Source organism: Arachis ipaensis, chromosome B10 (genome assembly GCF_059453495.1).
Source record: "Arachis ipaensis isolate K30076 ecotype BB chromosome B10, ASM5945349v1, whole genome shotgun sequence".
NCBI classification, from domain to species: Eukaryota; Viridiplantae; Streptophyta; class Magnoliopsida; order Fabales; family Fabaceae; genus Arachis; species Arachis ipaensis.
Genome location: NC_142435.1, coordinates 5,567,713 through 5,639,801, shown reverse-complemented (window position 1 = coordinate 5,639,801; position 72,089 = coordinate 5,567,713). Strand labels below are relative to the sequence as shown.

At 37.3% G+C, this 72,089-nt stretch overlaps 3 protein-coding genes and 2 long non-coding RNA genes across 6 annotated transcripts in view; all 5 read right to left on the bottom strand.

Moving 5' to 3' along the window:
* Window positions 1–398, bottom strand: part of LOC148579016 (uncharacterized) — an 11,051-nt gene extending 10,653 nt beyond the window's left edge. Inside the window, exons 1-2 of the long non-coding RNA XR_015902612.1 lie at window positions 251–398; window positions 1–155 (exon numbers count right to left, since the gene is read on the bottom strand). The exon at window positions 1–155 is cut by the window's left edge and continues 127 nt beyond it. This is a non-coding gene — a long non-coding RNA (uncharacterized LOC148579016). The remainder of the gene's footprint in view (window positions 156–250) is intronic.
* Window positions 399–16,036: 15,638 nt separating this feature from the next.
* On the bottom strand, window positions 16,037–20,103 carry LOC107624552 (external alternative NAD(P)H-ubiquinone oxidoreductase B2, mitochondrial-like). Its single transcript, XM_016327053.3, has 8 exons — window positions 19,872–20,103; window positions 19,303–19,555; window positions 18,347–18,553; window positions 17,975–18,225; window positions 17,596–17,818; window positions 17,354–17,458; window positions 16,414–16,928; window positions 16,037–16,318 (listed from the first exon to the last, which is right to left on the bottom strand). Exons 1-8 carry the CDS (start codon window positions 19,961–19,963, stop codon window positions 16,231–16,233), a joined length of 1,734 nt encoding a protein of 577 aa, XP_016182539.1. The 5' UTR covers window positions 19,964–20,103; the 3' UTR covers window positions 16,037–16,230.
* A 3,933-nt stretch (window positions 20,104–24,036) lies between these two features.
* On the bottom strand, window positions 24,037–25,309 carry LOC107621644 (uncharacterized). The gene has a single exon (XM_016323675.3). It carries the CDS (start codon window positions 25,073–25,075, stop codon window positions 24,248–24,250), a length of 828 nt encoding a protein of 275 aa, XP_016179161.1. The 5' UTR covers window positions 25,076–25,309; the 3' UTR covers window positions 24,037–24,247.
* Window positions 25,310–29,191: 3,882 nt separating this feature from the next.
* Window positions 29,192–30,945, bottom strand: LOC110267894 (uncharacterized). The gene is made up of 4 exons (XR_002355861.2): window positions 30,853–30,945; window positions 30,515–30,573; window positions 29,840–30,425; window positions 29,192–29,546 (listed from the first exon to the last, which is right to left on the bottom strand). It is a non-coding gene; the product is annotated as an uncharacterized LOC110267894 (long non-coding RNA).
* A 27,379-nt stretch (window positions 30,946–58,324) lies between these two features.
* LOC107624549 (uncharacterized) lies at window positions 58,325–61,455 on the bottom strand. 2 transcript variants are annotated; one of them, XM_016327050.3, is made up of 9 exons: window positions 61,245–61,455; window positions 60,069–60,832; window positions 59,828–59,998; window positions 59,637–59,745; window positions 59,460–59,518; window positions 59,208–59,370; window positions 59,047–59,114; window positions 58,681–58,936; window positions 58,325–58,594 (listed from the first exon to the last, which is right to left on the bottom strand). In XM_016327050.3, exons 1-9 carry the CDS (start codon window positions 61,363–61,365, stop codon window positions 58,482–58,484), a joined length of 1,824 nt encoding a protein of 607 aa, XP_016182536.1. In that variant the 5' UTR covers window positions 61,366–61,455; the 3' UTR covers window positions 58,325–58,481. The 2 variants fall into 2 exon arrangements, with proteins under 2 accessions (XP_016182536.1, XP_016182537.1); XM_016327051.3 differs by having other exon boundaries at window positions 58,681–58,906; window positions 61,245–61,439.
* Between the last annotated feature and the right edge of the window lie 10,634 nt (window positions 61,456–72,089).

Genomic DNA, 72,089 nt, shown 5'->3' with positions numbered 1-72,089 from the left:
TCATACACACACACACACATATATATAATACATATATACCTAAAATTCAATACCCAAAAATACTTAATCAATGAATTAGTTAGATTTTTAGGATTCTCACCTTACCAATGAAAAATTAGGACAAGACTCGGCAAGTCCACCAAGTTAATTCGATCCTAAACACCGAAATTATACAAAATTTTAACACCAAAGCCCAATAAATTCAGAACTGGAAATGAAGAAATTGAGAAAAAAAATGTGGCTTCCTTACCTTACAATGTTATGGGCTTTGTAGAGTTCGACGCCGCGGTCGCGTAGCCACAAACGGATCGTCAATCGGAACTCCGAATCAAAAGTTACGCGGATTTGAAGTTGAAGTGAGGGTTAGGTTTTTATTTTTATTCTTCTCCTTCCATGAAAGTTTCCCAGCGTAAATGATGAAGAAGGGAATAAGAGGCTGTGTCTCTTTAATGGGTTGGGTTCAGTTGGGCCTTGGACCTATTTTGGGTCTGGTTCAACCGGCTCGGTCCGTTCGACCCAATCTTGAGCCAAATTCTTTGAAATTAGTGTCGAAATTCTCGTTTTAACGAGCTCTATCTTATTTTAATATTAGATTTACATTTTTAACTTTTCATATTAAAATTTAATTTATTGACTAATTATTCGTTAATTTCACAGAATTTACAGCAACTTTATTAAATTCTGACCAGCATGTAACCAGCAAAGAAAAGTGAGCCATTGGATGAAATCTCACACCATTAAAATCATCATTAATGACTATTTAATGGTTACAAATCACAAAAGTTGCTGACCCTCTAATACTCCTCTTAATTTAAATAACAAAATAATAAACATAAATCTAAACATAATTCTAAAGCTAAATAAATCAACTAAAAGTCTAAAAGGCTATAAAACCTTAAACTTAATCTAAATGGTAACAATTTATGTATTTCTAACATGTAGAACCTAAGTGGGCCGGGGCTTTTGGTCCAAGCACTTAAGTTGCTTACTACATCATGCTAAAAGAATCTATGTACCTTACAAGTTATAATTCAGCTTCAAAAAAATATTTTTTGAACATTTAATTCACTGTATTTTAAATCCATATCTCTATTTTATTTTCTCTTAAATATTGTTGATGTTGAAATCTGGATCTACTACGACATGATGTTCAAATAATTAAAACCACTCCTCATAAAGTTTTAGAGATGCTTATTATGGCTTTTTCCACTTGTGAGTGGACTTTGTTTAGTAGAGGATTTTAGTAATCATGACAATTAATCATAAGTAGATTTTAAATTAAATTAAAATAATATACCAAAAAAGAATTACAATATAAATCTAATCTTTCCCAATTTTAGTAGAAAAGAAGTGTGTTAAATATAATTATGACTGTCTATGTTATTTAAATTATTTTTTTATTATTAATAGATGTAGATTTATTTATTATAATTTTTTTTGTGAGTACATAAAGAGTACATCATATATAAAGTGTAATAACTCAAATATTTTTAAAGAAATTTTTCGTTCTCTTCAACAATGAGAATAACTTATTTTTCTCCTTCTCTTAATCTTTTTTGATTCATCAAACTATCAACATCACAACTTAAACAGTTTAAGACATGAGATTTTTTTTAAAAATTGTCAATATTAAATTGAAAGGATACCAACAGAATTAAACTGAAAGGGGAAGATACCGCCATCACTGATCAGGTGGGGTGGGAGTTAAGATGTTAGAAATGTAGTTAATGCTTGAATACAGCATCAACCCCACAACGCATAATACATTAGGAGAAGATTACCTGCTACATTCCGCACCCGAGCCACCATTGCTTCTTATATGATGAATCTCACATGCGACAGAACAATATTGGAAAATACCACATAGAAAGCTTCATTTAGGTCAACTCTTTAAGTATACATTTTTCGGCCATTTGTGGTTTTGAATTCAATGGAGAAGATTCTAGAGGTGAATAAAGTAAACTAAAACCAAGAAATTAAAATAAAGAATCTAACTATCATTGTTATTTAGATTATTTTTTTATTAATAGTAGAGGTAAGTTTATTTGTTATAATTTTTTTAGTGGGAGTACATAAGGAGTACATATTATATAAGGGAGACACTCTGATAAAAATGTTTAAAAAAATAAACTAGTTTAATCAATTATATGTATTGAATTTTAATTACTTAAAAATATTTTAAAAAAACGTTTTAAGCGGCTTTATCTAAGTGACTCCCATTATATAAAGGGTAATAACTCAATAGAGGAAATTTTTTATTCTCTTCAACAATGAGAATAACTTATTTTTCTTCCTCTCTTAATCTCTTCTGGTTCATCAAACCATTAACATCACAGTTTGAACAGTTTAAGGCATGAGATTTTTGTAGTAAAATACATTTTTTTAGTAAAATTCGTTTTCTTTATTATAAAAAAAATCTAGGTAATAGTCACTAACCTTTGGCGAGCGGAACGACGACGCCGAGGGAAGCCGAGGAGGTGCCAACGATGGTCGCCGCGAGCAACTCGAACTTGGCAAAGAGGAAAATTTTAAAATAATTGGGAAAACGCTAACAATTTTAAAATAAATGGAAAAAATATGATGGTTCAAGTAAGAAGGCTCACCGTTAGGAGTAGGAGGTCAAACCCAACCCAATTAACCGTAGGACTGGTTCCATCACCTTCATGCCCCCACTTAGGTCACAAGTCAGCACTACCCAATTCGGCAAGCAACATGCCAACATATCTTATAGAAGTTAAGGAAGCAAAATTAATTGAATTAAAGTGAACAGAAATACTTAAATAGTATATCATCTTAGGCATGATCAAAAGTCAAACCAATTTTTACAAAATGGCAAAACTGGTTAAAGTAGATCAAATAAATGCTGCAACCATTTGTGTTAGAAAGAAAGAAAAGAAAGTGAATCCTAACTCAGAAAATGAAATTACAAAGTTCGAACAAAATGTATTTACATCTAGCATAAAACTAGGGGATCCTCCTCCATTAATCTCTTAATCTTCTACTGTTTGGATCTCACCCATCATAGTCCTATTACTTACAACATTAAATCCCAAAAAACTGCAGGGCTAACCTTTTTTTCTTTCTTTACCTTCTTTCCACTTCCTATCCCAGATGCTTCTGTGTTGTTCATATCCTACATATTTGCATTAGCAGATAGCACACCGTTAGCAGTAGCCTTCTTATTGGTTTTGCTCTAGAAGGCTATTTCTAAACTATCTAATGGTAATATTTTGTTGGTCAAAAATAATTTATTTCGAGAAAAAGATGTATCCGAGGGTTAGGAAGCATGTATTTTCGAAAAAAACCGACATCGAGAGAAAGAATCAACAAGCTGTTCGATTTAACTAATCGGAGAATCCAAGTATCGAAGGTGGTTTCTAGACGTTACTCATTGTGAGGTGTAGTTAGATATTTGCTTTGAGAGAGTGTGGGTGTACTGGGGTGCCGGTGTTAGAGAGAAAGAAGTCTATGTGTTGTAACAATTTTCACATAGTGATATTCTCTGGTTGTCATTTGACAACGGCCATGGTTTTTTCTCCGATAATTGGAGTTTCCACGTTAAATTCTTGTGTTGTGATTGTGTCTATTTTATTTCTCTGTCAAAGGTGTTTTCTCAAGGGGGAATGATGTCTTATTCCCAACAAGTGATATCAGAGCTTCGGTTTGGTGGGATTTATTCTTAGTATGCTCTGTGGTTGTAGCCTAGTCTGACCTTCCACATTAGAAAAGAATTTTATCCTGTGGCTTGAGGTTGATCTTTGGTTGCTGTTGTTGTTGTTGGAAGGCAGTGTGACACTGTGAGAGTGCAGTTTGGAAAGGTTCTGGCTAAGGAAAGACTTGGTATTTAAGTGTGTCCATTGTGACTCACCTCTCTTTCCGGGGGACCCTTCTTAGTGCACAGTTGAGTTATACTATTCCAGTATACGGTTGCAACAATGTCAGGATATTCAAGTGCTGTGAAGCTTGAAATAAAGAAATTTGATGGAAGAATCAATTTTGGCTTGTGGCAAATACAAGTCAAGGATGTGTTGATACAATCAGGTTTGCACAAGGCGTTGAAGGAGAGATCTCTGGTTGCTCTCTCTATGAGAGAAGATGATGTTCTCTAGAAGACAAGAAGTATCCTCATGGTATTGCCGCACTGCCATGGATAAGGATAAGTTGTGGCAATCGGGTCCACAATTGCACACGGACATTGGTTGGCGTTGAGATGCAAGGTGTGTGGCGGAGTTAGGTCGATGGCTGAAGAACTTCCAGGAAAAGCCAATTTGGAAGTTGCACCATGAATTTTCAGCAAGGTTTCGATCTGTACCAAGGCGAAATGCTTGGAGTGGTCTAATTCCAAGTGAATATACTTTCATGGTGGAGTATGATAGTTCTCTGAACTATGATTGTCGGTATAGACAATGGCAGCAAAGAATTGTCGGTGTTGACTATGGAAGCTGAAGATGTGTGACTATTTCAATCAAGGTGGAGATTGTTAGGATTTGGTTGAATTAGTCCCACATTGCTTAGGATAGCAAATGGAGTTGGTGGCCTAGGCTATAAATATGAGGCTAAGTTCTCCATTTGTTTTTGCACCAGTCAGAAACACTTTAAGCTTGTATCTGATTTTTCTTTTCCTCTGTACTCTTTGATTAGAGAGTGTTGTGAGGTGTAGTTAGATATTTGCTTTGAGAGAGTGTGGGTGTACTGGGGTACCGGTGTTAGAGAGAAAGAAGTCTATGTGTTGTAACAATTTTCACATAGTGATATTCTCTGGTTGTCATTTGACAACGACCGTGGTTTTTTCTCCGGTAATTGGAGTTTTCACGTTAAATTCTTGTGTTGTGATTGTGTCTATTTTATTTCTCTGTCAAATGTGTTTTCTCAAAGAGAAATGGTGTCTTATTTTATTTCTCAGTCAAATGTGTTTTCTCAAGAAGAATGGTATCTTATTCCCAACACTCGTGTCAAGCAAAAGAAGCGAAAACTGTTACTCACGAATTAATGTACATGGAATGTACATTCCAATTTGATTTGGTAAAAATTTCTATAAATAAGAGAAAACTCAAAGGCACAAAAGGTTAGAATCTTTTTAGAAATAAGCGCCAAAAGCCAAAAGCCAAAAGCACAAGGGTTACATTCCAAGTCTCTTACTCTCATACTCACACTGCAACGAAGAAACAAGCGCCAAAAGCCATCCACAGTCGCTGCTTTTTCACCTTCTACACTCAAGCATGCAGATTCCAAATCATTATATTTGGGTTTGGGCTTCTAAATTTTTGCAACAAGATATATGGCCTTTCATTTATCTCATAAGCACGCTAAGTTGGGCCCAAACAAGAAAAGACAGCACTCAATTACTTAAAATAGATTAAGTTAGCTTGGTGTTAGTTTAGTGATTAGTTTACTATTTCACTTAAATAAGTGTTAGATTCAAACTTTTGAATCTCCTTGTATATGCATGAAATTATTAATCAGCCATAAACTCTTAAATAAAGCTCTAATCTGTGACGGATTAATCATTAGCTTATCAAATTGTAAAATACCATAAAAAACCAAAATTACCTCAAATATAGTATCATTTGCTACCAGTGATTTTTCTCTCACACGCATACATGGCACACACCACACAAAGATAACAATTATCTTTTAAAGCATTATAAAAATTTATTATTTTTCTACTTGTGTCTGACTATTGCTCGTTTATAAATTATATTATGAATCTACTAGTGTATACATGACGTGATAAAGATTCATTAAAAATTCTATATTTTTATTTGAGTAAATATTAAATAAATTCTAAGTGCATATTGTTTCGTATTTCGATATTATTTTTGTAAGCTTTTTAATTCTAAATAAATCTAATACAAAACGAGAATTGAATAGATTCTAAATATAATTTATTTCTTATTTTATCTTTTTTTTTAAAGTTTCTTAATCCAAATTGAATTGAATTTACCAAGAAAGCAAATTGAAAACTCCTTAAATATAACTGGAAGAATCAGAAAATTCAGAGTTTCGTAATTTGTAATTAATACACCCTCCTTTTGAATACAAATATTTCCAAAGTCAAATTGAAAGAGTATAATATTTACTATTTAGAGAAAAAAATGTTGGGGGAAGCAAGTATTTTGCTGATTAAGTTTCAATTAAATCTTTAAAAAGTTATTAGCTTTTTTGTTTCCCATAAAAAAAAGATCTTTTTCTTGGCAACTAAGATCAAGAGGAAGGTAATTTGTCAAACTTACCCGTAAAAAAATTATATTATTCTTAAAATATCTTTTATATATTTTAAAAGTTATTGTCAACAGTAAATGCAATTCATAATTTCGTATGCGCAAACAAAAACAACGCCGTAATTCTCAACCCTACCTTTGAGTAGGGAAGAAGTGAAATTCAAGAGCACAACAAAGTGTTTATGAAATACCTTAGCTTTGAAGATAAATGTAAATGCAATAAAATAACAATATATAACCAAGTTGGGTTAGTCTAGTGGTTAGCTCACTAGTTCGCTTAAGCAAGTGTCGGGTCGTCGGGGTTCAAATCCCGCCTTGTGCATGCAGCAACCCATTGGCCAGCGGTAAACCCTTAAATGGAGCTCAGTACCGCGACAGATTAGTCCTTAATCTGCCGGGTTGGGGGATACCGTGGGAAACCAAAAAATAAAATAAAATAAAATAACAATATATATATGATGAGTTCATTAATAAAAGGACACCATTGGAGATTGCTTGAGATCGATGTATATGGATAATAAGAACGATACGCCTCTTATTTTCCCAATGAATTTGTTTCGAAGCAATATCAAGTGTGGCTTCAATAATTATGAAAACACCTGACAAAGAAATTGAAAATTTAATTACATTTGCATTTTGATTCCACTACAATTCCTAATGGATTATTTAACAATCTATATTTGATTGTTAGTATAAGAGACGACAAAAATTGAAAGTTAGCAAAAATTTTAATTTCAACCACGATGCATGTGATATAAAGAAAGGGGTTTATTAAAGTCTAAAAAGGAAGAAATAACAGTTCATTGGCGATCAATTCTTAGGTTGATTAACATCAACTTTTTCAAATTTTAATTGTATATAATTTATTCTCTTTCATATCTTTAGACTTATACAATAATTGACAAAAACCTAAGAAGCGAAAAAGGTAGCTATGAAATCATTCTACCCCCACAAAGTTACATTCTTGTATTCTAAATTTCTAATCACTTTGTGTGTTTTCGAAATAGGTCCAAAGTCCAAATACATCTAACGATCAATTTATGTTATTTTAAGACTTTTTTTTATTTTTATTTTTTGGCATATGTATGAAGTAAGCATGATGCTCAACTACGAAAAGCAATGAAATGAATTGAATGCCAAGTGTAGGTAATTACCTATATGCAACAAAACTCCTTTCCTTTCCACTATTTTCTCGAATGATAATGATAGTAATAGTCTAGGAGTCTATACATTGCTCTATATATATATAGGTAGGAGCATAGCACTATTTAGGGATAATTAATTAATGGCTGCAAGATCAAATTCTACTCAACATGTGGCAGATAACAAACCTCACCTTTAAATTAGGGGTGGCAAGATGTATTCTAAATGCATATATTTAATCTGATCCAATTCGATGAAATAGGATTGTCAATCTTATCTGTAGCAAATATGGTAGGATGCAGATTGAGTCTGAATCCTATTCGACCAACTCGTATCTTATATATGTATATGTTATATACTTATATAAAAGAGTTTTGTTAGGTAGACAATAATTTTTGTAAATAATATGAATAATGGTTCTAGAATACCCAACAAAGTAAAAAAATACTTCACCCCTTAAATTACCTCCTAAACTTTATCATTAGGATAACTATCTACACACCTAGTGAATTGAACATCCAGCCATTGTTAATTATGCATTAGTAAATCGAATAAAAAAATAACAATCCAATTAAAAATAATGAACATAATCATCTGCATACCTATTGAATTGAACATCTAATATATTCATTGTTTATATTATTTAATATTCTCAACCCACAGATAAAATAGAGTTGGGTTTATATAAAAATCTCAACTCACAAATAGAGTTAAGGTTAGATCCAAATCCTACCTTACTTTACTCATTACCACTTCTACCTTCAAGTTAATGAGTTTATTATTAACTAAAACGGAGTTACTATTAAAATAGTGGTTAGAGTTAGGGATTAAGGGTTAGCATATGCATAATACATGATGGTGAATACTATGATATTTATCACTTTATACTTAAGTTATTAAAATAAATAAATAAATAATATTTAATAAATTTTATATGATTTATTTTTTATTTTAAATATTTTATTTTTTATTTTAATAAAAAAATTAGACAATTTAGACACTATAATAAAAACACCATAGAACTCACCATGCATGATACACTATATTTAAACTGGCACGTTATTATAAAGTATGAAAAATAAAATTTTAATATTGCAATTGGAGACGTGTTGTATGTTCTATAAAATTACTTTAGGTATAGTTTGCTCATCCTAAAAGCTAATACTATTGATTGCAGTGATACCAGCGGCGGATCTTGAAACAAAATTTTGGAGGGTAGATAGAAGATAATTGTCAAGATGTTTTTGATATGAATCCCATTAAAGGTAAATTTATCTAACCTCATTTATCTGATTTGGGTGATATTGTCAAATTTAAAGCCGTTTTTTAAGGTCTCGTTCCAAAGAATTAAGGTCAAACTCATCAGATGCAACTCTTTAAATTTTTAAAGGTTGTATCTCACTTTCTTCATGATTTATTAAAGTAAAAGAACTATCTACAAGTGTTGATATTATAAAAGTTATATGTTCTCCTTCTTGAATATTAGCCTTCCTCTTAAAAAATTGTATCAATTCTTTAGTTTTTCACGATTATTTTATATAAAATTTTGAATATATATCCTGTAAAATATGTAAACAAGAAATTAAAAAAACAAATATTAAAATTTATAATATTTATTAAATTTTTTTATCAATTTATACAAATACAATAATATCAATATTTATTGAATATTCTAATGTTTTTTATCATATAAAAAATTAAATTAAATAAACATTAAATATAAAATAATATCAAATTACATAAATAAAAAATACCTAATTTTTTATATTTGAACTCAAAGGAAGAGAGAGTATTATTATTGAAAAAAGATGAAGATTGAACTTTAGTATTTTAAGTCATAATAAAGTATTTGAGCCAACTAAACTATTTTTTATTTTTTAAAAAAGTACTACTAATTTTTTTAACAAAAGTTTGAAAAGCCATGACTTCCTTATCTTAACTAAGCTCCGCTACTCCTGGATACAAAGCGAGTTAATCATTGAATTAGACGGCTACCCTCCCAAAAGAATAATAATATATGTGTTAGGTTGCAGCAAAAGAAGTTTAGAAAAATTGGACTAAGAAGGTGTCAAAATTAAACATGCTTTGAGCGGGTAGTACTTTCACAGTTTGACAATTGAATGCAACCAATGAAAAGGGTGGGCAGTCTTGTTCTGCAAAGTGCAAATTAAACGAAACGATAAAGATATTCAATTCAAGACTGAATCACCAACTGACAAATAGTTCTGCAAAAGCAAACTCTCCATGAACCTCCTTCTGTCTTCTGCCATGCTCACCATGAATAAACCGGTGAATTATAGTCTACACCTGTTAAGATAAGGAGAATGAAGCACCTCATATTTCTGATACGGATAAGTATCTTGTTGTTCAGTTTTTTATGATTTTGAAAAAGACCGTTTGATTAATTTTAAATTATTTAATCTCCTATAATAAAAGTAATATTTTTATCATTGTCCTGTTTTAAACAGATAGGCCTTATTAGCCAATAATCCAATATGTTTACTTCCAACAACAAAATTAGAAATAAAAAATATTTAAAGTAAGATGAAAACTAAAAATTAAAGTTACAAAAATTAAAAAAACTGAAAACTAAAAGTTTTAAAACCAATCCACGACCAACATGGATCGGATCCCAAACCTGCAACTACAATATATTAAAGGCAAAATGTAGGAATAAAAAATATTTAAAGAAAACAATTTTTAAAACAATGAGAAAAATTAATAGTTTAAAAAAATTATTTTATTTTACATAGGTGACTTCAAGTAACTTACTGATAGAATATTTTTTTATTAGTCTCTTTAATTTATGGTTTATTATTTACTTATAGAAACAAAAAAATAATCAATTACAATTATACATGTGCAAAAATTAATCTCCATTACATATTGTTAAAAAGATCTCATTATCGAGCCTGAACAATTTACGAATTATCTTTTATAAAGGGTTTAAATTCCTTTACAAACTTTTAGTTTAATATCTTCTTTTATACATAAGTGTTTATATCTCAGCCTTGTGTCTTTGTTGAATTAAGAAATTAACTAAATTAATTAATGATGACAAACATTATTTTATTGGACAAATTAATTAATTAGTGTTGATTATTTCTGATTAAATGTTGCAGGCCAAAACTCATTGTTGCAGCAGCCCAATAGAATGAAAATAAAACCAATGCCAATGGATTGTACAAACAAAAGAAGCCCAAAAGAATCAAAGCAAATAAACTCAGATGGGTCAAAGATATCAAACGGGTTGCATGAATGATAACCGATCCAAGCCCAATTGCATCTCTTATTCAAATCCCTCCAATTTGCTTTCACCAAAAGCAACATTCACCTTTTTTCCTCTTGGTCAGAAATAAGAGAAGTGAGAGAGAGCTTAGTTCCTAAGCTATTCACCAAAGAAGTAAGAAAGAGAAGGTTTAGTAAAAATATTGAAGTCTAATCACCCACATCAAACTGTATCAAGAGAAGTTAGAAGCTAAATGTGATTTATTTCCTTCTACATGCATCTCATTTTCTTCTCTTCATCTTCAACTCTCTGTCACTCCAAATTGGATTACATGGGAAAAATGATCTCTGTTTAACACTGCTATGAATCTATGGTCAATAGTGTGTCTTGGGGACCAAGTAGTGTGTCAATGGCTAAGATCTGGGTTTACCATTGAAAATATTTTCTTCCTTGCTGTCATGATGCTTTCGGTCAAGGAAGAAGGTTAGAACCAAAGTTCCTAATTTGAGGATTAACTGGAAAAAAGTGAGATGGTGAATGGGTGAAGCACACAGCTCGAGGGTTGACCTAGGAGAGAGCAACTCAGCAACATGCAAGGAGATACAAAAGAAGATTTTTCATCATTCAGAAGCCAAGGAGAGATAACCAGTGTTTTGAGGTTCATGTTCTTAGAAGAGTTTTCTGAAAAAGTTCATCAACTTGGACAGTGCTTCCTAGTCAAAGGAGCATTCCGCCAGAATGAGGAACTAAATCAGAGGCAAGCAAATATGGTTTATCACATAGCAAAGAGGCTGTTGAAGCATCAATCTCCTTCATTTTTTACAGATTGTAATGTTCTTTTCAATATTTATTTTTCTGTAATTTCTTGAGGTAAAAGGCTGAATGAGAGAGTCATTGAAAAAGCCTAAGAGCAAAAAGAGGCAGAGAGAAACACTTTAGTGAAAAGCCTAGAGTGATTTCAGATTTCTTTAGGTTGATTCTGTATCTTGTATCTTGTACCTGTGAGGTACCCCTTTCTTAGTTGGGTGAGCACTAAGAGTGAATAGTTAGGTATTAGCATAACCATGTCAAGTTAGGTTAGAATTTGAGAGTAAAAGGATTGTATCAATCTTGTGGAATTGGTGTATGTAATACTTTAACTATAGTGAAAATTCCACCACTGTTGTGGTGGAGACTGGATGTAGGTTGCATTGCACAAGGCAACTGAACCAAGATACATGATGGTGTCAGCTTCTCTCTTCCCTACTCTGTTCTGTTTTCTGATATTCATGAGACAAAAATAAATTGTCTCATAAATTTTTTGCTGCTGAGTCAAACAGATTCAGATTGAAAGCTTGTTTTGAAAAGGCTAATTCAGTATCTAAAAAGAAGGTCATAGATTCAACACCCCATTCTCTAAGCCTTCTACAACCTTCAGTCCTAGTACCAAACCCTCATTAAATTATGACTTAAGCATAAGATTTTGAAGGGTAGGGTGTTACATGGCACGGCCTTGGTGAGGGGATGGAGGCGTGCATGGGCGTGGCACGCTTTTGAGCTTGGTTACCTCTAAGAGTACTTTCTTGCTTGGGCGTGTAGGTGGAGTGTAAGAAAGTGGCACGCCATGTCTCTGCTTGCTTCTCTCTTTGTTTTTGCCTTTTCTCTGAGTTTGCTTCCTCTCTAAATTTTCAATAAACTTCAATAATTTTCTACAAAACATAGAAAGGAAAGCACTCAAAGTATCTTGACTAAAACACAATAGATTAAAGAGAAATCACTAACTTCATTAAGATAACTAACTAAGAAAACTACTAAAAGATGCTCATGCATCAGCCCATCCGTTCTTTGAATTGTCGGGCTTTCAAAAGGATGTCTCGCTCTACTATCTGGTGATAGATCTCCGTGATTGGGGCTGGTAGGGGTTGTAGTTCGTGAACTTCCCACCCTGGGCAGCCGGTTGGGGGCAGTGGATTTAAAGTGCTCCTTCGGGTTGTCTTTGGGCGGTGGGTTACCTCGAGGTACCGTGTTGCCGTGCTACCGTTTATTGGCTGCCACGACTTGGTGGTGAGATGGTTATAGAAGTCTTCATTCATGAGCCCATTGGTCAGGCAAAGATTGACCACGGAGTTCGTGAGCTCATCGACCGTCAAGCACTCGTCATTGAACCTGTTGAGGTATTTTCTTGTGGGTTTGTCTTGTCTTTGCTTGACTCCAAGCAGACTCATCAGGTGGTTTGCCTTTGTGATCCTAGTGGTGAATTGTGCCATGAATTTTTTGGAGACGTCGTTGAAACTGGCTATCGAGCTGTTCGGGAGGGCATTGAACAACTTAATTGCGGGGCCGACTAGGGTTATCGAAAAGGCCTGACATTGAACTGCGTCGGTAGCTCCTTCTAAGTTCATCCTGGTCTCGAAGGTTGTGAGGTGTTCTTGTGGGTCCTTCGTCCCATCGTACTTCATGTCGGTCGGCTTGTGGAACCCTTTCTATAGCTTGGCTTTCAGGGTTCTCTAGGTGAACGGGGTGACTCCCATTATCATATGTTCATTTTTCTTCATTTAGAATCTCTTTGGTGCCTTCTTTTGTTGTCGTCATGCTAGCGTTCGAGCTCTCGAAAAACGCTGTGATTACGGTGTTTGTCGTCGTGCCAGTTGGGTGATCTCTCCCTTCGCGACAAGCTCCTAGAGGTCACTTGGCTTGCATGCTCCGGCCACTCGGCCTTCTAAAGTTTGTAACCATTGGTAGAGTTCTTGAATTATTTGAATCGCCTTTTCTCTCAAGCCGTCGGTTGCTTTGGTCTCGCCGAATTGGCAGTCGTCTTCTCGTGGTTGTTGTCTACTGGGGGTTGGTTGGACTTGTATGGTGCTAGTTATCCTCCCGCGGGTTGGCGGCGCGAACGTCATTTTGTGGTTCGTACGTTGGGTTTGATAGGTCAGGCTCATGGTGATAGCTTGAGGACCGCTCTTCGAATTCTTCTGTCACGCTGCCAAGACTTGGCGAATTCCACAGACAGTGCCAATGTACAACACTTCGTTGGTACAGGTTGAGAATAGGATTAGGGACTTGCCGGCCTTTAGTGGTGACATAATCGGACTTCTAGAGTGACGGGGAGTGGTATCTGCAAAGACACTCCAATGCTCAAATCAAAATATATTTGAGAGGCATAGGTGAGGGTTAGAAATGTGTAACGTACGTGAGGGTCCCTTTATATACTTTGAGGTTGTTGTCTTATCTTATCTTGTTGGCTAAGATAAAAAAAAGTGTTTGAATTTGAATGTTGGTTAGGGATTTATGGTTACTAGACCAGTTTAGACCACAATGGTAATCTAGACCCGGGTAATCTAGTCATAACTGCTCCGACAGGAGACCTAAAGATCAGATTCGAAACAGATATAAATAAAGGAAAAAAACAAAAAAAAAAAGATAAAAAGAACATAAGAGAACATAGAATATACTAATACTGTTACAGTAAAATATATCTAATTCCAGAATGCGAAGATGACTTACTAGAGGGTGGATCCACTCTACTTTTTCTGCGCAGTTTTCATTTTCGCTATTAGATTCGCTGCCATATTTGCTCCTCGTTGAATTAAGGATGTGTTATAACTTTTAGTTTAAAATTTCTCACTAATACTTTTAAATTTGAAAAAACTGATAAATCAATTTCAGATACTGATTAAAAGGTATAACTTTTTATTATATTACTGTAATTAATAATAATAATATCTTGACTTAATAACAATAATATTTTATTTTACACTACTCTCATCATTATATCTGAATTTAACAATAATAATATCTTTATTTTGCATAACTCCCATCATTATATTCTATGCAAAGTTAACCCACGAATAACTTTTTTATTACTTTGATTATTGTCTTTTTTTAAGAGTTAATTTATATAAGAAAAAAATTAACAGACTCCTCGAATGTTTTTTTATTTTTTTTGGTTTTTCTACAGTATCTTTTGGACGAATAGATCAATAATTAATTCGTCACAAATCTAAATTCTATTTAAGAGTCTCAAATATTTTTATTTAAAATTATTTGTTTTTTAGAACCGTACATATTTAAGTTAACCAATTTAACAGTCTCAAAAATTTATAATAATTTGTATGAAATAAACTTTTTTTAATATTTAAGGTAACTTAATTACATTAAGACATAACTATTATGTAATACATCACTCAACCATCGTTAAGACATATTAAGAAGAAATATATTTAGTTACAACTAAAGTCTCAGATGTCACAAAAATTAAATATAAATCACCTTTATCATATTAAATAATAAATTATGGGTTCAAAATCCACAAGCCCTCAAGATTACTACAACAAAAGACCCATGGACAGAAAAAAAAAAAAATCAAAACAAGTATTTTATGTTTTGGCATAATAATATTGTATATTTGCAAGATAAATTTTAACTGATATAAAAGCAAAATTTCTATATAAAACATACACATCCTTAAAACGGTAATAAAGCAACTTGAATTTTGATAACTCATCAAGACGATTGACATGCGTCAACTATGTAAAGAAGACAACAAAACAAAAAATACAAGATGTATCATTCTTCTCATCTTAACAGGTGTAGGCTATAACTCATCCAATAAACCAATGTGATCCATTAATTACATGCATGCATTCATATGCCTGACAATGATAACACAGCAACCATCTTTCTTTTGGGTCCTCTTGCACCTTGCAACCCCACATTTATTGCACATGCATATATAATATAACTGACCGCATCTAAGAAACTACACTATTATCTAGGAGGGTTCTGAATTCGTCCACACATACACATGCCACAAATACTAATTTTGTATCAAGTGTTAATTTACACCTCTATTAATCGGGTTTAGCTAATATAATAAGATTATTGTCAGTAAAAAAAATTAATTTTGTTTAACAAATGCATTAAAAACTTAATTTTTTAGTATCTATTGTAAGATTTTTTTTAATTTATAATTTTGACATATCTCTTTAATTCTCATTGGAGTGGTTTAATCGCTACTTAATGAAGTGGTGGAGGTTTATCGAAGCTGGTGCTTCATGATAACTTGTGTGATCCTAAGTTGTACTTGTGCTGCCATGGTGGCCTACACGCGTGCCTTTTCACCAGATTTTAATGACCAACTTCCTTGTATTTAGAATTTTAAAGTTATTTTTCTTCTTCTCTTTCTTTCTTACTTCGGTTAAAGTGACTAAGGGTTTGACTCGAGGAATCATTATTTATCTTCTGTTTGTTAACATCACTAGTATAAGATAGTTTTCATTACCAACAAATTGTGCCAAAGCCCAATTTCTAAGGCTTTCCCTCGAAATCTTTGCTCTTTGCTATTACTCTAACGATAACATTTTTTCCCTAACGATAACAATAACTCTTCCCTTGATATTTAATGAAGTATTCATATGAATAGTTTCAATGATTTTTCCCCGACCAGTTTGGAAAAATGGGAAAATGACCAAATAATGCTGCAACTCTAATATCAACTAAGATGAAAAAAAAAAATGAAAAGCAATTCATCCTTGACTGTAACAACCCTGCCGCGAGTCTGCTAGTGTACTACTCTCTTATTCAAAAGAATCGGTGAAACTGAAACAAGAATTTTTCCTGAATCAAAAGAATTTTAATATTGCTTTGAATTCCCTCCTCCTATATGCGACTTGAGTCTCTTCCAAAGATAAACCGTCTTGTCCAGTCTGTAACTACCAAGGCCCTTGTGCGCCAGCTTACTTGCTTGCTGTTCAAAGGATCAAACAGAATAATTTAAGAATTCTAACATGGTAATACGAAAGTATCAAAATTCATCATGTGTCGTTGTATGTAACGCGATACCTTGCATAGACAGAATACCATAGCCATTGACTGCTGTGGCCAATTGAAACCCAATCCCCAGGAAGCTGAGCAGCTGTCTGTTCTCCTCCCAATGGAGCGAATTGACCCAAATGCTTGTACCTAAAGGGTTTGAAGCGATGGCGACCTTCTCCCCTGAACCTGAGAGGACCCTCTGGATTCTTTTCACACTCTTCCATCCGGTTGAAACACTTGGCTAGGTAAGTGCCTTGCTGAGATGCAACCTGAGCTGTAGCCGGAAGAAATTTCATCTGGGAATCCACTTTGGAGAGTGCTGTTTTGAGTTCCTCGATATTGAGTTCAATTGATTCTTTCTTAACGTCTCCTTTGGCTTCCTTCAACAGATCAGCGATGCCGCGCATTTGGTTATTCTTGAGATACAACTCCAGCTGAGGGTATCTTTCGCAAATGTCATTCATGGCCTCTTGAAATTCTTTCACCGTTAGTGTTCCTGAATTGTTTTTGTCAGCCTTCTTAAAGATCGCAGCAATATCTTCCTACAATCCCAAAACCCATTTCAGAGTTAACAATGAAGAATCACAACATTCAATTGAAAGAAATAGCTGTCAAGGGTCAACTACTAAGCGCTAGATTGTCAGTTAATGCATCTTATCTATACTGAAACTCAGTAAGCTTCAAAAGGCATAATTAACAATAGAAAAAGTAAATGACTCTGTTTAAAGATGTGAGAGAGAACTTTTGCGACAGAATTAAGAAAATGAACTCTCAGCATCAACAAAATTATATATATGTCTAGAATAAAAAAAAAAGAACATAGAAAATGCAAAAATAGAAGTTACACGTCACATTACATTATTGATGCAAGATTATTGGTAAGAATGCACATGCTTAAGTGTGTGTTTCTGTGAACACTAAGAAACAAGCTGGTTAAATATGTGATGAAGAAATTGTATTGGTATACCATGACTTTCCGCTGGTTGATGGTAGCACAATCACCGAGTGCATACACATTGTTGCAACCCTCAACTCTCAACCATTCATCAGTAGCTAAAGCACGCCTGCTAGCCTATTTAGAAGAGTCAACAACCAATAATAAATTCATGCAATGAAATTGTTCTCTGCCGAATGATACTAAATATCAAATAAACATAAATGGAAGCATGAACCAGCACAAATATAATGTCAAATTTCTCAATGACATACCTGACCAATTTGTGCCATGAAATCTTTAATAAATGGACGAGTGCCAATGCCAGTTGACCAGACAGCCATTCCATATGGAATTGTCTTAATTTCTCCTCCATTTTTCAGTTCTTTAGTGGAAATCTCCTTATCAGTTACCTTCACAACCATGGACCCTGTTTTCACATCGATTCCATCTCTTTGAAACTTGTCTTCAGCAAAAGCAGTGATTCTTTTGTCAAACCTGCATAAAGAGCAAGTGATGAAGACAATATGACATAAGATTCAAATCAAATGTTAATTGTTTCAGCATTTAATTCACCACCAACTTTCTTGAATTGTTTGTAGTACATCATAATAACAGGAGCAAAAAAGTGTTGTTAGAGTTTCACATCCTTACATGCTCAATATATGATCCCCTGCCTCCAGAAGAGTAATTTTAACCAAATCTTTAATTCCCGGATACAATCTGATCATATCCTCATTGACAAAGTCATGAAGTGAGGCGGCAAACTCTACCCCAGTTGGGCCACCTCCAACAATAGCAAAATGAAGAATTCGCTTCTTCTCTTCTTCACTTAAATTGGGTAAATTTGCCCTCTCAAAGCAGTCAATAACAGTTCTTCTAATCTTCTGAGCATCTTCAACCTCCTGCATAACACGCATGTCCATGAGAAATAAATAAATAAAAAAAGCATGTAGACAAGCATATTTCTTAAGTTCTGCTCACTGGGGTTCATGCTATAAGGGTGAACATAAAGTATGAAGTTACCTTCAAGAAATGGCAATTCTCCACAACTCCTGGAGTATTAAATGTGTTGACATTTGCTCCCACGGCTATGATTAGATAGTCATAGTCCACGACAAATTCTTCTTTCCCATTCAAATTATTGTTCATATTAGATCGACAATATATTTTTCTGTTTTCAGCATCAATCTTGACACACTCTGCTTCACTGAATAGAACGTCCACTTCCTTCTGCTCAGAGGAAAACGAAGAAAAATCCTAATTATAGCAATTGTCCAGGGAAAAAGTTGTGTAAATTTACTTCACTAGCACCGCCATTTGTATCTCACAATGATAACATTTTATGATATGTTACATTCTTGCCAGCTCATTTGAGATTAACAAATTACTGCATGAAGAGAACTACATGGTTTTTTATGCTCACAAGTCACAACAGTGAAGATAATGTAAACATACAAATTACTAAAATCTGTTTATGTGCCAGAAAATTTGTTATTTTTACCTAGTTCTCTGTCATTATCAACTTTTTGTCCAAATTTAAATTGAACTTGAGGTAATTAACTCATGTGACATTATTTTGTCCAAATAAATAATTATTTTGAAATTAAAGAAATAATGAGACCGCCGAGGCGCCGATCTTCATCTTATTTGTTTTTTAATATTTATCTCGCAGAAAATGAAAAGTCAAAATGCACTTCCATGACTTTATTTTTTCGTTGAAGTTAATTTTAATAGTTAAAAATACATATACATTATAAGTCAAAATTTATATTTATATGTGAGAAATGATAGAAAATTATCAAAAATTATTATTTTTTAATAATTATTTAGTGATCAATTCAATTTTTTAAAAATATAATTCTTTTAATTTATAAAATCAACCATATATTATATCTCATATTTTTAAACATTAATGGTTAACTAATTACTAAAATAATAAATTCATGCCAATGAAATATTCAATATGATGCATTTCTTACCTTCTTAGCAATATTGCGAACGGGTTCAACAATGCTTCGAGCTTCGACGGTTCCGCACGTTACACTAGGCAGCAGCGGAGTGAAGGCAAAGTAGTTACGCGGCGAAACCACCTGCACCTCATATCGCGGATTGTTTAGATTCTTCAAGAAGCTAGTCCCCGCCCAACCAGTTCCCAGCACCACCACCTTTTTCTTCTCGGTAACCGGCACTTCAGAAGAAGCAGCATCACTGTAAGCCAAAAGGCCACCACCACTGCATTTCCATCAATTCATTAATCTCCGTCATACACATACACATATACGTTAGATCTACAGTTCACCATCTACGTAATGCGTTCAGTTTTACTTGCATATTTATAAGAATTGTTCACCTATAACAGACTACGGTTTGATGCAAACATGTATCAAGTGTTTGAAAAAAAATCCTGAATATAGCTTGAAAATTATAATGTTTTTCAAAGATAAGTATTGGATCTAACGTGACAAGATATAATGAAGCAAGTGGTAGCGCAACTGAGAACAGAAAAAGGAAAATGTAGATAGAAGAGAAGGTTGATGATGATACGTACGTTACGGTGGTGCAGAGGAGTATGAGCTTAAGATGCGAGGGATGGTCTTGGAAGGATTTAGAAAGACGCTGGAAGAAAGCGAAACTCGTCATAGCAAAGTTACCGATAAAGAAGACGGAGAGGGAGAGAAAAAGAAGAAACGGCAAAGAGAGAGAAAGTCGTTGTAGAGAGAGAGGGAGAGAGAGTGTGTCTGTGATGTAAACGCGAGAAAATGGGAAATGGTGGAATGCGTGTGTTATAGGGTTTGCAGGCGAAGGCGCTGTCAAGGTTCCTCCATTCCGTTTTTTGCTACTCTTTTTTGACTTGGCGCCCACGTTAGGGCTAACACGAGTCATTTTTCTTAATTTTTTTTTTATTTCAATTATAATATGCAAACAAAATATTACAAATATATTTTTTATTGAAGAATAATTTTATTTTAAGTTTTTGTGGTTCACAAAATTGACAGGTCTGCAACCTCGTTCCCGAGATATAGGGGCGCCGCCTCATTGAGCTGACTCGTTTCTCAACATCCTACCAACATTTACATTGTGCCAAGTGCCAGCTAGTATATGTAATTATATTCAAATAAAAATAAGGTATAAGTGACAAAAATACCATGAAAATGGGAAAAAAAATTAAAATAATACAGTCATCGGTTATATATTTGGTTGCAACGTTCATGTTAATAGCCATTTCTAGGTTAATAGTTGTCTTCACTTTTACACCTAAGTTAGTGAGTTGGCATGTGATTGGCAAGTGATTTTGTTTGTACAAGATGGGAATGAAGGAATTTTTTTTTCCATAAATTATAGAGGAATAATTTGAATACTCTAAAGCAAGTTAGCTAGTTTGATGGAAATTAAATATTGGTTTCATACACATTATAGTCAGCAAAGCGCATTTGACTGAACATCTATCATTTTCTTTTTCAGCAGATGTGTTGGTGTTCAATTCAAATTTATATTAAAAATTTAAGAATATAGCGGAGAATAAACCAAGTTAAATGAAATAGTAAAAAATACACATAGAGATTAGGGTTTAGGGAAACATCATTTACCATCAGTGTTTGACCCAAAACATGATGAGTAAAAGCTTTTTTAATGTGGAGGCGGCAGATGCTACTAAAATGTGGGAGAACAATAAATCTCCCCCCAAAAAAAAAAAAAATTGTTGACAATAATAATTTCTAGAAGGAAGCTGGTGGTAGGCAGAGACAGGCTGTTCCACCAGCATGCCCAACCTTTTCCAAATGCATACATAACATCATAACATATATAGCTTCAAATTGCAGCACAAACATGAGGCTTTATTTTTAGCATTGTGATTTAAGTAGTGTTTTTCAATAATGTGATTTAATATGTAGTATAATTTTTAAAAAAAAAAAAATACAAATATAACCCTCAGACTTTTTGACCCATCAATTTGTTTATTTCTTAAAAAAAATTTTAATTCATACAACTGAGGTTTAGATTTTTCTATTATCTCAAATCAAATCCTGAATTTTGTTTCTAAAACAAAATTGAACCTCTGATTTGTGAATTTCAATTAAAATTTTTTTTTCTATATCTATAAAAAATATACCATTTTTCTATAATTAAGCCTAATACATTCAGAATTTCTATAACTAAAAAAATTAGCCCAAACATGAATAGAAAATAAGATATATTAGGTGATATAAGAAAAGTCTAATTCGGAAGTACTCAATATACAATTCGCTCGTTTTTTCCATGTAAATTATTTTACAATATCAATCATTTTTTTTCTTGGGTCAGAATCATAATTGGTTTTATTTTTTGGTCGCGGGTCATAATCATAGTTTGAAATGGAAAATATCCATAAATTCCAAAACTCTTCGGGCTTTGAAGAATTAGATATTGGGCCAGGCTGATTTGGACTAGTGAAATTTCGCAACAACACTCTAAATGATCTATAGGCTGAAAATGATTACAGTCATATTCTTGGCAGCTATTATAGACTAATGATCTAACTGATAAAAAATCATCTAGTATATGATGATGTAAGGAAGATAATTTGGTGAGCTTGGTTTAAATATCTAACCATATGTTTTTCATTCAATATGTGATATACGTTTTCTTCCATTTGTTCTTCATGCAGAAAAGTAAAATTAAAACTACACATGTTCTTTTCCAAGCTATGATATGTCTTCGTCAATTAGAGTTTCTGCATGATCATTATAGTATGAAAAAATATCTTTGTTTACACTGCTACGAACTGTATGTTATCTTGAAAATGTGACAACAGAGAATTATAGACCTCAGGCTAAAGGAGCGAGCGAGTCTCCATCAAGATAACTACTATAATTGAGATATGTGGAATTAAAGGTATATATGCTATGGGAAACATTTCAAGTGCACTAGTTGTTTTAACCGTTGATCTGAATTATAAAAAATATATATAATATATATTAATTAAAATCAACGGTTAAAATAACTGGTGCACCGATACTCCCCGGTGCACTTGAAATGTTTCCTATGCTATGTGGCTAACATAACAATTGTCCCCAAAAACAGTTTCAAACGGGTTAACTTAGCTTTTATATATATACGTACGGCTGCAAATGAAATGAAATTAATAAATTGAACTACTTTTTAAGAGGAGGATGATCATATATAGGTGTATGTGTAGTCCCTTGTCCATGTCAAAATTGTCCTTTCCAAACGTACACACACTGTTAATGAAAGTGGATTGATCAGTTCTTAGTTCTTATTACAAGTAATGGTGGCTACTGGTGATGATGATTTCGCTTTGAAACTTTGATGAAGGTATGTATAGTGTGTTGAAATTGAAATAAAAAGAACCCCCGCTGATTGTCTCTTTCTGATCTGTCCTATATGATAATAATCACAATTCACTTTCATTCAATCTAAATCAAGTGGAGCCCTAAATTATATCTGGCTTCTCATACATTTTCATGCATTATTTTTATTTTTAGAACAATGAAAACTGTAGTATCCATAATTTTAAACTAAATCTATCCACTTATATTATAAGGGACCAAATTAGTATTTGAAGACTACTGTGCTTTAACATGGAAACTTGGGAAGAGGAACCATCTAACACATTAAGCTACCGGGGTTGCTTTATATGGGAGAGTGAACTACGCTCTGCGCACGCACGTTCCAATGTCTTGAAGAAAAGAATAGGTATCTCTCCAACTATGTATCAAATAATTCTACGTGCATGACGCGTTAAATAAAAGATAAAAGAAAAAAAAAGGGATATGATATTGATTATGATTATGCATTAACAAGCTAGCTAAGTCTAAATTTTAATTTGTAATCTTTTCATGGTGCGACGTACCTTTCTTTGACTCACATTTTGGGGACAGTGACAGGAAGAAAGAAAGAAAGAAAATAAAAGAGGCTCATTTTGTTGGATATGAGAAGTATGTGTGTGTTGTGTATTAATGTGGAAAATGTGGGTGTTAGATATGGATGTGGGAACAGTTTTTTCTAAAACAGGGATGAAGAAATTAGACCATCTAATTTCTTTGTAAAAAAAATTAAGTTTACTAATCGGATAATCCGTCCGATTAGTGTGAAAGAGAAAATTTAAATTTTGGTGAATGTCTTATTTGTGTACTCCAAATTTTTTTAATTTTTTAAACACAAACGGGAGGGTTTGATTTGTGTACCCAAAAATCGGATCGTCCGACTTTTACTCCTGACACCACAGTTGCGTAAGCACTTATACACTCCATATCTGCGTTCTATACTATTTTCCCTCCCACATCTAAATAAAAAAGTGAATAAAAGAGAGAGTAAGAAACAAAAAAGGAAAGATAGAGAAAAATAAAATATGGAGAAATAAGGAGAATAACCCATTTTTGTGGGTTAACCAAGCATCCATAACGCTCTGTTACTCTTAGTATGTGTTGTCACTTGTCACTTTCACTACCATGTCCATTTAACTTTTCTTCTGTCTAGAGGAACATGCAAGTGCTAATCACTTTGTTGAGTGGGACTTCGTGTCATGTTTGAATCAATCAAGTGTAACCCATTCAAGTTTCACGCTACGTGATTAAAGTTCATTTAGATCCAAACTACCACTTCAAAATTTAGATTTGGATCTAAAATTGCTTAATGCACCAAAATGGTTTCATACAACGACACTAAATCTTATCTTACCAAGATAGACATGTGTTAACTATTTGATACATTAATTTTTAACATTAGTGATTATGATTAGTCTTCGTATGTTTAAAATATTCCCTTAAACACAAGATGAACCACGTTCACAAAAAACACAAGATAATCAATCTACTATGTTAAGGAGTGGCAACTCCACTCTCAATACAAAGCATATATATATGACACCATTTTAATGATGATAATATCCACTCACACTATGTTAATCTTCAATGAAATATCACACTAGTTGCAACTAATCTCACCGGAGAAGTGCCTGTCCTCATCGGAAAATTCTCTTTGCCGAGTCGGAGAAATATCAATCTCGATCAAATTCTCTTCCTCAAAGTGAAACTCCAACCCACACTTCTTACCACTACCATCAAGAGCTATTTCAATTAGTCCTTCTCTGTCTTCTTCATCCCAAGTGAAGCTCATATTCTCCGGCGAGTCCCAATTCCCGGTCGCCGGAAAACCATTCTCCGACGAGCTGTCCGAGTCAGACTCAGGATAATAACGCGACAAAGAAGGGTACCTGAAGATAGTCGTGTCTTCTTGTTTTTCATTGGAATGATGCTCTGCTTCTTCACCTTCATACTCTTCATATATAACCTCCAACGGTGCTTTCACATTCCATTCCATGAAAGACTCCTCAAAATACGACTTTGATTCGAAACCCACGTCAGATTTGAACTCAATTTCAGAATTTCTCTTGATCCGGTCGTTGGAATTCGTTTCAACAAGCTCAATTGCCTTCCCCTGTTTCTCTTCTCTGTTTCCCCTGTTTTCTTCTTGGGCAATGGATTCTTGTTCTTCAACTTCTTCAACATGGTTCCTTTCCTTCTGAAATTCTTCACTTCTCTGAATTACACCGAGACGGAGAATGAAGAGTAATAGAACGCCGGTGAGAATCAGAACAGGTGAGAAAACTATTCTCCAATATTGATGAGGCAAATATAGCAAAATCAAGGTGTAGAAGATGACAATGCAATGAAACAGAGGATCAGAAGAGAAAACAGAGAAAAAAGAAACAGTTTCATTGCATAACAAGTTAATAATTTTATCAAGAGCCATGGCTGAAACTAACTTCAATTCCAAAAGTAATCCACTTTCATCATTGCCGACAAGCCATTAGCAGAGAAAAGCAGATGATGAAACTTTGAATGATGAGAAAAGAGAAAAAAAAAAAAGAAAGAAGTTTACAAATTCAATTGAGTTGAAAAGGGGCACAGTAGAAGATGGGTTATTGTGGGGGGTTTATAAGTGTTTTTTGGCGTGAAAAGAAGGCATAGAATAATAGAGTGGGGAAAGGTCAAGAAGGGTGGTGTGGTCCTTTACAATGTATATATTACACGGAAAACCTACAAATCTCAACCTAAAAAGTTGCTATGCTTTTTAAGACTTTACAAATCCATGATCTTAATCAATGTATGATGTATCAACTATCAACCCCGTCGGTCCGTACTGATTTTAGGTTTTAATTCATGGAATCTATCTACTTAAATTGCTTTCCCTTTTATGGAGCAAATCGAGACATTGATTTGAGGAGCAAATGACGTTAAGTTTGTTCATTGTTTTTGGTTAGTACTTGGTAACCTATAGAAGAATGTGATTATGTTACGTTTTACCTATAAACACATGAATAATTTTTAGGGTAAGTTTCTCAATTAGTGATCACAAATTTCAACTACTTGCCGTTTTTGGTCAGTCATTCACATTTTCATGTCTAACTTCTTTTTTTATTTTTCTTTTAACGTCTTAACATTAGTTGATGGGTTTAGGAAAGTTTATTCACATGATTAATTTATTAGCGCGGTTGTTTTTGGAAAGTTCTGAACGTTATTTTCTTTGTACTATATGCTTTTATCGATTGTTTGATTGCAACAAAGTCAAGCATCGTTCAGTATGGTAATTTTACATAAATGGAATTGGAAAGTTATCACTTTTTCTATGTATCATATATACGATAATATGAAAATGATTCCCCATGATTTGGCTAAATTATGGTCCCTCTATGCCATCCCTAAAGTTCAAGGCTTTCGGAATATGTGCTCTCAGAAACTAATGGACTAAGGACTGCATCAAGAAAAATTCTATTTATTGTTTTTCAAAAAAATATAATACAATCGTATCATACCGCATTTTGCATAAATTGTTTCGGGATTAACTAATGATTAAGATTTTAAGAAGATAAGGAATAATAACTTTTGAAAATTTAAATGCATCGAAAACATTAAGGTAACGTTTGACAGATACTGACTGATAAAGATTGAAATAAGTTTTAGTATTATGTTTAGTATAGAGTGGAAGATAAAGAATGAAACTCTAATTTAATTTGTATAAAAGATAAAATTAAAATTATTTAATTAAAATTGAGGTATTTTATGTATAAAATGTTATTAAAGTTTTGGTCTTCATCTTCAAAAATTTCAGTCTATTATATCCTTACTTTTTGAAAACATCGAAATACTGAAATTTTGAAAATAAAAATAAAAATTTAAATATCAGTCTCTCACCAACAAATATAATATTAAGTTTCATTACTTCAAAACAGATGCTATCTAAAAATTTTAAATAATGATTTGATTTTTAATTTTCATAAATTTAAGTTGTGTTGTTCGAAACCATATAACTTTTGAGTTGATTTGGGGAAAAATTATCCCAAGTAGAATATTTGATTCATGGGTAGCAAACTAGAAATAATGCCACATCATTCCCCCCCCCCCCCCCCCCCACAAAAAAAAATCCTCTTATAGTCTTATTGAATTTGAGTTCCACTAAAGATCCCAGCCCATTGCTTTAGGCTTTAGGTTCCCCATTCACACCGTGCCTTTCTCATTGAGGAAAAATTAAGTAGCAGAATACAAAGGGGAATTGAGGGAAAAGAGAGGGTATTTTGGGAAATTAATAAAAAGATGGTTAAATGAGAATGACGATAGTAATTTGGGAGTGACATTAACATTAGTGCTACCCTTAATCAAACTCGTCTAATTTGAACGTGAATTTTTTCTCCCATTTCAAACGTTTATAAAAAGTAATCACATGTATTGTTATTCATAAAAAAATATTTTCAAATTATTTTAAAATGTGACAAAAATATACATCTATTTTAGTTTGGATTCAATTAGATTTAAAGCAACTCATATTTTTCTTTAGCCATATCACAGTCGCAAATTCAAAAATTTTATAAGAGGGATCAAATTAAATACAAAATAAATTAAAATATAATATAACAAAAAGTCAACAAAATATAATTTATAGTATGTAGGTTAAAATTAATAATTATATTATATAGAAATCAACATTTAACTACATACTTTAGGATATTGGTATTTTTAAATTTATTTTGTAATATTTTATATAATTAAAATTATCAATTTACCATCTGAAATAAATTTTGAAACATTCTCTTTTTCAACCTATACAATCATATAATTTGCTAAAAATTTATTTTCCATCTTGTTTTAAAAATTTTTTTTATTTAAAAAGTGTATTCAGTTGTTACTGTTGTTATAGAAAGAATCAAAATAAGAATTTTTTTTATAGTTGTTAATTTTTTACATTAATCCAAACCTATATTTTCAATAAATTTTTAATTATTTATATATTTATAAGCTTTTATTATTTTTTAAACCTATTTTTTAATTGCTACTAATATATTATAATACACATTATAATTTATACATATTAAGTTATTAACATATAAAATTTTTTTAGTGTGTAATATACTAAAATATATTTAATCTATAATTAATATATATATATATATATATATATATATATATATATATATATATATTAATTATATAATAATAAACTAATAATACTATTTTTTTTTAAATGAGGGAGACTATGGCTATCTTAGACCCCCTTAAATCTGCCTCTGGTCACAGTTACCTTTGTCACATAAAATGTCTTGTTAGTTATGTCATGTTTTTTCGTTAACGGAGTAGATTTTTTTATTATAGTTGGATATTTTTACATATTTTTAAATTATTTACAATATTTTTGTTAATAGTAAAATTTCGAAGCATTTTTGTCGGTGTCAAGATAATTCATATACATTTTTAGTAATTAACCCTACTCAAGTCATAAGTGAAAACTTATGGGTTATGGCATGTTGCTCTAGGGTTTTTGGGTTAGTATGTAATAATGATTGTGGCTTGGTTTCATTATGTTTTGTTTTTTCTTGTTATGGCTTATGCGTCATGTTGGGTTTTCTTCTTGGATGGTGTTGGTGCTGTAACTTTGCGCCTAATCTTTTGATTAGGATTTACCAACATTGATCCCTAATACAGCATTGAGTAACAAGTGACAACATTGATCTCCTACGATTATAGAAAGCACATAGCAAAGAAAAGAATAAGATTTATGTTGATACAAGATGTTACTGAATATGCATGCATGCATAGTTAATTCCACCTATGACTCCAAATCGAATAGCCAATTAAACAGCTGGCTAGTGTGTCTTGTAAACAACAACAACAACAACTTGTTCCCCAACATTCCCTGCATTTACAGCCCCACTATTCCTTACTCTTGTACGCAGCACAAACAAATATGATAATACATGAAAATGTATATGCAACATTACAATAAGCATCAAAGTTTGGTATATATTACCTGCATGAACATTATTATAGTGACCTCTGGCTTTGGAAGTGACCCACTCAAAAGGCATTAGTCATATGTATTACCCATGTGCACTGGATTCTTCCTACTCTCACTTTCGGTTATGTCCAAACTCAATTGTCGCATCTATGTGTAGCTGTTTAATAATCTCCTTCCTTTCCAATTTCTATCTTCTTTGTTACTCACTAGTCACTACCCTCCTATATTTTCATCTTATAGGCAAATGCATGCTCGCTCGGGACTCTCACACGCACCCTTCACTCAATTCTACCCGGTAAAAAATCAATAGATCTATTTTAATTTAGTTCTTTAACATTCATAATAAAAATTACAGAATTAAAAACAATACAATTCAATCATAACATAAAAAGCCAAAAAAGAGAATCTATCCACCTTTATCATAAAGGAAATGCAAAGGTGGTTGAATATATCGTTGTTCTCTAATCAAATCACACCCACGTACGTACATGAATTGGATGAGGTGCTAGAATTCTTCGATGAATAATTATGGATTTTGGTAGACTTGGGCTTTTAGAAACTCATATAGAGTTAGGCCTAATTCACTAAATAAATAAAGTGTCGGTAACAATTTAGATTGGCCGCTCATTTGTCCGTTTAAACAAGTGTCAAAAATTTAAATTTTACATTGCGCATACAGTAACCCATTGGCTAGCAACAGACATTTAAATGAAATTTATATTTGTAACGAATTAGTTCTTAACCTGTTGAACTAGAGAATACCGTGGACAATAAATAAATAAAGTGCCGGTGTAGTGTGGTGTGGTGTTGTAGGCTCAAAGACACGGAGCTTGCGTAGGCAATTTTGCTTTTCAGAGTTACTCACATGGATTGCTCCCTGTTGCTTTGGAAAGCCATAGTGTGGATCCCTTCTTACTTTTGCAACTCATATGCCCTATGCCCACCTCAAAAGTTAGAACCAAATTTCATATCCCTTAACAATTTCATAATTTATTTGTTTTTTCAACCTTATTAGGAATGGATTATAAATAAGATGAATATTATTTGCACACTTCCAAGTATAAATGTTTATTTAGATACAAATCAAATATAAAGATGAGAAAAATGAACAAGTGAAAATCAAAATCCATTTTTCTCTTTTCAGTATTTGGATTTCTATATCGAAAATCGTATCCAAATACATTATTGTTATAAGCTTCACAATATATTAAAATTTGAAACATTTACCAAGGCAATTGAAATTGGGAAGGCTTCATTCGCTTCGTTTCTGTTAATGGGATAACGTCCACAAGGAGAGGGTGCTCGGGGTACGGGGTGAATTTGACTGCCCGGATATACTTCGAAAGATGAATTCATACTTCCATGATGCTGATCAACCACATGAACATTTGTGTTAACCTATGAGCATGTATACCAGCTACAGAAATCAGCATTGTTGCCTCAAAACAAATAAACAAGATGGATAACAATACAATTTAGTGTGTATAAAACAGATAGATCCAACTAACTTGACTGGGCATCCACATCCAGTAGTTGGATGGATAGATCTGAGAATGAATGCCTTGTCCGTGATTAACTCAAGTGTTACAATCATTAAAAGTATTAAAAACATACCCCATGGTAGAAAAATAACAGTATGTTGACAAAAACCTGTAAAACTTTCTTGGTTTTGCAAAGGAGAACCAGCAAGTGAATGAAAGGAATCACTGCACTGTAATTGCGATGAACTACTGTTTGATATAGATGTGAGATCCTGCTTCGTCTGATCTAAATACATCTGAGACTCATCTCAGTTCAGTTCTACAAACTTAACCTTCAAATGAAATAAAGCTTTAGTCAAAATATTTACATTTAACACCAAAAATATGTATAGGCTGTTACATTACCAAATATCCAAAATACCTAATCAAAATACTCATCTGAATTCGGCATATCCATGCTTTTAGGAAGAACATAGTTAGCTGCCACAGCCATAATAAAATAGAACATAATAGGCCAAAAAAAGATTGTAAGTTGGGAGAAATGATGAACATAAAATAGATAGATAAAAGTAGAGGAAAGAGTAAAATGTGAAAGTATTAATCATGTTTTTCAGAGAATTAGGTGGCACTTTTTTTCCTGTTTCTTTAAATCGTTATCACACCGCATCTTGAGCTCTTTTGACTTTGTAAATACAACAACAGCAATCTGCATCGAACATAAAATGATATTGCAACCAAAAGATGTAGATCAATAGCTACCTTTTGATAGTCAGCGAATGGCTTGAGCTTATGCTTTGTGCATTTTTGTGAACATTTGTTTGATCAATTATATAATTGCGAGGAATAATAGCTTGCTCTTGTTAGTAGCACATTGAATACTCCAGTTACTTGATCCATCAAGCGATCAAATCTTGCGTCGTTCAACTGCACACAATTTATCTATAGTAGATATAAGTTTATTTGTTATAATTTTTTTAGTGGGAGTATATAAAGAGTACATAGTATATAAAGTGTAATAACTCAACACATATTTTTAAAGAAATTTTATGTTCGGTAGGTCGGTTACTGAACGGTTCGGGTTGAAATCCTCGAAGATGGTAGGGGCTTGTCAGGTCGTGAACTACCAGCCAAGGGTGTGCGAGGTCCCGAGTACTTCGTGTAAAAAGGGGGTGCCACCTGCAAAGACACTCTGACGCTCTTGTCAGTAACGTGTAGGCGAAAAGGGGTGATGTGATATGTTACGTACCTTGGGGGAAGAGTAAACCTTCCCCTTATATACTGTCAGAGGTGGGCCCAATGAGGACAGGCCCACTTTCTCAGGGACGTTATCCCACAGCCGTGCATGAGCTGTCCGGGGCGCGTGTCCGGGTTGGTTGCGGGGCGCGGGTCCGGGTCGGGTAGTGCTCGGGTCGGCCGAACCGTAAGGGGTTTGGGCCAGGCCGTAACAGTGCCCCCACGCGCCAATGATAGTCGTGGGAGCTATCAGCGGCGTGTTGCTTCTCGCTTCGTTCATCCTCGTTAGGTCGGTCGCTCGTGGAAGTGACATGCCGCTGCGCGCGTGTCTCTTGGTTGCTGAAGCGACCGTTTGCCGCTTCGTTCCTTGCGCTGAGCATTAAATGCTCATAATGGGTTGCAAAGACCCTGCGTGCAAATACTATTTTGCCCCCAGTTTTTCGCTCTTCCTGGGTGGCAGTTTTAAATAGTTTACCTTCCTCTTTTTCCTCCTTTTACGTTCTTGTTTCTTCCATTTCTTTGCTATCTCCCTCCTCTTCTCTTGGAAATTCTAGAGTGTTGTTGCAGTTTTCCCGAACATCTTCCTCCCATCCTTCCAGCTTTCTAAACAAATTCAGGTAATCCTCGGACTTCTCTTTTTTCTGTTCTGTTATTGTGTGCTTGTTGTTAGTATTTGTTTGTTCTTGCTGTCTTGCTTGAAATTAGTGCTATATTGCCTTTTGATGCTAGGTAGACATGTTAGGGGAGGGGTACCATTCCAGGGTAGATTTTTAGGTGGCTCTCGGGATAGGTGTAGCTTTGGCCATGCTTGATTAGTTTTTTGGGTTTTTCTGGGCTCCCGACCTCATAGACTAATGGAGTGGTACCCCCACTGTAGGTATGCCTCGCGTCGTCTCCCGGACTTCCACCTCCGCGGCAAACTATGACCCCTACGCCTGGGTGACCTCAGACATAAAGGACTCGCCGAACCAGATGGATCTGGAGGAGTTGACGGAGTTCCGGCAAGCCGGGTATCTCTGCGGGGGGACAGATGAAGAGACCAATTATGAGACCTTCGTCCCTGCGCCCAACGAGAGTTTGTACGAGATTAATTTCCGTTCTCCCCGGGTCGCCGATTGGATTTGGTTTTATAAAGCCATGTTCAACCAGGTCGGCGTCCGCCTGCCGTTCTCCGATTTCCAGATGTCTCTCCTTAATCAGATATCCGTGTCGCCGTCACAACTCCATCCGAACAGCTGGGCTTCTATCCGCTGTTTCGAGATGGTTTGTGAATATCTCGAGCTGCCGACGTCAGTGGATGTCTTCCTCTTCTTTTTTAATCTTACCAACCCCTCCAAACAAGGGAAGGCGAGGAAAGGGTTTTTGTCTTTCCGGTCTGCCCAGGGCCGGAGAATATTTGGTCTATTCGAGGACTCCTATCATGGGTTCAAGGACAAATTCTTCAAAGTTCGCCCTGCTAAAGGTCGCCACCCCTTTTAGTTATCGTTAGAGGGGGAACGCCTCATCCCGACTTATTGGAGTTTCGGGGCGGGGTCTAATTCTTTCATCAAGGTGACCTACAAGGGAATGTCCTTTGTAAATAAAAGGATAGCCGATGTATTGTATGCTATTTTTGGGAAGAACCCTGTGAACCCCCACCTCCTCATGGGTGAACGGGAGTCCGCCAGGAATTATATTTGTGAGCTATTTTGCCTTGTGTTTTTTTCATTGCTTGTTGCTTATTTTGCTTTTCCCGACTTCACGGCTAACATGTTTGGTTTCCTGTTGTAGTGGAGATGTCTGCTTCGGTAGCTGGGCTTGAAAATTTGGTCAAGACCTTCTTGGAGGATAGCGATGATGAGAAGGCTGACGAGAAGGGTGCTGAGGAACTGGGGGCCCTTCCGGGGAGAAAGAGGATCAGGCCGTGCCCTCTCCCCAGGACACCGGGATGTCTGAAAAAGATCCAGCCGAGGTGCAGGCTTCTCCCATTCCCGAAAAGGCGGCCACTGCTGAGCACTCGTCTCCTCCCCATCAAGAATATGACGATGTGGAACTCATCCATACCCCCAAGAAGCGGAAGGCATCTGCCAGCCCGGAAGGGACTCTCACCATCATGGAAAGAAATTTTGATGCTACGAATTTCATTGACTCCCAGCTGATCCCTGGGACGGAGGAGCATTTTCTCGGGACCGACCTGGCTGGGCAGGCGAGATGGATGTACCAGACTCTGCTTCGGGGGGCCGTGATAGCTCGAAAGGCTGAGTTTGAGTTGTCGGGAATGCAGGCTCTCCGACGGAAGCTCGAGTCTTCAGGCAAGGCGAACAACGACTTTAAGGTTCAAGTCGAGCTGCTCCAAAGTCAGTTGTCCGAGATGGGGGAGAAGCTCAAGGCTTCCGAGGAGAGAGCGACGTCTGCCGGGGAGAAATTGAAGGCTTCCGACGAGACGGTGGCCCGTTTAGCTGAGCGGGAGATGACCCTAGAGAGCCAGTTGAACGCTGCTCAGGGTCAGGTGGCGGCCTTGGAGAAGGAGCATGACCAGGCCGCCTCGTCGGCTAAAGCCACTAAAGCCGAGGTCGAAGAGCTCAAGAAAAAGCACAAAGCGACCAAGGAGCAAGAGAAGAACGCGATCTTCATGACCGAGGATGCTCTGAAGGCCCAGGTGAAGATCGTGGCTCCTGACTTCGACACATCGGTTATTGGTGTCTTCAAGACGATCCAAGACGGCAAGATTGTCGACATGCCTCGGAAGTGATTTCTTGTAACTTTGATTTGGTGCGGATTTGTTGAACATTTCCTCGTGACTTTATAACTATATGCTTAACTGGTCGCTTGGTCGACTTATCGTTATTATCATTTATCTTGCTTGGTGTTTTATTTTTGTTACCGTCTTTCTGGGGCGGACTTATTGCTTGTGTCCGTTTCACCGTTTGCGCTGGTAACCCTTTTGGGGTCGTCGTGGTTTTATTTTTGAAACCGTTGTGGTCTTATTATCGTGGTCGTTCGATATGGCTATGGTTCCGATGGCTTCTCGGGGTGATCAGTCCCGGGTTGCCGTTTACAAGTACGATCTTCGCGGGGTACGCGTTGGGAGATAATAGATGGAAGAATTTGGACAAGTAAGAATTAGTCGTTAGCTAGACAAGTTTATGAACACAATATGTATTTGATAAGAGTGAATAATTGGGAATTAACATTTGATCAAGGCAAGACTCTACCCAGCTTAATAGGCCGCTTGGTCGGTGAGCCCAAGCTACGAATAGAATCTCCTCAGGTTACCTGCGTTCCATGTTCTCGGGATATCCCTGCCGTCGAGTATTTCCAGCTTGTAGGCGCCTTTGCCGAGCACTTCTTTGATTCTGTAGGGACCTTCCCAATTTGCCGCCAGTTTTCCTTCTCCTGGAGTCGGTAAACTGACGTCATTGCGTCGTAGGACGATGTCTCTTTCCTTAAAATCCCTCCTGAGGACTTTAGTGTTGTAGCGCAGAGCTATTCTTTGTTTTAATGCTGTTTCTGACAAGTGGGTCATCTCTCTGATCTCTTCCACCAGGTCCTTTTCCACCGCTTCGTCTACTCCTGCGAGAAGTAACCGTGGACTCGGTTCGCCAATTTCCACGGGTATCACTGCGTCGACCCCGTACGTTAGGCGGAAGGGGGTTTCCCCGGTGGAGCTTTGCTCGGTTGTCCGGTAGGACCAGAGGACCGAAGCGAGCTCGTCGGCCCATGCGCCTTTCTTGCTGTCTAAGCGTTTCTTGAGGCATAGTAGGATGACTTTGTTTGCGGACTCCACTTGTCCGTTTGTCTGGGGATGTTCTACTGTGAAAAATTTTTGTTTTATGCCCAGGCTGGTGAGGAATTCCGTTAACTTCTTATCAGTGAACTGCGTCCCATTGTTCGAAATGACGACCTCCGGGATACCGAAACGGGTTATCACTTGTCTCCACATGAACTTCCTGCAATTGGATAAGGATATGCTGGCTAGCGGTTCAGCCTCTATCCATTTGGTGTAGTAGTCGATGACGACTATGAGATATTTAACTTGTCCTGAGCCAACTGGGAAAGGTCCTAAGATGTCAACTCCCCATTGAGCGAAAGGTCGTGTAGACGTCAGTAAACTCAGTTCGGAAGCCGACGCTTTATGAAAGTTGGCATTTTCTTGACACTTTACGCATTTCCTGACAAATTCTTTGGAGTCTCTCATCATTGATGGCCAGTAATATCCAGCTCGGATGAGCTTCCTTGCTAGCGCTTTGCCCCGATGTGGTGGCCGCAGCATCCCTCGTGGACTTCTCTAAGTACATAGTCCGTCTGGTCGGGATGTAAGCACTTCAATAGGGGTTGGCTGAGCCCCTTTCTGAACAGTTGCCCTTGTATGATTGCGTATCTAGCTGCCTCCCTTCTCAACGTTTTGGTTGCTTTCTCATTGTCAGGTAAATTGCCGTGTTCCAAGAAGTTTGTGATGGGGTCCAACCAGGAGGGGCTTGACTCCGTCAAATGGAGGGCAACCGTTGGTTCCTTCACCATGCCCTGGATGAGAGACCGGTTGCCCGTTCCTGGCTTCGTGCTCGCTAGTTTAGACAGGAGGTCTGCCCGTGTGTTCCTTTCTCTTGGGACGTGTTGGACCGTGACCTCTTGGAACTGCCTTGTCAATTCTCTAACCTTTTCCAAATACTTTTGTAGGAGGGGGTCCCTGGCTTGATAGCTTCCGTTTACTTGCGAGGTGACGACTTATGAGTCACTGCATACTTCCAAACTTGTTGCCCCGACTTCCCGAGCTAGTGTTAATCCACCTAAGAGGGCTTCATATTTTGCTTGATTGTTCGACACGGAGAATTCGAACTTGGTCGATTGCTCGTAAATGACTCCCGCCGGGCTCTCTAAGATGACCCCGGCTCCCCCGGACGTTTGGTTGGAGGCACCGTCTACGTGGAGCCTCCACCGTGTGCCCGTTTCCTCGGGGGGATCCCGTTACCTCTACCAAGAAATCTGCCATCGCCTGCGCCTTGATCGCATGTCGGGGCTCGTATTGCAAGTCATATTGGGAGAGCTCAATGGCCCAAGTCATCATCCTCCCAGCCAAATCAGGTTTTTGGAGTACTTGGCGAATTGCCTGGCCCGTCCTCACGACTACACGGTGTCCCTGGAAGTATTGCCTCAACCTTCGGGAGGAGGTCAGGAGTGTGAGCGCCAGTTTTTCCAATTTGCTATACCTCAGCTCTGCTCCTTGTAGAGCCCTGCTCACGAAGTAAATCGGTTGCTGAGATTTTCCTTCTTCTCGTACGAGCACTGCTGCAAGCGCTTCCTCTGTTACTGCTAAGTAGAGATAGAGTGGTTCTCCGGCCTTGGGCTTCCCGAGCACCGGGGGTGTCGCCAGGATTGCCTTGAAGTGGTTGAATGCTTCCTCACACGCTGGGGTCCATTCAAATGCTATTCCCTTTTTCATCAGGTTAAAGAAGGGTAAGGCTTTTGCTGCCGATGCGCCGAGGAAGCGGGATAATGCCGTCAGCCTTCCCGCCAGACGTTGGACGTCTTTGATACAACCCGGGCTCTTCATCTGAAGAATCGCTTGACACTTCTCTGGGTTGGCCTCTACTCCCCTTTGGGTGATCATGAATCCCAAGAACTTTCCGGCCTCCATGGCAAAGGCGCATTTGAGCGGGTTGAGCCTCATGCCATGTTGTCGGAGAGCCGCGAACACGCCCCCCAGGTCGCCTAGGAGATCGTTGGGCCGTGTGGTGTTCGCAAGGATGTCGTCCACGTAGACTTCTACTGTCTTACCTATGAGCTCACTGAATATCTTGTTCATCAGTCTCTGGTATGTGGCGCCGGCATTTTTCAAACCAAATGGCATCACCTTGTAGCAATAGATCCCTCCTGGCGTTATGAACGCTATTTTGTCCTCGTCGGGTCAGTGCATCGGTATTTGGTTGTACCCGGAGTAGGCGTCCATGAAGCTCAGATAACGGTACCCCGCCACCGCGTCAACGAGTGCATCAATGTTGGAGAGGGCATAGCAGTCTTTGGGACATGCCTTGTTGAGGTCGGAATAGTCTACACACATTCTCCACCTCCCGTTGTGCTTTCTTACCAAGACCACGTTCGACAGCCACGTCGAGTAGTCCAGCTCTCGGATGAACCCTGCTTCAAGGAGGCTAGCCGTCTGCCTGGCCACCTCCTCTGCCCTTTCCTGTGACATCTTCCTCCTCCTCTGGGCCACTGGTTTAGCTTCCGGCTTGACAGCCAGATGATGTGACATGAGTTGGGGATCTATCCCTGTCATGTCAGTTGGCGTCCACGCGAAGAGGTCGTCATTGGCTTTGATCATCTCCATCAAAGGTTCCTTTAATTCATGGGGGAGGTTTCTATTTATGAACGTGAACCTCTCCTCCCCGTCACCGACCCTAAATTTTTCCAAGTCCCCTTCTGGCTCAGGCCTGGGCTTGTCATCTATTCTGGCATCCAGGTTGGCAAGGAAAACCCCGGATGCTTCTTTGGACTTTTTCCTGAGAGAGAGGCTGGCGTGGTCGCAAGCGACTGCCGTTTCCAAGTCTCCTCTGATGGATCCTACGGATCCGTCATCAGTAACAAACTTCATTACGAGCAGCCTCGTACTAATCGCTGCCCCAAGGTCGTTGATGGTTTTTCTCCCCAGGATGATATTGTAAGCTGTGGAATCTCGTAAGACAACAAAATCGGCCATTACCGTCCTTCGCCTCTGTCCTTGTCCCAGGGAGGTCGGGAGTGAAATGATCCCATCTGGCTTGATGAAGTGGTCACCCAACCCTACCACACCGTGCTGGTGGGTCACCAGGTCGGCATCGCGCAGTCCCAGGACATCAAAAACGTTGCGAAACATCATGTTCGAGTCCGCCCCTGTGTCTACCAGGATCCTTTTGACGAGGCCGGTCCCGACTCTGGCCGTGATAACCATGGGGGGAATTTCCGGTACCTCGTCGAACCATTGGTCCTCAGGGCCGAAGGAGATGGATGGGAGTCCCCAGGAACTTCTAGCGGATGAGGAGGAGACCGCCAGGATCTTGGCGTCTTTCTTCTGTGCTGATTTCGACCTCGGGGAGGAATTTCTTGCTGTTACTACGTTCACCATCGTGAGACCGTGGTCGTCCCCCTCTGGTTCTTGATGTCGTCTTGTCACCCGGGACCTGTCTTCGCTATCGTGGTCCCGATTCCGTCTTCTCGGCTCCCTTATGAGGTGGGAGAAGTCGGCAAGCTTTCCGTCCCTGATTGCTTGCTCCAGGGCGTCTTTCAGGTCGAAGCAGTCTTGGGTCTTGTGCCCGTATCCCTTGTGATATTCGCAGTAAAGGCTTTTGTTTCCCCCCGTCCTGTCCTTCAGAGGTCGGGGTCTCGATAGTATCCCCTTCTCGGCTATCTGTTGGTAAACTTCCGTGATTGGTGCCGTGAGGGGGGTGTAGTTGGTGAACTTCCCGACTCGGGGGAATGGCTTAGGTGCCTTACTCGAACCGCCGTCCCTGGCGTGTTCCTTTTGTCTTTCTCCACCCTCGTAGTGCCGGGTTTGGTTGTAGGGGGGTTGCCGTTTATTGGCAGCCACGACCCGGCTGACTTTTTCGTCGTTAATATACTCCTTAGCCACGCATTGGATCTCTTGCATTGTCCATACTGGCTTTGTGGTGAGGTGCTTTCTGAAGTCCTCATTCAGGAGCCCGTTCGTCAAGCACAAGCTCGCCACGGAGTCCGTCAACCCGTCGATTTCTAAGCATTCGTCGTTGAAACGGTCTAAGTACTTCCTGGTCGGCTCCCCGGCTCTCTGGGTCACTCCCAACAGATTGATCGGATGCTTGGCTTTGGCGATCCTGGTCGTGAACTAAGCCAGGAAGGCATGGCTGATGTCGGAGAATTGGGTCACCGAGCCCTGCGGGAGGTTATTGAACCACCGTATTGCAGGTCCCGCTAGGGTGACCGGGAAAGCGTGGCACCTTACCTCGTCTCCCACTCCTTCTAGGTTCATCCTGGCCTCAAAGGCCGTAAGGTGTTCCAACGGGTCTTGCGTTCCGTCGTATCTCATGTCCGTTGGCTTGTCAAAGTGTTTTGGCAGCCGGACCTCGAGTATGGAACGGTGGAAAGGGGTCGCTTCCATTATTACGGGTCCCCGTGTTCCCGTCGTTCTTCCCTCGTCGCTCTCCCGACGAGTGTCCTCGTCCTCGCGGTTCGCGGTACGCCGCCTCTCACGTCTGGCGTAGATTACGGGGTCACGGCGTCTTCTCGCGCACCCTCTCTCCCCGGTGCTTTTGGACTCAGCTTGGGGGGTAGGCGTGCGTCTGGAGCGACTCCTGGAGCGAGAGCGGGAGTGACTCTGCTCTGGAGTGCGTTGGTCGCGTTCCCTATCTGCTAACCGGCGTTCCAGGTCTTGCATTCTGTGGCGTAGCTCTTGCATTATTTTGGCGTGGTTGTCTCCGGTCCCCCAAAGGGGCGTCTCTCATGTGATTGGGTTGCGTTCCTCGGGGGCGACCTTGGATGTTGTCGGGTTTCCGTCCCGGTGGCGTCGCCTCCGGGTACGGCCTCGCAGCCTGTCCCAGTTTGGACTAGCACGAAGTCCATGGACGAGTCCCCACAGACGGCGCCAATGTTCGGTAGGTCGGTTAGCGGACGGTTCGGGTTGAAATCCTCGAAGATGGTAGGGGCTCGTCAGGTCGTGAACTACCGGCCAAGGGTGTGCGAGGTCCCGAGTACTTCGTGTAAAAAGGGGGGTGCCACCTGCAAAGACACTCCGACGCTCTTGTCAGTAATGTGCAGGCGAAAAGGGGTGATGTGATATGTTACGTACCTTGGGGGAAGAGTAAACCTTCCCCTTATATACTGTCAGAGGTAGGCCCAATGAGGACAGGCCCACTTTCTCAGGGACGTTATCCCGCAGCCGTGCATGAGCTGTCCGGGGCGCGTGTCCGGGTTGGTTGAGGGGCGCGGGTCCGGGTCGGGTAGCGCTCGGGTCGGCCGAACCGTAAGGGGTTTGGGCCAGGCCGTAACATTTTTCATTCTCTTCAATAATGAGAATAACTTATTTTTCTCCTTCTCTTAATCTCTTCTAATTCATCAAACCGTTAATATTAAAGCTTGAACAATTTAGGGCATAAAATTTTCTTTAAGGAGTGTCATCATTATTAAAGTCGGGATTGAATTGATACTGGAGATACCAACATGATTAAACTGAAACTCGAGGATACCGCCATCATTGATTGGGTGGGATGGGATAGCACATAATCATCATCTGACATTATGAAAATATTTCTCGCCATATCTACGTACATTCTTTGCCAGTCGACCATTTGTGGTTCTGAACTCAATGGAGAAGATTCGAAGGATGAGCAAAGTAAACTAAAATCATGATATCAAAATAAAGAATCCACCAAGAATTCACCATGAACTCATTGTTACTTAGATATTTTTTTTATTAATGGCTTATTTGTTATAATCTTTTTAGTGGGAGTACATAAAGAGTACATATTATATAAAGTGTAATAACTCAACACATTTTTAAAGAAATTTTTCATTCTCTTCAACAATGAGAATAACTTATTTTTTCCTTCTCTTAATCTATTCTAATTCATCAAACCGTTAACATTAAAGCTTGAACAATTTAGGGCATAAAATTTTCTTTAAGGAGTGTCATTATTATTAAACTCGGGATTGAATTGATATTGGAGATACCAACACAATTGAAGTAAAACTCGAGGATACTGCCATCATTGATTGGGTGGGATGGGGATAGCACGTAATCATCATCTGGCATTATGAGAATGTTTCATGCCATATCCACGTACATTTTTTTGCCTGTTGGCCATTTGTGGTTCTGAACTCAATGGAGAAGATTCGAGGGGTGAGCAAAGTAAATTAAAATCATGAAATCAAAATAAATAATCCACCAAGAATTCGCCATGAACTCATTGTTACTTAGATATTTTTTTATTAATGGCTTATTTGTTTTAATTTTTTTAGTGGGAGTACATAAAGAGTACTTAATATATAAAGTGCAATAACTCAACACATATTTTTAAAGAAATTTTTCATTCTGTTTAACAATAAGAATAATTTTTTTTTTCTTCTCTTAATCTTTTCTAATTCATCAAACCGTTAACATTAAAGCTTGAACAATTTAGGACATAAAATTTTCTTTAAGGAGTGTCATCATTATTAAATTCGGAATTGAACTGATACTAGAGATACCAACACGATTGAACTGAAACTCGATGATACCGCCATCATTGATTGGGTGGGATGGGGATAGCACATAATCATTATCTAGCATTATGAGAACGTTTCTCGCTGCATCCTGCACCTGGGCCAACATGTCTGCTTGCAGAAGACCGCGTAATTCTGATATGATGACCGAATGGTATTGGGAAATACCACAGAAAGCTTCATTCAGGTGATAACTACGTACGTACATTTTTTGCTAGTTGGCCATTTGTGGTTCTGAACTCAATGGAAAAGATTCGAGGGGTGAGCAAAGTAAACTAAAATCATGAAATCAAAATAAAGAATTCACCAAGAATTCACCATGAATTCATTGTTACTTAGATATTTTTTTATTAATGACTTATTTGTTATAATTTTTTTAGTAGGAGTACATAAATAGTACATAATATATAAAATGTAGTAGTTTAACAGATATTTTTAAGAAAATTTTTTATTTTTTTTAACAATGAGAATTAGTTATTTTTCTCCATTTCTTAATCTTTTCTGATTTATAAAAAATGAATGAAAAATTCTATTTTTTTTGTTTGGTTGCTAAAAAAATAAGGAAAGAAAGAAAATTCTTATGTGGGTCTGATAAAATTTTTTTTTCATCTATTACAAATAAAAAACAAAAAGTAAAATGTTATCTTTTGTATATTTACAATATTATCCTTAATTTTATTATTATTAATAATTATCAATATAAATTTAGTTTTAATAGTTTAAATATATTATTATAATAGACATTCACATTTAAACATTGCATATGTATTAGATAAATAATTTAAATCAAATATATAAAATTATAATATTTATAAAATATAATAAAATATAAATAAATACGGATATTTATATTTTATTTTATTGTAAGGGTATTAATATAATTTAATATCATTAAGATTTTTTTTCTTCTCATTTTTTTTTCCATCCAATCAAAAATTTTTTTTTTTATTTTTTCATCTATTTTCTCTTCATTCAAACAATACACAAATAATTCTACTCTTCTTTCTATTTTCTCTTCTCTCATTTTTTTTTCTTATTTTCTTTCCTTCTATTTTCTTTCCTATATCCAAACAAAACCTTAGAATTTTTGTGGAAGCTGAGGTTGAGTTATGGAAGCACTACGAGCATAGTTATCTAAATCGAATCAGTAATTAATCCGGTCATACGACTGGATTGGATCAACCGGTGATTCACTGATTCACTCGGTTCACTCGGTCATAATTAAATAAAAATATAAAAATAAAATTAAAATTAAAAGTTAAAACTTAAAATACATGTTTTTACAAATATATTAATAACAATTAAATATTAATTTTTAGATATAATTTGTGACGTAAAAGAGATAATAAATTAATTACTAGTATAAAATACTTTAACAATTTAAACGAACAAGGGAAAGAAAAAAATATATCATAATCAATATATCAAATTGACAAATTTGATATCAATGTGAATCCATATTTTAAAAAAAAATAAAAAATGAAATTCGTTGAAGGTTACTGTTTAATTATCTTTTGTTATACGTGTGGCCGAATGGTTAAAGAGGGGACGTTGTCCACGGAAGGTCCCATGGACTCGCACGGATCAGGGGTTCAGACACGAATCGACTATAAGCAAGACTGAGCTAGAAAATGAAATGTTTCATCATTTTTTCTTTAATTTTTCTTATTTTATAAAGTAAAAATATGTAACAATAAAAAATATAAATTAGTCAAAATAATAAATATGTTATACTCTAATTGAGAGGTCTTATTTCAAGTTTATAACTAGCACTTTTATTAATTATACATACTGAAAGAAGATTTGGAAAAAAGTATACATCAAATTTATCTCATATCTCTATTATATGTAATAGATCATTAGAAAATAGAAATTAAAACAAACATTGTGCACTTTTTCTTTTTCCAAACAACCACTTGTCACCGAAAATTTAAGCATTTAGCAAAAAAATAGTAGAGAGCAATAAAATTTAAGTCATTCTATCACTCTTCACGATCTTGATGTCTTGGTATGTTACACAAACAAAGTTTTTTTTTTTTTCAATAAATAATTATTATACAAGTTTTATCAGAAAGAACAATACTTTGGATACAAGTTACATGATATCCATTTAGTTTTTGTTTTACTCTAATTAAGTAAAAGGGTGTAACAATTTTTATGAGATGTACTAAAATTAGTAATTAGATGGTATGTTTTTATATGCAGAATATCAAACTAGCCCTTTTAAAGATTTTGGACAAAAAAAGATTATTTATTTTAAGAAATAAGAATTAAACTGATACGTAAACAAAAAGCATTAGATAACTAATTAAACTATATCAATTTTGAAAGCATCAACTTTGAAAGATATGTATATATATCTTTGAAAGCTAACTTAGATGTTCATCTTTCTTTCTTATGCAGAAATGCTAAAATTAGTACTTACAATATGATCTGCATAATATAAAATCAAATTAGGACTTTAAGGATTGTTGACATAAATTTAATCTTTTTTATACTAAACTATGTCAATTTTTAAAAGGATCAAATTAGTCAACAAAATTTTGATAGAACTAACTTGAAGTGAATTACATAGGAAGTGAAGGAGAGGGACAAAGTGGTGCGGCGGATGCGAGAGGTTTACACCCACAGCACCACTGCTAAGGTGCCGAGATTTTGGTCAGATGCATTTCATGCTGCCTATGAACATTTGATGAGTGATGTACCTTCAATCAGAGATGCTGCCATCTCAGAAATGGCTAAGATGTCTATCCAATTTCTCAGTTTGCAGCAGCAGCTTCCAATTCAGCTTCAATCTGAATCTGTAAGCTAACTTATTATGCAGAATAGTTATGAAAATCTTTTTAGCATGCTAGATTCGTATGCAATGAAAATCTATAATATGATTAAAGTTGTAAATTTGCTTGAATGGTTTTGCTGTTCTGTTTTGTTCTGCAAGCTTGACATGCTTTTTTTATTTTATTTTCATTTTATTTTTTCTCTATAATTTTCTATATTACTATTGACATATGAACTTCACCCTTTAACTTACAAGTCCAAAATCATAACTTCGGAAAAATCTATAGAATAATCATTGGATCACACTATTGCTTAGGAAAAACCAAACATGCTTATCATTACTTGCTTGTTCTTAAGACAATGATCAAACATGTGCAGAACATTAGGGTATCAAGGAAAATGAAACAAGAATAAGAAAGTAGCTGATAAATAAAATTGGCACTAAGCAATAACAAGAAATCCTTTTTTTTCCATTGGACTGAATCAACAGCTGTTCTATTCTATATAGGAATCTGTATATCTATATCAATGAATATCTGTATACTCCAGTGTTCCCCAAATTGAATTAGCAAAAGAATTTGGAATCACTATTTAAGTTTCTGAAAGTATTATTTCAGACCTCCTTTTCAGTCCCCACTTGCATATTCAGGACTTGAACAAGTAGATCTGGAGTGTTATGAAACTACTAATCCATGAAACCACTCATCCCAAAAGCTTAAACTGATAGAAGAACGTAACATTAATGATTATATCTCTAACATGGAGAGATGTATCTCCTCCTGCTCCTGGTTATCAGGAGTGTCATAATTGAATTGAAACTGAGGGATACCAAGAGGATTGTCATCATTGAAGGGAATAACAACAAGATTGTCAATGACAGGGGATTGTCAACAAGATTGTCCACCAAGAAAAACCCTAACTGTCACTAACCTTCGGCGAGCGAGCGGCGAGGGAAGCCAAGGAGCCGCCAACGATTGTCGCTGCGAGCAACTCGAACTTGGCGAAGAGGGAAATTTTAAAATAAATTAGTGTAGAGCCTGCGCTTCACGCGCCTCATGTACATAATCTATTTTATTATATTTATAAATAAATTATTTACTTAAAAAAAGTAATACATATTTATGAGAAGAATTAATTTACTTAATATGTAAATTAATTAATTAATTAATTTTTTTATATTAATATTCAATCTGATAAAAAAAGTCAATATATAAATTTTTTTTAATAATGTCTTTTAATATTTTCATTAACATTAATTTACATTTTTTATAATTTTTTTATTTTAATAACTTTAAAAATACATTTTAACTAAATATATAAAAAAATAAGTAAATAAAATTACTATTACGTATAATTATAACTAACCATTAAAATTATTTTTTCTTTATATATTAATAGACTATTATGTAAAGGTGTCAACATTGATAACTTAAAAATTAAAAAAAATACTCTAGTTATTACAAATTTAAAATTGCATCTAATTAAAAAAAATACTCTAGTTATTACAAATTTAAAATTGCATCTAATTAAAAAAAATGCTCTAATTTACTGATAAAATAATGTAGTTACATTTTATTTGATAATATTAATTGGACATACTTTTTACTGGGCATGAATAATATTTATTAGTATTTTATAAATAGACAATATATTCATATTTAGATGATAATAAATATGAGTTTATTGATTCAGTAAAAAAAATTTATTTTCTATCACTTCCAATTTGAAATATTTTTTTAGTGACTTTTAATTTAAAATAGATAATACATGTTTAACTTTTTAATGAAAGAGCAATATATTTTAATAAATATTATTATTTGAATTAAAATTATCATTTTTTACAAAGCAATTACTTAAAATATTTCACAACTTTAATATAAAAAATTTACAAAGTTGATAGATAATTAGATATCAATGTTAATACATAAAAATATATTAATTAAAATCACAAAATAACAATAAAATCTTTTTAAAAAATTTGAGACAATTTTACTATCAATTTCTTACTTCACGCTATTTAAGTTAATTCACTTTATACAGATATATCCAAATATAAAATGTACTGCGATTTTTTATATATACTAGTATATGTTTTCATACTCTATACAGGATAATACATAAAATTATATAATTTTTTTATTAAATTTAAATAAAAAAATATATAATAATTATTATTATAAATATTTTACAACTTAAAAGTATTAAAAATAATTAATATTTGTTTTAATCAATTTGGATTGGTTGAATGACATCTTATTTGTTCGGTTAAGCAAGTATTTGGAGTTCGAATATCGTCTTGTGTGTATAAATAATCCATTAGTTAACGACAAACCCTTAATAAATAGAGCATCAATATGTGTGGTGGATTAGTTGTCCTCGACTTGCTGAGTTAAGAATCCGTAGAAAAAAAATTGTATTTGTCTTTAAAATATATTAATTTTTCATTAATAGCAATACTTATGGACTTTTGTCTTTATTGAAATTTACTTGGGGCAATTTTATTCGTTGGTATCATATTCATTTTTGAAGTCAAAACAATATGATCAACATTGTTACTCGTTAAAACTTCACATTTTATGAAATGATTTTTAAATTTTGGGTACATTTATACATAAAAAAATTATACATAAAGAAAAAAAATGAAGAAGAAAAGAAGAGTTGAAATAGTAAAAGCGATAAAAAATCACGATTCTTATAATTTTGTGTGACCATCTATATATAGTAGACCAGACAACTATGATTATCTAACAAAATTAATTTGTATTTATTACACTCAACTTGAATAAGTAAGAAATTATCTCATTTTAATTTAGTTCTTAATTCACATTATTTGAATTTAGCTCAATATATATGATATGATTTGATTTGATTCAATTATTAATTGAAAATATTTTAATTGTCTATTTTATTCATAGATTTATTATTTTAATGACTAATAAATTAATTAAATTAATTAATTAGTACATACAATAAATTAAAAAATAAATAAATTAGAAAATACTATCAAATCAAATTGATATAAATTATAATAAATTAAATGATATTTAAATATCTAATCAAATCAATTAATTGATATAGTTAGTTTATCGTAATAACTTGTATTTAATGAGTTAAAAGAAATAAATCAAGAAACACTCTCAAAAGCATGCCACGTCAATTCCATCATTAAGTGCAGAAATCCGATTTTTATATAATAGAATAAATTCATAAGAAGTTGAAAATTATAAATGGCCAGCTTTTATAACAATAAATTATGAAAAATTAATGTCCCACACTAAATTCATATTGTTTTCACAAACTGCCATAACCAATTCATTATATATATATATATATTAAATAGAGATAATGACCAAATCAGTACTTGAAATATTCAAACACTGACATTTTGGTACCTGACTATTGTTATTGACAAAATGGTACCTGAATGTTTTAAAAATTTGTCAAGCGTGTCCTCGAGCTCGCTGGAGCAAATCTCCGGTAAACACAATGCTGACATGGCCACCGTATTTTGGTGACATGGCAAATCACCCCCCAAACCCTAAACCTTCCCTCTCCAACGCAAACTCCCCCTCCATCTCCCTCCCCATCGCAGCCCTCCCGTACCCAACACAGCCTCCTCCCATCTCCCTCCATCCCCATCGCAGCCCCCAACACACTTCTCCCTTCCCTTTTTCTCCCATCGCAGTCCCCTTCCCTTTCCCTCTCTATCGCTGTCCCCTTCCCTCTCCCTCCTATCGCAGATCATATAAAGGCACAGATAGAAGCATGCACAACAGAACACAATATCACAATTTAAATTACAATCTATCAATACTATTTGTATTTCTTTCCAAATGTATTACACTATTCTATCAATTACATTAAAAAAAGAAGAAAAAGAAAAAATTCACCTACAAACCCCCCAAATTTATTACCAAGATGATCATGTAAAGCACTCTTATCAATCTCTTGGTGATGGTAACTCTTGCAAACAGTAAAAAAATGTTCTGCACCAACAATCCCACCAAATTCACAATGACCAACACACCCACAATAACCGTGAAAAACTGCAGAAACGAGTTCTGTGTATCAATTGCTATAATAAGCAAAACCAAGGAAATCACAAAGATAAAGTTACAGATGAACATCAAAAGCGTGACCCAGAGGTAAGTGATGAACAAACGCTTGAAGATTTTGGGGATTGTAGAGATGGTGGAAGAAAATGAGACATCTTTGTTGGTGTAGAGGGAAGCAACGGTAAAGACGGCGGCGGCGGTGGAGAGGGGAGAGAAGGCGAAGAGGAAGAAAATGTAACAGGTTTTTGGGGTGTTCAGGAATTGTAGCTCCTCTAGTGCTAGATCCATTATTCCTTCTTCTTCTTCTTCTTCTCAGATTCTCGTTCTGTTCTTCTCTGATCTGAGAGAGAGAATCGAAAGTTTTAGTTTGTAGTTGCTTTGAAAGGATGAAATTTTGAGATATTAGATTGTTGTTCTTTTTTATTGCAGAAATGAGATGAGATGAGATGAGATGAGAGGGAGGGGGAGGAAAGGGGGCTGCGATGGGAGGGAAAGGAAAAGGGAAAGGGGGCTACGATGAGGGAGGGGAAGAGATTAGGGTTTGGAATAATATTTTTAATTACAAATTTTAACTCAAAATAAACTTCTCTTGTCAGCAAAAATCGGTGAACACGTAAGCATCTTACTCGCCGAAGCCATGGTCCAGCAAGCACGAGGACATACTTGGCAAATTTTTAAAACATTCAGGTACCATTTTGTCAATAACAATAGTCAGATACTAAAATGTCAGCGTTTGAATCTTTTGGATACTGATTTGGTCATTACCTCTTATACTAATATTTGATATTTGATACAAAATAAATGAGGTCTCAAAAAAAACTTAAAAAGATTTGAGTTTCAATACAAATCATTACAATTACATTTTGTTGGTTTCCCATACAAAGATAATGTTGCTCTACGGTGTTTGGGTTAGTATGTAATAATGACTGTGGCTTGGTTTCATTATGTTTTGTTTTTTCGTGTTATGGTTTATGCATCATGTTGGGTTTTCTTCTTCGATGGTGTTGGTGCTGTAACTTTACGCCTAATATTTTGATTAGGATTTACCAACATTGACCCCTAATACAGCATTGAGTAACAAGTGACAACATTGATCTCCTACGATTATAGAAAGCACATAGCAAAGAAAAGAATAAGATTTATGTTCATACAAGATGTTACTGAATATGCATGCTTGCATAGTTAATTCCACCTATGACTCCAAATTGAATAGCCAATTAAACAGCTTGCTAGTGTGCCTTGTGAACAACAACAACTTGTTCCCCAACATTCCCTGCATTTACAGCCCCACTATTCCTTACTCTTGTACGCAGCACAAGCAAATATGATAATACATGAAAATGTATATGCAACATTACAATAAGCATCAAAGTTTGGTATATATTACCTGCATGAACATTATTATAGTGACCTCTGGCTTTGGAAGTGACCCACTCAAAAGGCATTAGTCATATGTATTGCCCATGTGCACTGGATTCTTCCTACTCTCACTTTCGGTTATGTCCAAACTCACTTGTCGCATCTATGTGAAGTTGTTTAATAATCTCCTTCCTTTCCAATTTCTATCTTCGTTGTCACTTTTTACGGCCCAGGCTACCGACTTATCGGGTCAGGACCCGACAGGGAGATCTAGACACCAAAACCGACTCTACCGGCCCAACTCATTTACTCACCAAGTCGCAATCCAACGAGGAACCCGGACGTCGGACCGACCCGACAAGGGAGGTGACCCGGGCACCATTCCCCTCTACATGTGGGATCCGAAGTCCGGACAGCTCACAGAAGCTTCTAAACAGGTGGATCTAACTGCAAAGGGCCCACCCAAAATACAAACTATAAATGGGGAGGGACCTACCCCTCCTTCAAGTATGTCACATCCTTACCCTAATTGGCAACCATTTCGTACGGACACTGACTTGAGCGTTGGAGTATCCTTGGCTCCTTGCAGGTGGCTACCCCCTCCTCCCTCTTTTCACCGTCACCCCTAGAGGGTCACTTTCCAGTCAACGCTCCAGGATCAAGTCTATCCAGATTCTCCCCCAACTCCTATCTCTGCCCCAACTAAACTGTAGAAGTCCCGAGGTAACGAATATTGACGTTGTCTGTGGGGAATTTGGCGCAGACATGGAGCGGTTCCCTATGTTGGAGGAGCTCCATGAGCAAGGAGGCGGCCACCTGAGCAAAGCAAGCTCCACGGCTCAATCTCACGAGCGGTCACGACCAGTGTCCCAGAAAGGTCAATTGATTTACACTAAGACTCCCGAAAGACACCCCTTCGGAGGTACGGGAGATGACAACACCAAGATCATGCAAGAACTCAGGCACATAGTATAAAACCTGGAAAGGGAGCTGGCAGCGAGAGACTTCTACCATCACGACCCCATCCTATCCCGCACCCATCTCCCTCGAGGAGATCGGAAAGCCGAGGAAGAAGTTTGACAAACGACGAGGAGAAGGACCACACCCAACAGCCTCCCGATCTAATCGCGGTAGGTCGGAAAGCCGCGAAGAAACCCGGAGAGAGAAGGCCAAGAAACGGCCAAACCTCATCATCATGGGGGACACCCCCTTTCATCCCTGGATCCTCAAGGTCCGGCTCCCGAGAAACTTCGACAAGCCCACGAACATGAGGTACGACGGGACAAAGGACCCCAAGAACACCTGACGGCTTTCGAGAACAAGATGAATTTGGAAGGAGTAGGCGATGCAGTTAGGTGCTGAGCGTTCCCGGTAACCCTGGCCGGCCTAGCAATCTGATGGTTCAACGCGCTCCCACAAGAGTCCATCGCGACTTTCACAGACATCTCCCGTAGCTTTCTAGCACGGTTCACCATACGCATAGTCAAGGCTAAACATCTGATCAACCTGTTGGGAGTCACACAAAGAGCCGGGGAGCCAACCAGAAAATTTCTGGATAGGTTTAACAACGAATGCATGGAAATCGGCGGCTTAACCGATTCAATGGCTAGTCTCTGTTTGACAAACGGCCTACTGAATGAAGACTTCAGAAAGCACCTCACTACCAAACCTGTCTGGATCATGCAGGAGATCCAGAATGTAGCAAGAGAGTACATCAATGATGAAGAGGTTAGTAAGGTGGTGGCATCCAATAAACAGCAGCCCCAAACCCCCTTACTCGGCAGACCGGGTATGTAGACAAACCAAGGGAAGCACCCAAGGAGGGGACCTCGGGGAAGCAACTCAAACCTTTTCCCCGAGAAGGAAAGTTCACCAACTATACCACCCTCACATCACCCATAGTTGAAGTATACCAACAGATTGCCGATAAAGGAGTCCTGTCTAAGCCTCGACAACTGAAAGAAAGAACAGGCGGAAACAAGAACCTATACTGTGACTACCACAAAGGGTTCGCCCACAAGACACAAGACTTTTTTTACCTAAGAGATGCCTTAAAGCAAGCCATCCGAGAAGGCAAGCTAACTAAATTCTCTCAGTTTATAAGGGAGCTGAGGAGGCACGAATGCGAATGCTTGGAGGAAGATCGCAGCCGAGCTGTTAAGCCAAGGCCGGGGCCCACAAAAAGCACTGACAACGTCTCGACGGTTGTCATTAACGTCGTGATAGGACGCGATGCTCCCCCCAAATCGAGGTCGGCAACAAAAAAGGACACCAAAGTCCTAACTGTCTCATCGGGGAGCCTCACCCCCAGAACCAGAGAACCCCCCAAGATATCCTTTGGCCCGGAGGACCAATGGTGCCACGACCTCCCCGAAAATCCACCTATGGTGATTATGGCGATGATTGGGACGGGCTTGGTCAAGCAGATCCTCGTCGACATTGGAGCCGACTCCAATATCATGTTTAGAAACGTGTTCGATGCCATGGGGCTCAGAGAAGCCAACCTTAAAACACACCAACACAGGGTCATGGGCTTAGGCGACAATTACATAAAGCCCAATGGTACAATTTCTCTCCCAATCTGTTTGGGAACCGGGGAAGGCAGGAGGTCGGTAATGGTAGAGTTTGTGGTCTTGAGAGACTCTACAGCCTACAATGTCATTCTAGGAAGAAAGGCCATCAACGAATTCACCAAGTTCCTAATAATGAAATTCATGACAGACAACAGAGCCGTTGGCTCCATCAGTGGAAACCTAGAAACGGCGGTCACTTGCGACAACGCCAGCCTTTTCCTGAAGAAAAAATCAAAGCAAGCATCCGGGGTATTTTTGGCAAGCTTGGACACGAGGGTAGACGACAGGCCGAGGCCCGAGCCTGAAGGGGACTTAGAAAAATTCCAAGTTGGTGACACAGAGGAAAAGTTCACTTTCGTGAACAGAAACCTCCCACACGAGTTGAAAGGCCCCCTCATGGAGGCCATTAAGGCAAACAGCGACCTCTTCACGTGGACCCCGGCTGATATGCCGGGAGTAGACCCCAAGGTCATGTCTCACCGACTTGCCGTCAAACCAGATGCTAAGCCGGTGGCACAACGACGAAGGAAGATGTCACAAGAAAGGGCCAACGAGGTGGCCAAACAGACGGCCGACCTGGTGGATGCGGGTTTCATCAAGGAACTCGAGTACTCCACATGGCTTTCAAATATAGTCCTCGTCAAGAAAGCCAATAGAAAATGGAGAATGTGCGTCGATTACTCAGACCTAAATAAAGCGTGTCCCAAGGATTATTTTCCCCTCCCTAACATTGATGCCTTGGTAGATTTAGCGGCAGGGTACCGATTGGTGAGTTTCATGGACGCGTATTCGGGATATAACCAGATCCCGATGCACCGACCCGACGAGGAAAAAATGGCGTTTATAACACCAACATGTACCTACTACTACAAGGTAATGCCGTTCGAATTGAAAAATGCAGGAGCCACTTACTAGAGGCTGATGAATAAGGTCTTTAATGACCTCATTGGCAAAACGATTGAAGTATACGTCGATGATATCTTGGTAGAAATAGCCGAACCAAGAAACCTAGTCAGTAACCTCCAAGTCGTCTTTGAAGCACTCCGAAAGTATAACATGAGGCTCAAGCCCCTCAAGTGCGCATTTGCCATGGAAGCCGAAAAATTCTTAGGCTTTATGATAACACAAAGAGAGGTAGAGGCCAACCCGGACAAGTACGAAGCCGTCCTTAAAGTGATGAGCCCAGGATGCGTTAAAGACGTGCAATGGCTAGCCGAGAAGCTTACGGCCTTATCTCGCTTTCTCGGAGCCTCGGTGAAAAAAGCCCTCCTATTTTTTAACCTGATGAAGAAGGGGATAGCCTTCGAATGGACACCAGCATGCGAGGATGCGTTCAACCACTTCAAAAGGATACTCTTAGAACCCCCTGTTCTCAGCAAGCCAAGAGAGGGGGAGCCCTTATTCCTGTACTTGGCGATAACAGAGCAAGCGATGCCAGCTGTCCTCGTCCGAGAAGAAAACAAGACCCAGCAGCTAGTGTATTTTATTAGCAAGGTGATCCAGGGGCGGAGTTAAGGTACACCAAACTAGAAAAAACTAGCCTATGCCATGTTGACCTCTTCCCGAAGGTTAAGGCAATACTTCTAGGGACACGTGATCGTCCTAAGAACTGACCAAACCATCCACCAAGTCTTGCAGAAACCCGACCTAGCAGGCTTAATGATGAGATGGGAAGTCGAATTATCCCAGTACGACCTGTAGTTTGAACCTAGACACACAATCAAAGCCCAAGAAATGGCAGATTTTCTGGTAGAGGTCACAGGAGGTCCTTCTGAGGAAATGAACACACGGTGGAAGCTCCACGTTGACGGAGCCTCCAACCAAGCGTTTGGGGGAGCAGGTATTATCCTTGAGAACTCAATAGGAGTAGCCTACGAGCGGTCAATCAAGTTCAATTTCCCAGTTTCCAACAACTAGGCAGAGTACGAAGCTTTGATTGGCGGCCTGATCCTAGCCAAGGAGGTCGGGGCATCGAGAATCGAAGTCAACAGCGATTCCCAAATCATTCCCTCCCAGGTTAACCGCAGTTATCAGGCCAGAGACTCCTTACTTCAAAAATATCTGGAAAGAGTAAAGAAGTTATGTGAAGACTTCAAAGAGATAATAGTCCAACATGTCCCCAAGGAAAAGAATGCCAAAGCCGACCTCCTCTCCAAACTATCAAGTACCAAACCCGGAACGGGAAACAGATCTCTAATTCAGGGATTAGCAACACAACCTTCATTATCCCTATGTGTAATGCAAACACCAGACCCCCCTTCATGAATGGAGCTAATCCTTCGCTTCCTGGAACACGACAAAATTCCCGAAGACGAGAAAGAAGTTAGGGCGACAAGAAGGGAAGCCGCCAAATACGTTGGTCATACAAGGGCAACTACATAAACGAGGAGTCAACCAACCCTTGCTGAAGTGCCTGGGACCTGACCAAACGGACTACGTCCTAAGCGAAGTCCATGAGGGGTGTTGCGGCCACCACATTGGAGGAAAGTCGTTAGCTAGGAAGCTCATTAGAGCCGGGTATTACTGACCCACAATCATGTCGGATGCACAAGAGTTTGTCAAGAAATGCAAGAAGTTCCAAGAAAACGCCAACTTCCACAAGGCCCCGACAGGAGAGCTTAATTTGATGTTGGCTCCACGGCCTTTCGCCCAATCGGGAATCGACCTCTTGGGACCATTCCTGCTCGGCCTCGGGCAGGTCAAATACCCAAGTTTGGAATTCCAGAGACCGTGGTATCGGATAATGGGACATAGTTCGCCAACAAGAAATTTAGAGAGTTCCTATCCAGGCTAGAAATCGAGCAGAAGTTCTCCTCGGTAGAATATCCACAGAGCAATGGTCAAGTAGAAGCGGCAAATAAAGTCATTATGAAAGGATTGAAGAAACAACTCGATCAGAAGAAGGACTCGTGGGCAGACGAGCTAGCTTCGGTCCTATACTTTTATAAAACGACTCTCCCAGTCATCTACTGGGGAAGCCCCCTTCCGACTCACCTATGGAGTCGATGCCGTCATCCCAGTTGAGGTCAGGGAGCCGAGTCCGAGGTTACTCCTCGGCCGGGGGGGGGGGTGGGGGGATGAGGCCGTGAAAAAGGATTTGATTGACGAAACCAGGCAGATGGCCCACTTGACGGAAACAGCGATTAAGCAAAGGTTATCCCTGAGGTACAATAGCAAGGTACTAAAAAGAAGCCTTGAAGAAGGTGACCTAGTGTTGCGACGCAACGACATAGGGTCGCCGACCCCAGGAGAAGGCAAACTAGCGGCAAATTGGGAAGGCCCATACAGGGTAAAAGAAGTACTCAGGAAAGGTGCCTACAAGTTGGAAAAGTTGGATGGAAGCGAGATACCAAGGACATGGAATATGGCAAACCTGAAGAGATTCTACTCATAAGACAGGACAACCCGACTTACCGGTTTACTCCTCTTATACCTATTTTCATCTCTCCATCTATTACACCTTTAAAAAATGTCAAATCCATTAGGTTTACTCCCCCCATACCTGCTTACACTCTTATGGCAAACACGTTCCCGATCGGCAGGGATGTAAACCTAGTAATTCGCCTCCTCAGGACCTCTGCCACACAAAAAATCGGATTCGCGAAGCTCTTGCAGGCTCTCCAGAGTAACCCGGGACGACGTGTCCCTAACATCAGAAGTAACTCAGGCGTAATGATCAATCACGTGGGCCACTGGTCGTTGAGCTGGGTTTGGCACGACCGGTCATTCAGCCATACCTACAGTGGGGGCACCACTTAATCAACACGAAGAGTTTAGGAACTCTAAAGAAATAAAAAAGTGGCTACGTTCTCCTACGACACTACCCTACACTATTTCACACTATCCCAAAGCCTAATCAAGAAGCAAAACCCCCAGTGGCACCCCCTCTAAAGAACCACCTAGCAAAAACTATAGTAAAATCTAGAACATGCATAAAAGACAGTTAAGGGAGAAACCAACGAAATAATAAACACAGAAAAGGCAAGAACGGTAAACAGAGGTGACAATTAAAAAGTACGTACCAAAAAGATTTGTAAAAGCGAAGGAATGAAAGGTGAAGAAGATCGAGGAGCAGCAGCAACAAGGGGAAGAAAGCAAAAATGAAAAATGGGGAGAGAGAGGTTACGAAAGATAAAAAGAAAATAAAAGCGTAACCGTCAAGGATAAGCATGAAAAGGCAGGGGCACAACTGTCTTTTCACCCCATTTCGAATCAATCATAAATGGACATTTAATGCCCGGTGCGGAAGCCAAGGCGACACCCCCAAATAAGGAACCTGAGCAGACCACGCGTGGGAAGCACGAAGACCATCAGTGAGCTCCCGAGTTTAGCAGGACCCCATCAATGGCGAGTAAGTCGAATGCACCAGCTCCGAGCCCCAAATCTCGCGGTTGGCACGTTGGAGGCACTGTTATGGCCCAGGCCGCCGACTTACCGGGTCAGGACCCAACAGGGAGACTTAGACACCAAAACTGACCCTACCGGCCCAACTCATCTACTCACCAGGTCGCAACCCGACAGGGGAACCCGGGCGTCGGACCGACCCGACAAGGGAGGTGACCCGCGCACCATTCCTCTCTACACGTAGCATCCGGACAGCTCACAGAAGTTTCTAAACAGGTGGGCCTAACCACAAAGGGCCCACCTAAGATATAGACTATAAATGAGGAGGGACTTGCCTCTCTCCCAAGGTATGCACATCCTTACTCTAATTGGCAACCATCTCGTACGGACACTGACTTGAGCGTTGGAGTGTCTTTGCAGGTGGCCACCCCTTCCTCCCTCCTTTCACCGTCACCCCCGGAGGGTCACTCTCCTGTTGACGCTCCAGGATCAAGTCTATCCGGATTCTCGCCCAATTCCTACCTTTGCCCCAACCGAACCATAGAAGTCTCGAGATAACGAACATTACTCACTACTTTCTTATCTTTTCATTTTATAGGCAAATGCATGCTCGCTCGGGACTCTCACACGCACCCTTCACTCAATTCTACCTCTAAAAAACAAGAGATCTATTTTAATTTAGTTCTTTTACATTAATAATAAAAATTACAAAATTAAAAACAATACAATCATAACATAAAAAGCCAAAGAAGAGAATCTATCCACCTTTATCGTAAAAGAAATGCAAAGTTGGTTGAATATATATTTGATCTCTAATCAAATCACACCCACGTACGTACATGAATTGGATGAGGTGCTAGAACTCTTCGATGAATATTTATGGATTTTGGTAGACTTGGGCTTATGGAAACTCATATAGATTTGGGCCTAATAATTCACTAAATAAATAAAGTGTCCGTAACAATTTGGGTTGGTCGAATGATCAGTTCACTCGTCCGTTTAAACAAGTGTCAAAAATTCGAATTCCGCCTTATGCATGCACCAACTTATTGGCTGGCGACAGACCCTTAAATGGAGTTTAAATCTGCGACGGATTAGTTCTTAACTTATTGAACTAGAGAATACCGTGGACAAAAATAAAAAAATAAATTAAAGTGCCGGTGTAGTGTGGTGTGGTGTTGTAGGCTCAAAGACACGGAGCTTGCGTAGGCAATTTCGCTTTTCTGAGTTACTCACATGGATTGCGCCCTGTTGCTTTAGAAAGCCATAATGTGGATCCCTTCTTACTTTTGCATAATTATACTTAGCTCATATTGCCTATGCCCACCTCAAAAGTTAGAACCAAATTTCATATCCCTTAACAATTTCATAATTTATTTGTTTTTTCAACCTTATTATGAATGGATTATAAATAAGAAGAATATTATTTGCACACTTCCAAGTATAAATGTTTATCTAGGTACAAATCAAATATAATGACGAAAAAAATTAACAAGTGAAAATCAAATTCCATTTTACTCTTTCAGTATTTGGATTTCTATATCGAAAATCGTATCCAAATACATTATTGTTATAAGCTTCAAAATATATTAAAATTTGAAACATTTACCAAGCCAATTGGTCATGATAATTGCTTCGAGCTTTATGATTTGTCACTCATTCATAAGAAAAGAGTATGAAATGTTCCGGAAACTCTGAAGCTTTCACAATTTGGCATTCAAATTTACCACTATACATGTGAGGTTTATTAATGTCTGAATAGTGAATTCATTTGGTATCTATGCACAAGAAAAATTTTAAACATGTAAAGAAGATATCCAGGTTATATCTATGAAGACTAGCAGATTCCATAGAAGAGTCAATAGTATCTTGGACGCTGAGGGGTATTTCCAGGATATGGTTTGTAATCTGGGAAACTTATATCTGGAGGTCTTAAACTTGGTTTTGGTATTCCGATTGGGGAAACTGAATCTGAAATGTAACAGAAAGCAATGTCAATCATATTGCATGATAATACGAGGAGAAGGAGGAGGGGAGTTGAGGGGGTAAGCAACTACCGGGTGTGGCTGAGGATGGAGTTTGCAGGTGGCGCTGGAAACCGCTGTTGTCATTGTAGGATCTATGATAATCAAAAGGCATCGTAGCTGCATTTGAAATTGGGAAGGCTTCATTTGCTTCATTTCTGTTAATGGGATAACGTCCACAAGGAGAGGGTGCTCGGGGTACAGGGGGAATTTGACTGCCTGGATCTACTTCGAAAAATGAATTCATACTTCCATGATGCTGATCAACCACATGAACATTTGTGTTAACCTATGAGCATGTATACCAGCTACAGAAATCAGCATTGTTGCCTCAAAACAAATAAACAAGATGGATAACAATACAATTTATTGTGTATAAAACAGATAGATCCAACTAACTTGACTGGGCATCCGGTAGTTGGATGGATAGATCTGAGAATGAATGCCTTGTCCGTGATTAACTCCCCCTGAACCAAAGAGCACCAAGTGTTACAATCATTAAAAGCATTAAATACAAAAACATACTCCATGGTAGAAAATAACAGTATGTTGACAAAAACCTGTAAAACTTTCTTGGTTTTGCAAAGGAGAACCAGCAAGTGAATGAAAGGAATCACTGCACTGTAATTGCGATGAACTACTGTTTGATATAGATGTGAGATCCTGCTTCATCTGATCTAAATACATCTGAGATTCATCTCGGCTCAGTTCTACAAACTTAACCTTCAAATGAAATAAAGCTTTAGTCAAAATATTTACATTTAACACCAAAAATATGTATAGGCTGTTACATTACCAAATATCCAAAATACCTGATCAAAATACTCATCTGAATTAGGCATATCCATGCTTTTTGGAAGAACATAGTTAGCTGCCACATCCATAACAAAATAGAACATAATAGCCAAAAAAAGATTGTAAGTTGGGAGAAATGATGAACATAAAATAGGCAGATAAAAAGTAGAGAAAAAAGTAAGATGTGAAAGTACCAATTATGTTTTTCAGAGAATCAGGTGGCACTTTTTTTCCTGTTTCTTTAAATCGTTTATCACACCGCACCTTGAGCTCTTCTGGATTTGGAAATACAACAACAGCAATCTGCATTGAACATAAAATGATATTACAATCAGTGGAAAATTTAACTTTTAGGATGCAACCAAAGATGTAGATCAACAGCTACCTTTTGATAGTCAGCAAATGGCTTGAGCTTATGCTTACGTGCATTTTTGTGAACATTTGTTTGATCAATTATATAATTGCGAGGAATAATAGCTGCTCTCGTTAGCAGCACATTGAATACTCCGGTTACTTGATCCATCAAGCGATCAAATCTTTCACCACAGTCGTTCAACTGCACACAATTTTTTGAGTTAAGCACAAATTAGAGACAGAAGAGAAGGATATATCAGTGTATCATTAACCTTCATCTTATCAAGAATCAACTTTGTTCCAAGCAAAGCATAACGCTTTTCTGGATGCTCTTCCACCCATTTTTCTGCCCATGTAGTCTTCCCTGAAGCAGGCAAACCCACCATCATTATCACTTCACAATTGCTTTGATCAGAAAAGGCAGGTCCCATGATGATGTTTCTGTCCTCAATAGCAGAGGCCCAAGGTTTGAACCCTTCTTGAGGAACAAGTCCATCTTCAAGGCTGAACTGCATCTTAACCACCACATTTTTTAACAGCACATGTGGAAAAAGTGCTGATTTCCACTGTAAATCTTCCACGGGAGAATCCACCACTCCAAGACCTAAAGGACTAGGGAAAAAATGGAGTGCAGTTCCCAACCATTTACCATTCTTGGAGAAACCAATTGAAGCCATTGGCTTGCCTTCAAGGTCAATACAGCATACTATTGTATCACCAACACCAAACCTCTTACCATAATCTGAAGATTTTTCTTCATGTGAAAACTTTCCTGTCCCATCATATCCGAAGCTGTATTTGGTCTCCCCAAGTTCCCCAAGCATATCATCCCCTCTAGATATACCAAGCCGGCAAATATGCCGCTCCTCAAAGTCGGTGTCCTCCATCGGAACCTGCTGCAAAGAAACAATTTTGCACCCGAAACAATATCTTCCTGTGGTTATTCCAACGTTAGCTCGGGCACCAGACCAACAATAAGCAAACCCCTGATCATGAAGTCCATATCCAACAAGTCCATCGGATTCCACATTGAAATCTAGCAACAATTCAATTTTCAGCAACTTAGTCATCACAAGCAGAATGCTATCAAATCAAATGCAATAACTAAAGAATGCAAAGATTTTTACTGCACATTAGGAAGAAAGAAAACAACAAAATACTTAACTATCGTGCACTTATTTCTCAGACATCACAAGCTGAATGTAATCAAATGCGAGTGACTAAAGAACGCACATTAGAAAGAAAATAAAAAATAAGATAATCAAACATGCATGTATCATGCACTAATACAAATTATCAACTCAATCATACAATCCAGAGCAAAAACGGGAATATTCATGTTGGATTCACAAAACCCTAAGCAAAGTTCTTCTCTTTTTAACTAAAGGCGGCATCTTTAAGGGAGCCAAGAAAGATGATCGTGGAAGATAGGATTGAGAATTGAATACCCAAGTCGCAATCAGCTTGATTGAGAACAACGCGAGGAGAAGAAACGAAATGACGAGGGGTCATCGTGTTCGTGGAGTTCGGTATCCACTCCTCCCACAGTTGGCGCTTTGTGGAAGCCATTTGATAAAAGAGAGAGTCTCTTACTCTCAACTCTCAAGACTCACACTGCAACGAAGAAACAAGCGCCAAAAGCCATCGACAGTTGCTGCTTTCTCGCCTCTACACTCAAAGCATGCAAATTCCAAATCATTATATTTGGGTTTGGGCTTGGACTTGGGCTTTCTTCTAAATTTTTGCATAATTGTATCAAGATATATGGCCTTTTATGTATCTCATAAGCACGCTAATTTGTGCCCAAGCGAGAAAAGACCCAACATCTTTGATCTCATTTTCACCACTTCTCTCCAAAATAGCTCGCTGCATTAGCCATAAATGATAAATCAACAACCAGTGAACCACACACCATCAGCGCCACTGGGCAAATGATTCGATGGTGTTTAGGACCATTAGATGATTCTATAATAAAATATATTTTTTAAATTTTTAAATAATTATTAAATAATTTTTATTTAATTTTAATTATAAATTAATTTTTTATATATTATTTAATTATAAAATTTATTTTTTATTTTATAAATTATTATTTTATTATTCATCTATCATAATAAAAAAACAAAAAGTAATAACGAATTAGATCATCCATTAATCGTAATAATTTTTTGGCAATTCTAATCGATTAAAATTTTATCTTTAATCCGTTACATCGTATAGGATTGTGAAATCGTATTTCTTATAAAATCAATCGATTGGATTAATAAAACAATCGATTGAATTTCAGATTTCCCATAATTCAATCGATTGGAATTTAGGTTTCCACAAAACAATTGATTGAATGTTGGACGACAGTATGGTTTTCTCAAAAATCAATCTATTGTAACTTTTACACAATCGATTGAACGATGATTAGAATGTGGGTTTTTTCTAATTCAATCTGATTGTTCATATTACCTAATCGATTGAAGGCTTCAAAGCAATATGAGATCTCACAATTCAATCGATTGGTTGTGTTACCCAATCGATTTAAGTCTTCAAAGCAATATGGATTTTCATAATTCAATCGATTGGTTGTGTTATCCAATTGATTGAATTGTGTACTACGTTATATGTTATGCCGTTCTTAATTTTTCTATTCGTGTTTATAAATTATTATTTTAATATCCATCTATCTTATCTTTAAAATTCTATCTTCAATTTTTAAGTTTTTATTTTAATTTAGATACTCTAATCTTATCTTTTCTTTAATATTAAGGTTATAAATTGGTGAATGCAAAATTTTCACCCTCAACCCAAACTCTTTTTGCATTTTTAGTTCTGGCCATTTTGGGGATATTGATTCGGTGGGTTTTGTAGGGATTTGGATGAGGATTAATAATATGTATGTAGTTTAGAGTGGATGTTGATGAAATTGGAGAAGAAGAAGAAGAGAGAAGTGTTCTGGATTTAGAGAGAGGAGAGAGGTTATGTAGAAATGGAGGCTGAACACGGATGGTTTATCAGGTTTAATATATAGCGCATGTCAAAATTCAATCGATTGTATTATCATACCAATCGATTGAAGGTAGGAAAAAACCTTATTTATGTCACATTTAAATCGATTGAATGCTCATACCAATCGATTGAACTGGAAATTACCATTAATCGCGTACAAACTTCAATCGATTGTATTATCATACCAATCGATTAAACTTTCATATATCATTCTAATAGCGTAAGTCAATCGATTGGGTGACAGAACCAATCGATTGAATTAACTACACCCAGATTGCTTTGATGATTTCAATCGATTGGGTAATGTTGATCGAAAAATATTCTCGATCAGAATAAATTGATTCGAAATGAATCAGGAAGGTTTTCTCGAAAAGATAAACGTATGAGCATGAGGTTGGAAGTGATCAACATCGATTTTGATTTCGATTATTTTGTTAATCGAGTGAGTCTGATCGAGTAGAAGATTCGATTTGAGAATATCGAGTGAGGTATTCGATGAACTGATCGAATAATTATGGAAGCGGAAGAGTTAGTGGCTTCTTTCACACGAGGAAATCATGAGGAATATCTACAATCACGCGGCGGGAACGGTTACCAAGAGTGATTGCAGTTCAAATTTGTATTTTCGTATTTAATTATAATTAATTGTAAATTAATTGTCAGTTATGTAAGATTAGCCTATAAATACTAAGAAGTGATAGGGAATAAGGGTTGGAACTTTTATTCAGAAAAACACTCAAGCACACTCACATCCCAGCGAATTCCTAAGTCTGCAATTGAGTTATCTTTTCTGTAGGGTTCCTTCCATCTCCATCTTTCTTTCAATTTACTTTTCTGTAAATTTGACTTTTCAAGTGAATTTATTTATCAAGTGTTCTCTATTTTTATTGTTCAATTTATCCTTCTGCATTTCAAATTTCTATGTCAAAGTCCTTCGATTCAGTCAAAGGCACTTCATTGTTTTTTTTTTAATTTTAATGCAAGTCTTTCTATTTTCTACACGTTTAATCTTTGAAAACTTTAACTTTCACATTTTCTTTACCAATTTATAAACCTTCTTTATTTTTATTACCAATACTTATCTAATAAAAGATACTTTGATGCACTTTTAGAAAACTGGTACTCACACAGAGGAGTAGGTTTCGCTCCCAGACCACTAGATATCGAACCACCATCGATTTGCTAAAAAACGACAAAATAAATTGGCACGCCCGGTGGGACAATTTTGAATCGAAGTGTGTCAAATAAATCTTTTTTCAGTATTTTAGTATATGCGATTACGAAGTGGAAGGATGGTTCACATGGCTGATGAATTATCAAATGTGAATGGTGGTTTGTCCACCAGTGATAGCATACCAGTGTCCGTGCAACAAGCCGACGTATCTTCACGTTCGGAGGGTGCAATCGGAACTGAAAGTATAGTCGTTACGACTATTCAAACTGAGAATGTTGGACGTAATATTCGTCCACGTGGTCCTGTGCCACCATATCAACCTCCATTAACCGCTGGTTGGCCCCCTTATGGTCTTCCTCCTAGTTATACCCCACCGGTGGGTGGTTTTGTGCCGCCTGTCCGCTTTGGGAATGTGAATGGAGTGAATAATGTTCAAAACCCACAACAATATTCTGAGTATTCTCGTGATTATACTGTGGGCTCCACTTCGAATGCTGCGAATTCAATGGCAGTATATCGACAACAAGTGGAGGAAAGTCACCATGATTTGGTCAATTTATTGACTCAGCAAATGACTACAATTCTGAATCCCATGATGGCTGATCATTAGTTAAAATTCGAGCGTCGTGCTAGACAAGTCGAGAGGATTGCTCGAATTGTTGATTATGATAAAGGTGAGAGGCATAATGCCAGGGGAAATAACAAAGGAATAGAAAATATTTTTCAAAATAAAAACAATATTCCGAATCGAGAAAATTCTCACGTGGTTCTCCGAGGTCAGAATGCTGATGACTTTTTAGCCAGATTGCGTGGTGGTGAATGCTATCAAGTCACTAAAATTGTAGAAGAAGTATTGAATCGGGTTGGTATGAATGTTGGTTTTATGAACCAACCACATTTTGTGTCTTCTTTTCCTCAAGCGGTACAAATGGCAGAAGTGCCAAGAGGGGTGAAAAATCCAAAGATAACTACAAAATTTGCTAGTAAAGTTAGAGAATCAACTACTGAACATGTTGCTTGTTACTTGGTTGAGATCGGAAATTTGGCTAATGATGAAAATTTGAAAATGAAATTTTTCCTTCGTCATTGACGAAGAATGCATTTACTTGGTTCTCGAATCTTAGACCAAATTTGGTTACAACATGGAATCAGTTAGAAACTGCTTTTCACGCTCAGTTTTATCGAGGTGAAATGAACGTAGCGGTTACCGATCTAGTGGCTTTGAAACGTGAAGATGGTGAGACCATTGATGATTATTTAATACATTTCAAAAATGCTAGAAGTAGATGCTATGTGTCATTACCTGAAAATGAGATAGTGAAAATAGCAACTATGGGGTTAGGATTCTATATGCGCAGAAAACTGCTTAATGTGCATATTCCCGATTTGGCTCATCTGGCTGAAAAGGTTCGACAGACCGAACTTATGAAAAAAGAAAAAGAAAAATATAGGAGTGAACAAAGATCGAAGAGTAAACCTTTTACTCGAAAAGAAAAAGTTGTTTATGTAACAATGGAGTCTTCCGAAGAGGAATTCGAGTTCGAAACAGAAATCGATTTGGCTGAACTTAAGAAAGGCCCTCTATATGTTTGATCTTTGTTGAAGAAATTACCAAGTAGTGAAAAGTTGAATGATTCAAAACTAAAAAGTGGAAAGAAATATAGTTTTGATATTTCGAAATCTGATCAGATTTTCGATGTGTTGCTTAAAGATAAACAATTAGTTTTACCTGAGGGTAGAACTTTGCTTTCTGTGAAAGATTTAAAAGGAAAACCTTATTGTAAGTTTCATCAAGCAACAAGTCATTCGACTAACAGCTGTGTCCGTTTTAGGGACTTGATTCAAGAAGCAATAATGGAGGGAAGATTAAAATTTGATGATGGCAAGAAGGAAATGAAGGTAGATGTAGATCCCTTTGAAATTGATGCCAGTTATGTTGAACCTTGCTTTGGAGTGAACATGGTGGGCATGTCCTACGATTTTGATGTGGCTCTTGATGATTTTGAATCACAGGTCAGATTAGTATACCTTAGGATAGGGGATGGTTTGCTGGACTTTTTGGTTCAGCAAAAGATCAAAGACCGAGACATATCTCTGCGTCCGTGGTGCAATGCTGTTTTCGATGCTGAAGCAGCAGCGATCTTTGAAAAAGAAAGGATGAAGAAGGAGTTGGCTCATAGGGAAGAGCAGGTGCGCCAGAGGCAGCCAATCAGGCATATGGAGGGCTCTAGTTCAAAGACTCCTTAGGAGAATGTATCTACACCCTTAAGCCGTTCTCAGGCTATAGGTGTTCAGTGGATTAGGAATTGTCAGGAATTCCAGAGACATGAGCATTTGTATCGGTGTAATCCACAGTGGGGGCATCGAGCACCTTCCCGAAATCAGTATTCCTACTATCGAGGTCGTGCTAGAGGTTACCCACGAGGAAGAGGAGGAAAGAGAAGTTTCAATCAGAATAAGAAACTTTCGATTGAGATAGGCAAGGAACTAAGCAAGGGGGCAATGCCTTCTGTGCATTCAAGAATAGTTTTTCCTTCTGATAGAGAAACTTACCCTAAAGAAATTTCATCACCTGTTAAGATGGAAAAGGGCAAAGTAGTAGCTCAATCTTCTCGAATCGATAAAAACAAAGATGTTGATGTTGACGAGGAGTATTTCAATGAAGGAGATGATGACATGGTTGGGACAATTTCAATCATTCCAACTGAGTATTTAGGGGAGTATGAAGGTAACCCCAATGAAGATTATGATTCGGAGGATGAAGAAGCTTTTTCTTTCATTCGGATAGAGGATGAGCCAGGTTACTTTTTACGGCCTACTGAGAAGCAGATGTCTCACCTTCGCCCACTTTATATAACAACTACTTTAAGTGGGATAAAGGTGAATAAGATTTTGATTGATGGAGGCACTGCGATCAGTTTATTGCCAGAAAGGATTTAATTAAAGTAGAGAAGCATCCTGATCATTTAGTCCCTACAAACATTACTGTGACATATTTTAGTGGGGCTTCGACTCCAGCCAGGGGGTTGGTGACTCTGACTGTAAAGGTTGGCTCATCTGAGCGTAATACTGTCATTGTGGTGGTCCCTTCGAGAGCGAGTTATAACGCTTTGTTGGGGCGAGATTGGATACATGGTGTGGGAGCTCTTCCTTCTACAGTGCATCAAAGTGTGCTTTTATGGAATAATGAGGGTAAACCTGAAACCGTCAAGGCAGATTCGAATTTATACGTCGAACAAATACATGTCGATTTCAGGATTTATAATTGTAAGTTAAAACCCTTAGATGTTGATCGATCACTAAGTCCTTATAATTGTGAAGGGTGCTATTTGTCCTCGGAAGGCCCTTCAGTGAAGTTGCGCTATCCAGAGTTAGATTGTGAACCAACTGGCTGGGATTGCCTCTCTTGAAGACTTGGAAGGGACTGCTCCATGGCCCAGGTTGAGGAAGTTTCCAACTACCTGGTAACATTACAAAATTATTTAAATAATTCTCAGTTATTAGGGAATAAAGATGATTCTTCTGATGAAGTTGAATCAGATAGGGTTAGTAAGTCTGTTAATTGCAATGCGTCCAATTCGACGTTCCCAGTCGAATTTAGTTATAATTTCCTTGTTTCTTGTAATAAAACTAATGATGCGAGCCGGACTGCCGATTTAATAGCAGAGGCCCATTGTGTAGAGAATAAAAGTGATGATGATTTAATCAAAGATTCGATTTCTTCTATTTCTGATGATTTTATTGATTTCACTTTTGATTGCATCTATGATTTGGAGCCTTTGGGATTTGAAAAATATTCAACCAAAGAGGATGATTATTATAAAGGGTTTGAATCTCAAGATCCTTTAGAAGAAATTAATCTGGGGACTCTTGATGATGTTTGAATTACATATATTTGTAAAGATCTTGTTGATCCTTTTCGAACTGAACTCTTTAATCTTTTATATGAATTCAAAGATTGTTTTGCTTGGGATTATCATGAGATGCATGGTCTCGATCGTTCATTGGTAGAACATCGATTAGCATTGAAACCCAATGCTCGACCTGTAAAACAGACTCCAAGGCGTTTTGCTCTTGAAATCAATATTAAAATTAAAGAATAAATAGAACACTTAATCAAAGCGAGATTTATTCAAACTGCACGTTATGTGGAATGGGTATCAAACATTGTCCCTGTTATGAAGAAGAATGGGAAGTTAAGAATATGCATCGATTTTTGAGATTTGAATAATGCTACTCCAAAAGATGAATATTTTATGCCTATCGCAGATATGTTAATCGATTCTGCGGCGGGGAATGAAATTCTTAGTTTCATGGATGGATATTCTAGATATAACCAGATTTTTATTACAGAAGATGACGTGGCTAAAACTGCTTTCTGTTGTCCTGGGGAATTAGGTACATATGAATGGGTGGTCATGCCTTTTGGTTTAAAAAAATGCTGGAGCAACATATCAGTGTGCAATGAATGTGATTTTTCATGAATATATTGGGAAGTTTATGGAGGTATATATCGATGACGTAATGGTCAAATCGATTTCCGTGAGTCAACATATTGACCACTTAAGAAAGGCATTTCTTACTATGAGGAAGAAAGGTTTAAAAATGATGAATCCATTGAAATGTGCTTTGGAGTATCGGCTGGAAATTTCTTGGGATTTGTTGTTCATAAAAAAGGAATAGCTATTGATAAAAATAAAGCAGATGCAATATTAGCATTGTCTGCACCCAAATCGAAGAAGGAAGTACAATCGTTTTTGGGTAAAGTAAATTATCTTCGAAGATTCATCTCGAATCTTTCAGATCGAACTAGGGTATTTGCACCTTTAGTGAAATTAAAAAATGGTTCAAAATTCGAGTGGACCACAAAACATCAATCGGCGTTCGATTCGATCAAGGTATATTTGTCAAAAGCCCCGATTATGGCGAATGTTCGTTCATTTGAGCCTTTAAAATTATATATTGCAGCATCTGAAAATACTATTGGATGTATGTTAGCCTAGTATGATGAAAACGGGCATGAGCGAGCAGTTTATTACCTTAGTCGAGTATTAACTGACATCGAAGCAAGGTATTCTCCAATCGAGAAATTGTGTTTGTCTTTATATCATGCATGTATGAAATTAAAGTGTTATATGGTGGCTAAATTGGTAAAGGTTATAGCGCAAACCGACCTTGTTAAATATATGTTGAGTTTCCCTATGTTAAGGGGACGTTTGAGGAAATAGATGCTGGCGTTAACAGAATTTGATTTACAGTATGTCCCAGCCAAGGCTGTGAAAGGACAAGTCATTGCAGATTTTCTTATGGACAATTCAAAAGATCTGAATGACCAGGGGGCAAATATAATCGAGGTAAAAAGTAATTATTGGAAGTTGTATTTTGATGGATCCAAGCATAAAGATGGTGCAGGAGTTGGAATTCTCATTATTTCACCAGAGGGTGTTCCATCAAAATTCTTGTTTGAGTTAAAGTATCCTTGCTCGAATAATGTGGCCGCATATGAGGCTTTGATTTTGGGTCTTGAAATTTTAATTAGCAAAGGAGCTTTATAGGTTCAAATTTTAGGGGATTCACAGTTAGTTTAAAGCAGTTATCGAAAGAATTTAAGTGTAATAATGAGATGTTACATAAATATTTAGTAACTGCTTGGGAATTATTAACGTCTTTTCGAAAGATTTCCTTGGTTCATATTCCTAGAGTTCATAATGAATTTGCTAATGAGTTGGACCAAATTGCTTCGAGGTATCGGGTTGGTCCAGAGGCTCTTAGGAAATTATCTGGTATCCATCAAATTTTAGTACCAGCAAATGAAAGAGAGGTTTTGTGTCTGGATGAATGGGAGGATTCTGATTGGAGAAAGCCTATTGCTCTTTATTTAAAGGATCCCAATGTTGCAGTTGATAGAAAGATAAAATTACGAGCAATGATTTTGTCTTATTGGCTGATGAACTGTATAAAAAAGGGATTGATGGGAGTTTGTTAAGATGCTTGAGTCGAGATAATCAGAGTGTTGCCTTGGGTGAAGTCCATAATGGAATATGTGGCGCTCATCAGGCAGGGAAGAAGATGAGATGGGTATTATATCGAAATCATGTATATTGGCCGTCCATGATAAAAGATTGTATTGAGTATGCGAAGGCATGTCAGGAATGTCAGAAACATGGTTCGATACAACAAATTCCAGCGGCTGAATTGTATTCAATAATAAAGCCATGGCCATTTAGAGGTTGGGCTCTGGATTTGATTGGATTGATCCATCCTCCTTCATCAAAACAACACAAGTTTATTTTAGTGGCTATTGTCTATTTCACAAAATGGGTTGAAGCAGTTCCATTGGTAGAAGTTGGTCAAAATGAAATAATAGACTTCGTTGAGGAACATATTATCCACCGATTTGGAATTCCTCAGACGCTAAGTACTGACCAAGAAACTATGTTTACTGGCCAACGAATTAAAAATTTTGCGGCTTCGAGAAGCATTAATATGATTACTTCAACTCCTTATTATGCACAAGCTAATGGACAAGTAGAGACGGCAAATAAGATAATGATAAGTTTGATTAAAAAGCATATCGAGAATAAGCCTCGAACGTGGCATGAAACTTTAAGTCAAGTATTATGGGCTTATTGAAATTCGCCAAGAGGTTCGACAGGAACATCACCTTATAAATTGGTATACGGTCATGATGCAGTGTTACCATTAGAAATTAATTTGAATACTTTAAGAGTATCGAGACAGAATGATTTGCCAGTTGACGATTATTGGAATGCAATGTTCGATGAGTTAAATGAATTGGACTCAGAGTGAATCTTGACACTTGATAATGTAATTCGACAAAAAGAAAGTGTTGCTCGAAGTTATAATCGTCGAATTAAGGAAAAGTCTTTCAAAATAGGCAAGTTAGTTTTAAAAGTCATTTTACTGATGGAGAAGAAATCGATATTTCTGGGTAAATGGTCCCATAGTTGGGAAGGCCCTTTTCAAGTAATATGGGTATATTTTGGAAATGTCTATCAGATCAAAGATATTGAGTCAGGGAAAGTGATTAACTCGATTAATGGGAAATACTTGAAACTTTTCTATTGTTGGCAAACATAAAAGTTCAACATATATAAAGTTCAGAAATGACAAAGGATATTACAAAAATAGAAGTAAAAGAGGGAATTCAAGGTGCTACTAGTTTTGCCAAATTGGAGCGCAATTTTGCCCTTTTGTTTTCCAAAATTGAAAGCTCTTCCATTTGTTTGAACTTGTCGGCTTGAATCTTCTCAAGTTGTTTTTCATATTCTCCCTGCTTGGTATCGATTGAGACAAGTTCCCGAATAAGGAGATGCTGTTCTTGTTGGGCTGCGGCCAGAGGTTTGGCTAAAGTGGCTCGATTTCGGCGTATAGTGGCAAGTTGTTCTTGAATTTGAATTAATTCTGCTTCGAGCCTTGCTTCTTCTTAATCATGAAAAGCCTGATCAGAAATAGCACGGGAGATTCCCCGATCAAATTCCTCACGAGAGGTTTGAATTGGTTGAGCAGTTGCAAAGCAGTCTTCTATATTGGATCTGGCTGTGACTTCTTTATTTTCAGTTTCTTGAAGTTGGAACTGAGATGCAACGCTATTGTTGAGAAGTTGCTTGAATTCTTGAATTGAAGCAGAATATGCTGTGTTAGTTGGGAGTTCAAAAGAAGAATTCAAAAGATCAGCTAAGAGTTTGTTAAGGATTGGATCATTAACCCATGTGGTAGGAGGATGATCCAAAAGCTTGATGAGTGATCGAAGTTATTCCCGAGTATCAGGATCTAATTCGATTGAAGGCCTTGATGTAGCAGGTCTTGAGATTTCTGGTTCAGGCACTGGTACCTTGTTTTCCTGGATAACTTTATTCAAAACAACGATCAAGTCGTCTAAGGTGGCACTGGTTGGAGTGGTAGGAGCATTCGATATTTTGGGTTTTGGACCTGTAGGGGTCTGAGGATTAGCTTGAAATGGAGGATTAGGTTGCAACTCTAGAGGGTTTTCAGAAACCTTAGATCGAGAGGAATTTGAATTGGTGGTATCAGCAGCTTTAGAAGCAGAATCGGAGTCTGGGACTACTATGTTTCTGTGGAAGATACAGCTTGATTGTTT

Excerpts from the sequence above, each read along its gene's own strand:
- LOC107624552 (XM_016327053.3), bottom strand. The coding sequence starts at position 19,963 with ATGACGAGTTTCGCTTTCTTCCAGCGTCTTTCTAAATCCTTCCAAGAC. Across the intron at positions 18,226-18,346 it reads AGAATTGCCATTTCTTGAAG|GAGGTTGAAGATGCTCAGAA; the intron begins GTAACTTCATAC and ends CGTGTTATGCAG. Across the intron at positions 17,459-17,595 it reads TCATGGCACAAATTGGTCAG|GCTAGCAGGCGTGCTTTAGC; the intron begins GTATGTCATTGA and ends TCTTCTAAATAG.
- LOC107621644 (XM_016323675.3), bottom strand. The coding sequence starts at position 25,075 with ATGGCTCTTGATAAAATTATTAACTTGTTATGCAATGAAACTGTTTCT.
- LOC107624549 (XM_016327050.3), bottom strand. The coding sequence starts at position 61,365 with ATGGCTTCCACAAAGCGCCAACTGTGGGAGGAGTGGATACCGAACTCC. Across the intron at positions 60,833-61,244 it reads TCAAGCTGATTGCGACTTGG|ATTTCAATGTGGAATCCGAT; the intron begins GTATTCAATTCT and ends AATTGTTGCTAG. Across the intron at positions 59,519-59,636 it reads TTCTCTGAAAAACATAATTG|CTAACTATGTTCTTCCAAAA; the intron begins GTACTTTCACAT and ends TGGATGTGGCAG.